This window comes from Aedes albopictus, chromosome 3 (genome assembly GCF_035046485.1).
Source record: "Aedes albopictus strain Foshan chromosome 3, AalbF5, whole genome shotgun sequence".
NCBI lineage: Eukaryota > Metazoa > Arthropoda > Insecta > Diptera > Culicidae > Aedes > Aedes albopictus.
Genome location: NC_085138.1, coordinates 131,937,892 through 132,009,980, shown reverse-complemented (window position 1 = coordinate 132,009,980; position 72,089 = coordinate 131,937,892). Strand labels below are relative to the sequence as shown.

Genomic DNA, 72,089 nt, shown 5'->3' with positions numbered 1-72,089 from the left:
TCCTAGCTCAACGGCGATCTGATATGCAGAGTAAGCTCGATGATCTTGCCAAACGCCCCTCGGCGGTAGGTCTTACCGTCAACGTCAACAAGACCAAATCATTAGACGTAAACACGGTCACCCTTCCAGCTTTACGGTAGCTGGGCAAGCAGTGGAGAATGTTGAAAGCTTCTAATACCTTGATAGCCGCTGGTGGCACCAAGATCGACATAGGTGCACGGATCAAGAAGGCGAGGCCTGCCTTTGCAAGTTCAAGAAATGTATGGAAAACAATCAGACTAGTTGACGCACACAAATCCTTATTTTTAACTCGAACGTGAAATCTGTGCTGCTATACGCCAGTGAAACCTGGTGTGTATCAGTGGAGAACACTCAAAGGCTACAGGTCTTCATCAACAGATGCCTGCGGTATATAATTCGTGCATGGTGGCCTCACAATTGGATCTCCAACGTGGAGCTCCATCGTCGATGTCTTCAAAAGCCGATAGCGACAGAAATTCGGAAGCGAAAGTGAAGGTGGGTCGGCCACACTCTTCGGGGCGGGAACGAAATCTGCTAATAAGCGTTAGATTGGAACCCAGCAGGACATTGCAGCAGAGGCAGACCCAGAGGCTGATGGCAGCGCAGCCTCAACAAGGAAATAAAGGAAGCTGACAGAAATTTCACCTGGCCACCGGTCAAGGCGATGGCTGGCAATCACTCAGGATGTGGAGATGTTTCAATTCGGTCCTCTATACAACCATGAGTGCTCAACTCTGAAAGTAAGTAACAATTGAAGCCTTTTTCAAATGAATCACCTTCCTCTACGTCTAATCAATATGCTGCGACCGTGTGAGCAACAACGCAGCGGGATCAGATAACGACAGATGTGCATGTCATATCGATTGGTTATTGATTTGCGTATGCCACATGCTGAGAGGCGAGACCCTTCACGCTAGGATAATACTGTATGAGCGGTGATGCATGAAAGGGTTCGAAAATTATTTAATTCTCTTCTTACGCAACATTCACCTATTACCGCACTGTACCATTTTTTTTTTTTTGAAGGAAAAAATGTTGAAACGGTAGCGGATGCATGCATAAATCGAATTATCCTAGGTGAGTGTTATTTTAAGGGAAAATATGCTAAAAATGAAAGGGGGTCTATACTGTTGGAAGCAAAATTCAGTGTTAATGTCCTCGATTTGTTAGGTACAGGATAGGGAGAAAGGATTAAAAATTGTTCGATTTGCCTAGCAGCTGACGCCCTTGCGCTGAATGCTCGTGAAGCTATAGCAGCTGTAGTGAAACTCGAAAGGAAAAAAGTCGTTACAAAATATCTCCATTCGGTTGGGACGTACCGAAAACGATCAGCAACGATTTGCAAATCGTTTCAGGGAATATATCTCAAGCATCGTCTAACGCAAACAATGAACACCAACCCTTTTCTTGCTGTCTATTCACTGATGCAGAACTTCACTTGCAGAGCCGTTTTCTCACATAATAAATGTCACCAATGTCCTGCTGGGAGACGTCACCTTCCCACACCCACCAAACGATCTCATCCCTTCACAAGAGCAAGAAGACATGTCTGAATGTGAATAATGTCCTACTTACTTACGAGAATGGCCTAAGAAAACACTTCCCCATGTCTGACCCTCGCACGATAAAAGACCGGCCCTAAATCAAAGCCAACTTCCCTGGTCATCACGTTTTCTTATAAATCATAGCCAACGAACAAGAGGGTCGTCGATTTGGCACATAAAGCCGAAGCACTCCGCAAGAATCGGGAGGAAGGGTGAAATAGTTTCCTCAATAGTTTGCTTTGTCCTCCCTATAGGAAGCCCCGTTCGATTCTATGCGACAAGGATGAAAGAGCTCGGTGAACCCTGTTAAAAGTTCCGGTCATTCCTGCGCACACCGTCTGATGGTCGTCGTGAACCACCAGAGGTATGCATATAAAGGCATTCATTTTTGAATACGAAATTGGGCTACTTACCCTGGGATGTTAGGGTTTGACAAGCAAGCCATCCCCGTCCACGTCCAAGACGAAAGTGAAAAGGATTTGCTGATCTTTCTCCGACCGGGTTGACACGGTCGAGAAATCAGAGCAATTAATATTCTTGATGCTTAAATCCTTTCGACCGACCGTGCGCCCTCCTCTTGATGGGAAACGCGTTGGTGATACGGTGAACAGGAGCGGGGAAGGGGCACATATTTAAGACTTCAAGTGATGCCTCTCGGAAAAAGGATTTGAAATCTGTCAACCCTGTGACAGCCATGGTCATAGATTTAAGATTTACCTACTTGGTGTGAATTTTGGTTTAGAGAGTCTTAGGGCAATGTTGGGTTCCATCGTTTGGTCTGGGTTTGAAATGCAAGAAATGAATTTTTGGATTTAATTAGGATATTTTGTTTAATTATAAACTAATAGCTGCCTCGACAAATATTGTATTGGCGTTTAAAGTCCCTGCAATAGCAAAATACATACTTATGCAGTAAGCTGCAAAACGATGAAGTTTACAATACGAGTCGTACTTTTGTATAAAAGCACAAATATAAAAAATGAATGAAAATTGAATATTTTCAGAAACACTATCAGAATTTGCAAATAAACAAATAGGGATGGACGCAATAATAAACTACAAAGGTTCCATGAACAAATCAAAATTCTGATCAATAAATTTGATCAATAAAAAATGTTAGACCTTCCACAAATAAGTGAACTATTGCAATAAAAAACTATATAGAGAGTCCTAGGGCCACATACGCTCCCCTTTCCTAGTGAACGCACTGGAGAATCTGCTAAAGGTTACGCCTGGACATCAGTGACGTAGCTAGGAATTTGGGGGCCCGGTGCGGAACCAAATTTGTAGGCCCCCATGAAAATTACAGATGTACATATTTTACAATGATAAGTCTATCCTTCTAACTCTCAAATGATCACGCCGTAATTTGTATTTTGTACAAAACGTTGAAAAAAATCTCGACTTTCGAACTCAGCATTCGCGTGATGCTGGAGGTGGTGGCCAACTGACTGACGGAAGGTTAAAAGTTATGTTCTATATTTTTTATGAATTTCTTCAGGGATTTTTGCAAGGATACATCCCGGAGTTCCATCAATAAGCGTAAGATTATTTTCTAAGAATAATGTGGAATTGATTAAGAAATTTCATCAAGTAATCCCTTAGGGAAGTCCTTCAAGGAAACGGTTGGTTTTATTAAAAAAAACTCTTGCGGAATAATAATTTGTCTTCAAGAATCTTTCAAGTGGTTAACGCAAATGTGTCATTTAGTATTTCGCTAAACACTTCACAGGTATTCTTGCAGTGTTGTCTCCAAGCATATTTTCAAAAGTACTTTAGAGTACTTTGAAAGATTCATGCAAAGGCTTTATCAAGTATTTCTCGAAACATTTGTTCAGGAAGTTCATTAGGAATTCAATAATATCTCTGAGGATTCATCTATAAGATCAAAGAATTCTTAAGAAATTCTTGAAAAACCACTACAAAAGTTTTCCAATGATTTTTTTTGGAATCAGACATTTTTCCAAGAAATTACATCGGAATTCCGTCAGAGGAAGAGAAGTCCTTCTAGAATTTCTTCAAACATTCCTCCATGGTTTCTTTCAGGAGATCCTCCAAATGTCCCTTAAATTATTATTCCACGGAAGTCAAGCATTTCTCCATAGATATATCCAAGAATTTTTCTTGGCATTTCCTCAAGCATTCCTTACTCATCTTGGCGTTCCTTTGAAGATTTCTTAAGAATTCTTCAAAGGATTCCTTTAGAAACTCCTCCAAGGATTCCTCCAATAATTACTGCAACGCTTTTTTTTTTCAAAAAAAAACTGCAAGGATTCTTCAAGGAGTTTTATTAAAAAATTCATCCCAGATATCCTCCACGAAATTTCCAAAAAATACATTGAATAATAATAAAAAAAAATCCTCCAAGGATCCCTACAGAAAAAAAATCTGAAAAAGTTCGCAAAGCCATTTCTGAAGCATTTCCGATAACTGATTAAAGAAATTTCAAAAAGAATTGCCTAACAATTTCTCAAAAGAATTGTAGGAATTTTCAATGAAACTTATAACCGAGTTCCTAAAAAAAATCTTGAATATTTTTACCAAAGGAATTGCAAACACAATAGCTGAGACATTTGTCAAATGAATTGCCAAAGAATTTATTTAAAAATAATGAAGAATGAATTCAGAAAAAAATTACTTGAGGAATTCCCAAATCAATTTCCGAAGGAATTTTTCAGAATAACTGCCGAAGGAATTTCCAAATAAATTTTCAAAGGTATTTCTTAATGAATTGCTGCACGGATTTCCAAAGGAATTACTGAAAAAGGTTCAAAAGAAATTTCCGAAGGAAAATTCTAATAAAAATTGTAAGAATTCTTTCAAGAATTCTCACACAAAATCCTCCAAGAAATTTATTGGAATTCTTTTTTAACAATTCCATCAAGCATTTGTTCCAAACGAGGAACTCCAATAGATATCTTTTACGATTCATCTAGAAATTACTTCAAAGACTTCTTAACAAATTCCTCCAAAATTTTATTTTAGAAATTCCTTCAAGATTTTTAGAAATTTCTGTAAGGCTTCTTTTTGCAATGCCTCAAGTGGTTTTCTTAAAGTCAAGTCCTTTCAAGTATTTCTTACGAAGCATTGTTCAAGAAATTCGAAGATTTCTTCAGAAATTTATCCAATAATTACTGTATGAAATCGTCCAAAGATTACGCAATTTTTTAAATTCATCTTTCACAATTCGTTCATGAGTCCTTTGAGAAAATCCAATAAACATTTAATCTTTTTTTCAAGCTTTGTTACAAAGATTTCTTCAGGAATTTCTCAAAGTTTCCCTTCAGATAATCCTACAAGGGTACATTCATCTCCAAAGGATTCCTGCACAAATTCCCTTAGGGGGTTTTAAAGAAATTACCCCAAGGCTTCCAGCAGATTTTTTTCCACTGAAATCTGTGGGAATTCTTTCGAACATTGTTTTTTGTTTTGCATCAACGAATTTGAGAGGAATTCTTTGGGATTCATGCCATTGATATCTTTGAAAAATAATCTAAGCATTTCATAATTGATGCTTCCAGAACTCCCTTCGCTTTCAAAAATTTCTTCAGGAACCCTTTACGCAATTCCTCATAAAACATCTAATACTTCTACTACTACTTCATAGTACTGTAGTAATCCGTCAAGAATGTTATCAAAGACATTTCCAAAATCAACCTAATGATTCTTTCCGAATACATCCTAGAACTCATCTAGAAGATTCTTCGAGGATTCCTTTAAAATCTCCTCCAAAATTTCCTGCAAGCATTTCTACAAGGATTCTTCCAGGAATTCCTCCGAAATTCCTTCAAAAATTGCACAAGGATCCATTGAAGAGCCAAACCTGATCAAGCATGATCTCAGAAATTCATCAAAGATATGCTCCATGAGGAACTCCTGCAACATTCTTTCTTTGAAAAGCCTTTAAAAAGATCCTTGGGGAAATTCCTTGACGTTCATCTGAAGGATTCGTTGAAGGACTTCATGACATAGTCCTTGAAGGACTTTATGAAGGGATCCGAAGAAGTATTCCTGAAGAAATGCTTGAAAGAATTTGTTAGGTAAAATCCTGAAGAAATTTTTGGTGGTGTTCCTGAAGGAATCAATTCAAGAATTCCAAAATCAAGGCTTAGAATAATTTCTAAAGCAATCCATGAACAAAGTTCTGAAGTAAATCTTAGAGGATTTTTTCATAAAAGTCTTTGAAGTGACTGCTAGATAAATCGTAATACATATTCCCGAAGGCAAGGTATGTAAGTTTATACCTTGCCCGAAGGAATTCTCGTAGAAACCCTTCAAGGAATACTTTGAAAGAAATACTTGATGAAACTGTTGGAATACGTTGATTGCACTTTTTCATACGAAGGCAAAAAAACGACAAAATACTGTTATTACGGTTTTGATTTGGCATGTGTTTAGATCATAATTTTCATAAATGCGGTCCCTGAATTTTAGCTGCTACCTTAAGCTGAGTCAACAACTATATTTGGTCCTGTTATCAGGATATCAGGGACGTTTTCACAATGCTCATAATTTTTACTTCCAAATCGGTAATTAATTTCGTAAAATTCAATTTTTATTTCTAACACATTTTTCTTGTAATTTTGGGGGCATCCATGTGCCCCATGATAACCATGAAGGGGCCCCACATACCTATCACTAGTTCTGCGAAGTGTTGAACTTATGGTTATAGGAAACTTTCGCTATTTAAGGGACTTAATTCAAACTACACTCTTAGAAAAAATCGTGTAAATTAAAGTTCTCTTGGATGCACATAAAAGGAGCGGCCCGTTTGACACAAATTTACGTCTTTTATCACAAATAAAGTCGAGCTAGCAATCGCTAAAACCGAATCGACAGATGAAACATATGAAAGTAAAATAATGAACTGGATTCGAACACTGGTCCGCTGATTGAAATGCACGTACTATACCTCCCCGCCATATCACCGCGTTGTAGGGCAAGCGATTAATGTAAAACTGTTTCTATCTACCTGTTCAGATCGGTTTGTTGACATCATGTGCTATCAACTCAAACTTACACGATAGATGTAAAATTCAGTCAAATTTGCCATTCAGTCATGAAATGTTTACGTACGTTGATGGTTTAAGTCACGTGTAAATTCCTATTTTTTTAAGAGTGTAGTGTTAGAAACCTTCCTTGAATTGGAGGCCCCCTGAATTCGGGGGCCCGGTGCGGACCGCACCCATCGCACCCCCCTTGCTACGCCACTGCTGGACATTTCTCCAGGAGTCTCTCATGTGGATTGATGCAGGTGTTCCTTTTGGGGATTTTTCCTGTACTTCCTCCTGGAGTTCCTTCTGGAGATTTCTCTAGGAGTTCCATCTGAGCATTCCTCCAAGAGTTTTCTCTGGGCATCCCTCAAGGTTTCTGTTTCGGAATACCCCCAAGAGCGCCTTCCTGGGATTTCCCAGGTGTAGGTTTTTATTGATGTCTCCTCTGGAAATTTCTCTAGGAAGTCCCTCTGGAGTGTTCTCTGGGAGTTCCTTCTGGTTCTCTCATGGTTGCTCTATGGGCATTCCTCCATGGGTTTCCTCTGGGAGCTCCTCCAGGAGTTCATTCTAGCGAGAGCTACCTGCAAAAGTTATTCTAAGAGCTCTTCCTGGAAATTTTTTCAGAAGTTCCTTCTGATTTCTCAAGAGTTAAATCAAGGAAATCTTCCAGAAGTTCTAAAGATTCCTCCAGAAGCACCTTACGAAGATTTTCCAGAATTTTCCTTCAGAAGTTCCCTCGGGTGGTTCATCCAGGAAGTTCATCTGAAGTTTCTCCAGGAGTTTCCAGGAAACTCCTTCAGGAGTATCTCTTGAGGATTCCTCCACCCAAGCTACACGTTTCTATCTACACTACCCGTCATAAGTACGGACTCACAAAAAGTATTGCAACAATATTGCATCTCCCTGACTCACCTCGATATCTCCAAAACCTGAGGACTTACAAAGATGCTGTCTTCAGAAAAAAATTTCAGAAGACCAAAAGCAACAACTTTTCTGAATGCGGCGTTTTTGTAGGTGTTCTGGTTTTAGAGATATCGAGGAGAGCCAGGGTGATTCAATATTGTTGCAATACTTTTTGTGAGTGTATATATGAATGCAGTGGCATACGTGGAACCACGCATAACTTGCGAACGGAGGGTCCTATTTAGGTCATCTTAGCTTTATTCTGTTAGTTCTCACCCAAGAAAAGTTTGTGAGGTAAAAAACATGAAAAATCGGTGAGTTTTTGAAAATTGACTTTTCGTACATTTTGAACGGAGACTTGTGCTTGGCTAGAAACTTGAAAAGTCAAAAACCCAGTAGGCAAGACAAAGTTTACCGGAGACAGCTAGTGTCATATAAAAGTTGAGGCAGCTCAAGTTTTAGTTATATAGAAGTTAATTTGACGTTGAACTTGCGCTGCTGTAACATGGCAGATTTTCTTTTTTTTTAGGAATTCGCCTTGGAGTTTCACTCCTGGGGTTCTTCGCGGCTTCCTTTTGGGAACTCCTTCAGGTGTTCCCTCGGAGTATTCAATCCCAAAAAGGAACTCCTGGAGCAGGAAATTCCTAGTGGAATCTCAAAGAAGAATTCTTGGTGGAATCTCCAGATAGAACTCTTGGCGCAATCCTCAGACGGAATTTCCGGCGGAATCCTCGGAGGGAATTCCTGGCGTAATCTTCAAAAGGAATTACCGGTAGAATCGCTAGAAAGGATTCCTCCGGAAATCTCCACAAGTAACTTCTGAAGTAATCCTCAGAGGGAACTGCTGCAGAAATCCCCAGAAGCAACTTCTGAAGGAATACCCAGAGGGAACAACTGGAGGGACTTCCATTCAAGTCCCAATAAGAACTCGTGGAGGAGGAGCCGACCTGGTGTGATGGTTAAAGCGCATGACTATCACGCCGAGGACCTGGGATCGAATCCCACTCCCGACAAACTCACTTAAATGTGAGTTCTTTCTTAGGAAGGGAAGTAAAGCGTGAATTCCGAGATGAACTAGCCCCGGGTTAGAAATCTCGTTAATACAAATAAAAAACCCTAATTAATCCACCTTGCGGTGATGGTGCCTTTCTCGTGCCTTCGAAAATACATTTCAACACAACTCAAGTGATATGTTGATGAAAATCGCACTTTCATAAGTTTAACAGAAATCCATTTCATGGCATCAGAGATCATATCTGGTCTGGTATCATTTACAGTAATGTTCCGATTTTATCACGTCCTCCGCATGTCAGTCCTTCATTTTTCATTAATTTACTGTAACATTTGAGAGCAAGTGCTTTCCCTCTTCTTTAAGATGAATGTTGAAGGCACGTTTTGCGACGTTAAAAATATTGAAAACGCGTATAGATTTTGTAGAATACTTAAAAGTAATTTTGAAAAGGGGCGTGATAAAATCGGAACAATACTGTATCTGGTTTTTGATTTTTGAGCCTTGAACTCTTAAAAAACCGCCGCAATCTTGAATTTTGAGCCGCCATTTAGGATTTATTTCCAGCAGCTTTGAAATTCTGGTCGCTATTTTTGGATTCCAGACTTCTTCCCCATATCAGATACACCCATATTGAATGGTTTTAGAGCCCAAAACTCCATTAAACAGCCACCATTTTGAATATTGAGGCGCCTTCTTGGATATTCTGGTAGCTATTTTTGAACTCCGGTAGTCTTCCTCATACCAAATATACCCATATTGACCGGTTTTAGAGCGTAAACCTCCATTAAACAGCTGCCATCTTGAACATATAGCCTTTCAGTACACTTCGGTGCACGAGAAAGGCAAAACAATATTTTCGAGCTTAAATGCTGAAGAAAACTAAGATATTTTACTAAACCAATAGATTGAAAGATCAGTTTTTGATACACACTTAAAAATTCTGAAATTTGCACGAGACATAAACATCAATGAGTTCGAATCCAGGCATATTAATACATATTATACTTTTATATGTTTCATTTATCAGATCGGTTCTAGCGATTGCTAGACGCTAAGAAAATATAAGTCCTAGGAGACGTAAATTTACATGTTTTGACCTCTAAATTTGTGTCTTTGAAGACGCTTGTATATGTCAGGTTCAGGACACCTGAAATTACATGATTTTTTCTAGGTTAGCATTAGCATTAAGCGAGTCGCACAAATTCGTAGGTGGTACAGTCCTAGACCGCTGTTATGAGGGTTGCCTCCTTCCCGTCCGAACCAAAGCACAAAGATTTGGGACTAATCTCTGACTCTTAGACAAGACTGACGCAATCCTCCAATGGCCGAGCACTGTCCTGGCCACGTCCTTGCGACTGCTGAGGAATGGGAAAGGATGGTTAGTTTTGGACACCTATGAAAAATGTAGACAACTCTACGATCTCTCAGGCCTAGGTGTGACGGGAATTAGGGTGTTGTTAGTGGAAGGGTAAACTCCAAAGGATACGCTTGGTTAACGTTCAGGCACACCATTGTTAGACTGCTTCGAATCAGTTGTATGCCCAATTCATCCTGGTTTTCTCGTCATATTGTTGGCATTTGGTTGAATTACTAGATTCTTCGGTTGATAATCTGAAATATAAAATAATATTAACATCGTACGTCAAATAAGCTACATATTAGTGATACGCTCGCCACAGCTACATATTTTTAAAATATTATTTATACCGTACGATACATTTACCTGAATCCTGCTGAAATAAAATGTTAATTAGCAGTACATTGAAACACAAATACTACAAAACACAAGGAAAAGAGCATCAAACTTTGATCTTGGAATATTTAAAAATACGGTAAATATCAAGATCAAAATTTGATTTGGTAGATCTTACACCGCAACGCACCATTCTACCCACGTTACGGGGTAATCACATGATTTTTTCTAGGTGTGTAGAAAATTCAATAAACTTTCGAATAAGGATTAGAAAGCTGCGATAAGTTTGACCATTTTCAAGTGATATGTAGCCAGTTTGAGGCAAGCAAAGTCAAAAACATGAAAAGTTCAATTACTATGTAACGGTTGAGATTTGACCATATTCGTACACATTTTTTTCACTATTGATGATCCTCCATCACTCCTTAAAAAGTTTGACCCATCGGGACCCCCCGGAACCGGTTTCGGAACACTACCGGTTCTGATATGGTCTGATACTATTTTCCTGCTTACCGTTCATCGGATTATCGAAAATGCCGTGGTTTGATGTGTCGCATGCATGGGTTTGGTTCTCTTTTATATTTGGCCACTTCCGGCGGGACATCTGGAACCGGTTCCGGAACACTACCGGTTCAGATATGGTCTGAGACTATTTTCCTGCTTACCGTTCATCGGATTATCGAAAATGCCGTGGTTTGATGTGTCGCATGCATGGGTTTGGTTCTCTTTTATATTTGGCCACTTCCGGCGGGACATCTGGAACCGGTTCCGGAACACTACCGGTTCAGATATGGTCTGAGACTATTTTTCTGCTTTCCATTTATCAGATGATCGAAAATGCCGTGGTTTGATATGTCGCATGCATGGGTGTGTTCCATTTTCATGTCTGGCCCCTCCCAGAGGTACCGATCCGGAACACCTAAATGACCATAACTCCGGAACGGCTGGACCGATCCGAACCATTTTCAATAGGAAACAATGGGACTGTATGCCGCGTCGACTGAACCATCGGTTATTAAAATCGGTTGAGGTTTACTGCGAAAAAGTGATGTGAGTTTTTTGTACACACACATACACACATACACACACACGCACACACATACACACACACACACACATACACACACACAGACATCACCTCAATTCGTCGAGCTGAGTTGATTGGTATATGTGACTCGACCCTCCGGGCCTTCTATCAAAAAGTCATTTTTGGAGTGAACATATAGCCTTTCCAGTACACTTAGTGTACGAGAAAGGCAAAAACTCGTGGAGGAATTCCCGAAGGAACTTCTGGAAGAATCTCAAGAGAGACCTCCTACATGGAACTCCAGGAGAAATCCTCAGAGGGAACTGCTGGAGGAATCCTCATAGGGAACTTCTAGAGTGAATTTTTGACAGGAAAATTCTGCAGGAATAATCAGAGGTAACTTTCATTGAATTTCTCAATAGAAATATGTGGAGGAATTCTCAGAAGAAACTACTGAAAAAAAATTCAAAGGATACTCTGGGAAAAATCACAGATGGAACGCTTTGAAGAATCATCAAAAGGTACTCCTGGAGGAATCCTCAGAGGAAACTCTTGAATGAATCTCTAGAAGGAATTCCTGCAGAAATTCGCAAAGGGAAATCCTAGTCAAATCTCTGGAGAGAATTCCTGGCGTGGGTATTCTGAAAGAATAATCAAAGGGAGCATCCACTGAATTTTCCAATCGAAATTCCCAGAAGGAACCACTGGACAAATCCTCAGAGGGAGCTGCTGGAGGAATCCTCCGAGTGAACTCGACAGAGTCCTCAGAAAAAAAAACTCCTACAAAAGAGTCTCCAAACAGAACTCCTGAGAACTATAAGGAATTTCAGGGTTTTTAGGTCATTTCAGGGAGTTTAAGAGGAATTTTAGCGAATTTCGAAGGCGTTACAGAAGCGTTTTCAAATGTTTCATAGGTTCTCATGTGCGTTATAGCAGGCAGGGAGCGTTCAGTTTCAGAAGACTTTCATCTGGTTAAAGAGATCTTTTAGGAGGCGGAGGTTCTCATGCAGGGATGGGAACACTCACTTGCAAAGAGTTATACTCACTTACTATTTTCTCAGCACAGAAGCGTGCAATCACTTTTGCCTTGTGGTTTTGTCTAAAAGTTTGCCGAATAGTGTTTGAGTCGCACATGCATACCACAGTCAATAAATGCACAGCCAATAAATGCAATGGATATTTTTTGGAATAATCCTTGGAGAAATTTGTAGAAGATTTTGTAGAGGAACTTTTATCTGATGATAGAAATTGCCTGAACAAATTTAACAAGAAATTACTGAGGCAATACATGCAGCAAGATGTTACTTAACCCGTGAGTGGTCACGTCGTGTACTGAGTACACGCACCATGAAAAATGCACGCCCTGTTCGATTGCATGCTACGGATGGCTGTTTCTATCTCCACTGATGGAGCTTCGGCGTTGACACGGGAAATGCGTTGAACCCTTGGCGGATCATGCTGAAGTGTTGATGGCGTGACCGAAACTTGAAAAAGGTTTTCAAAGTGCCCGAACCAGCGTTTCAACTGGTCAGCCGGGTCGGTCAGTAACTGTCCAGACGTGTCTTTCACAGGCATCTTTGCATTCATCTTAGTCCCACTAAGGCGACGTGAGACATCGTAGAGGAAACGGATGTCACCGGTGTTTGCGGCTTTCTCGCCTTCGTTGGCTAGAGAGTCCACCCACGCTTCTTTTGTCCCGTCTACATGAGCGTTTAACTTCCGTCTCGAGCGCCTGACGGGCTACGGCTATGGCTCCTCGTGTTTTCGCTCGCTCTATCGTGGCTTTGGCGTTCTTTCGCTCCTCTATCTTCCTCCAGGTATCATCTGTGATCCACTGCTTTCTCCGGGTGCGTAGCTCACCCAAATTATTCTCGCCGGTGGCGATGAAGGCGTTCTTGACGGCGCTCCATGCTGATCAGCGTATCTGAAGAGCTGATTATTTAGTAAGTAACTTAGAGTTATCTCGATGACACCACTAGCTGGTCAAATGCATTGCAAATGTTAATGAAAGATTCCTTTTTACGCAGCAATAATAAAAAAAGAATGGGAAAGAAGAGAATCTCTCAGTTTGAGATAGGTGATTTTGAAAAGTAAAATAGAAAATTTGAAACGGAACTGTCAATATTTCTGAATCTCTGAACCTAATTTGAATTGTTCAATTGATGTTTACGAATAAGTTTCTTAGAACATTTTTCCTTATATAATGTGTAATGTATTTCTGCCGCCACTTCCATTGGGTTTAATATATATTAATAAGCATTTCTCTTAATTTTCCTCACATTTTCACTAGGTCTTCTTTTTTTTAAATCTTCAAATACTGAACCGGAACTATGTTTGTATCTCCCACATCCAATCAGTGAAAGTCAAAAACTACTTCATTTCATCCCATGTACCTCTTAACCAATAATCCATCTGACATGCGTTGGTTAACCAATTTAATTTCATATTAAAATAAATTCAATTCCAGCTCCAAGTAGTGACCTCTCTCATCCGAAGACCGCATTGGGCATGTTCCTTCCGAACAACGTGAAAGAGGATTCTCCAAGACATTGTACCTTCTTCCTTCATCAGTGCTGGTAAACGTCTATCCTATCTATGCATCACCGACGACGACGACGGATCGGATCGTATATTGGAAAATTTTGCTCCTGTTCCCCGTGTCTAGTTCCTTAGAGCCTTGCTCTTGATTCGAAGTCCACGAACGAGTTCTTAGAAAGCTTCTTCTCATAGGGGAACGTGGTGCGAGATGTGCCAAAGTGGTTGGACGAAAAATCCATTGTGCACATTGCGCAAGTAACTTTCACGAAGCGATAGAAAATTATGTTGTCTTTTGATTCATTCTAAGATATCGAAAAGAACAACACTAAAAGTGTGTTGATCTTGTGGTTTAAAAATATAAATTAAAAATTGATTGCTGCGTGATAACTGTGCAATGTGTACCGTCAAGGCGCCATTCACCGTGTGCCTTCGAATATTTTTTCATTATTTCCATATTATGATTGAATGATATTACAATTTCCCTTCAATTTCACCAATACAACACTAATGTATTGTTACCATGTCAAAACGCTCATTAGAAACATGATACTTTTAATTTTGACACTAAAGTGTGTTTACATGAAGTGGGGTTCTGCTCGTTCACTGCATTCATAGTGAAAAAAACGAAAACTGCGCTAAGGTGATTTAAGCGATAAACTAAATGTAGTGACGTTTTTATTCCACCAAGAAGCAATCAAATTCACATATCAGGTATGTATTTTGCATTACCGATGTAAGTTTAACAAGAAAAGACGATTACACGTACTTTTTAATTGAAACAAAAAAACACGGTAAATGAGTACCCTAAAAATCAATGGTCTCCATTCACCGTGCCCCATATTGTCCCATACATATATCAAGAAAAAATTGAAAATTTGAACATTCGTTTTTCTAATAAAATCTTGCAAGTTATACTTGAAATTAATTTAAACGAAGAAAATTCCCTTGGCTGGGTTGTTTTGATCATTTTTAAACAAAATAGAATAAAATTTCTCACACACGGTGAATGGGTACCTACCACGGAATTAGGCGACCTTACTACCCTCTACTAATTGTACTATATCACCAAATTTTGTGAAAAATTTTCTACTTCTGTGGATATTGCTTTAATTTTAACCTATAATGAAGGCAATTAAAAGCGTCACAAACAATGTTTATAAGACTGGTGTCAAATGACAGCCCTTATTTGCCCCGAATCCTCTTAGATCCACGGTGAATGGTGCCTTAACGGTACATCAATTATAAGTGTATCAGTAGGTCGGCTCCAGAGGCACGTTTTCCCCCATTTTGGAAATTTGTGGCAATTATAAGTGTACCTATTTAATATTGATAGAAAAAATACTGCAGGTGTTATTCTGCACAAATTACCCCTACTCACATGGAAACGAGAGAAAGACTACACTGGCAGCAAGCATTGGCCAGATACCTAGGTAGGTTGGATACCCACCTCTAGAATTCGATCGGATAGTGGCCAGCGTTCAAAACGAGCGGAGCTTGCAGGCAGGTGGGTTGGCAGGGGCAAAGTTTTCGGCTTGTTGTTACCCCAAAGAAACAAGACGGGTTCATTTGTGTGTGGAGAATGGAATTTTATTATAACAAGTTTCTCGTCCTGTCCGAATGCCTGCGGAGAGATAGGGGGTGGTGTGGTCGTACTCTAACTGCGAGGATCCTCGAGGCTTGGAAGTTGGACCAATCTTGGTGGCTTTATGCATGTGTAGTGTATGGAATAAGTACGGCTAAAACCGAGGTTGACGAAGACGAGGATGGTGGCGATGGAAAGCAGGTTCGATGATTTCCGGCGGGGAAAAAAGAAGAATGGAAGCAAGCAGCAGGACATAGCCGGTTAGGTGGAACAAGGCTTTACTTTTGCTTCTTCTCGGGTAGACTTCGGCGAAAGGATTTATCTTTGGGAAAATTTCCGTATCATAATATGATGCATCGAGGCACAAGAGGATTACGTTTATGAATTGATTAAATCTGCTTACTTTCCTTGTGTGCCCTGGAAAAGCGGAACCGAGTTCACTGCTTCGTTGAATGAGTAGTAATTGAAGTACTTTCATTTCTGAATAGGCAAAGAGTATAACAAATATAACAATAATATCGAATGATGTGCTACTAGTTATACCCAAAGGCCCAAGATCAGAGTTCCAGAAAAAAATATCTCAAAATATAAACTATTTCAATAATTAAGGTTTTTATCCAGACTTTTCAAACCTTTTTTACCCGAGAACCATAGGAAATTTCGCCAAGTATTTCACCAAGAGAACCACTTCAATCTTATCATAGAATTTTAACAAATAACAAGCTTGGTTGTATGGCTAATTTATGTGATGTTTATTCATGGAATACATGTCAAATTTTCCAGACATGCTGGAACCAGTTCCGGTAGGAAAAAGAAGGACTTTGTAGAACCCGCGGTAGAACCATATGCTGCTATGCTATATGCTCTATGTATATAGAGTGCAGTTATGTGCTATTGCTACACGAATTTCACTAGTATTTCATGGACACCTTCAGAAATTCCTTTAGGCATTCAACAACTTCTCCAGGGATTGTTTCAGAAATTCCTCAAGGACTTCTCCAGAAATAGCTTTTCCGTGAATTCTTCCATGAATATCTTGCAGGGTTCCGATAATGATTGCTTTAGGGTTATTTCCAAGAAATGCTTCAAAAATGCCTCCCACGATTCCTTCAGAAATTTTTACAGATACTTCTGCAAGAATACATCGACGAATTCCTCCAGGATTTTTGCCTTTCTCGTACACTAAGTGTACTGGAAAGGCTATATGTTCACTCCAAAAATGACTGTGTGTGTGTGTGTGTGTGTGTGTGTGTGTGTGTGTGTGTGTGTGTGTGTGTGTGTGTGTGTGTGTGTGTGTGTGTGTGTGTGTGTGTGTGTGTGTGTGTGTGTGTGTGTGTGTGTGTGTGTGTGTGTGTGTGTGTGTGTGTGTGTGTGTGTGTGTGTGTGTGTGTGTGTGTTTCCTATTGAAAATGATTCGGATCGGTCCAGCCGTTCCGGAGTTATGGCCATTTAGGTGTTCTGGACCGGTACCCCTGGAAGGGGCCAGACATGAAAATGCAACAAACCTATGCATGCGACCCATCAAACCACGGCATTTTCGATTATCTGATGAATGATAAGCAAGAATATAGTTTCAGACCATATCTGAACCGGTAGTGCTCCGGAACCGGTTCCGGATGTCCCGCCGGAAGTGGCCAAATATAAAAGAGAACCAAACCCATACATGCGACACATCAAACAGCGCCAATTTCGATAACTTGTTGAACGGTTAGCCGGAAAACAGTATCAGACCATATCTGAACCGGTAGTGCTCCGGAACCGGTTCCGGGAGTGCCGATGGAAGTGGCCCAATAGAAAATTGAACATAACCCATCCATGCGACACATCAAACATCGGCATTTTCGGTAACCTGATGAACGGTTAGCAGGAAAACAGTATCAGACCATATCTGAACCGGTAGTATTCCGGAACCGGTTCCGGATGTCCCAAATATAAAAGAGAACCAAACCCATATGTGCGACTCATCAAACAGTGGCATTTTCGATAACCTGATGAACGGTTAGCTGGAAAACAGTATCAGACCATATCTGAACCGGTAGTGTTCCGGAACCGGTTTCGGGGGTCCCGATGAAAGTGGTCAAATACAAAATTGAACATAACCCATTCATGCGACACATCAAACAGCAGCATTTTTGGTAACCTGATGAACGGTTAGCAGGAAAAAAGTGTCAGACCATATCTGAACTGGTAGTATTTCAGAACCGGTTCTGGATGCCCCGCCGGAAATGGCCAAACTGGCTATAACTTGACAATGTTCATATTTATCGCAGCTTTTTAGCCCTTATTCGAAAGATTGTTAAATTATCTATCAAAATGGATCTTTCAATCTATTAGTTTGAATTTGAATTTTCTCTTAGGAAAATTTGTGGTCTCTGTTCCGTTCTGCAATTCGTTCTTTAACATCAAACGTCTATGAATTTGCAATGTAAAGGTAAGTACGTTTTTGCATGCTGTGCCGCTGGAGATAGCGCACGCTGGTATCTCGTTTTGCACCGCGCACACAGTCTTGAAATAAAAGGACAACGCCGCCGATGTGCGGTACAAGAAAATAAAAGTTTTGCAATCACGAACCTAACACCCTGTATTAGAGATTATCAGTAGTGTTCCGGAATCGGTTTCGGGTGCCCCGACGGAAGTGGCCATCTGAAAATGTACCAAATTCATGCATGCAACACCTCAAATCACGGCTTTTTAGATAACATGATGAACAGTTGACAAGAAAAAAGTCTCAGGCCATATCAGTGTACTACGGAACCGATTCCGTCTGTCCCGCCGGAAATATACATGTGACATGTCAAATGATTTATTCGGTAACCTGATGAATCGTTAGCAATAGAATAGTCTCAGACCAAAATTGGGACAATTGGTCCTGTCCGGGAACCGATTTTGGGTGTCTCGTCATAAGTGGTAAACATAGAAGAAGAAAAGGTAACGATTGCCCCGCCGAAATGGTAAAATATAGGAGTAAAAGGGGGAAGGGGGGTTACAGTGTGTAAAATTGCACCAAACCCATGCATGCGGCTTTTTTATAGCCTGGTATACGACGGGGAAGATTAAAAAGTGAAGAAATGGTCAAAGTCTTCATATACGCAAGAGAACAAAATCGTGATGAAACCAATCTCATCAAATCACACCATTTCAAATTCCTGTGGTGTTAATATAAAGTAGGATGGATCAACGTGTTATGGGAAAATTATAATTTGATCACATCAACAATGAATAAAGTTTTTTCCAATCTCCTTTTGCATCTGAAATTACTGTGCACAATTTGGGCTCATAAGGAGGTCAAATTTTACATGAATCGTATTAAGCGTATAAGTGTTCTCAGGATCGACTCATGTCGACGTAAAGATCATGAGTATTCGACGAGAATGGCACTATCACCACTAGGTGGGTTAATCTGGTTTTTTTATAGCTTTCTTCAGTGATACTATCATGGATTGCTCCAGAGAATTTTCTAAGAATTCCTCTATGGCAGTGGTGCTCAGCACTTTCCGCATTTTTGCAAAACATTTGGTTAGAAATCAATTAAAATACTGAAGAGATGTTTTACAAATTTATGCTTAGACCAAAGCTTGGTGTTGTAGCTAACTTTTTATGAAGGAAAAATTTTGTCATATTGGCAATCTTTCGAGATTTGCTCGAATGAGCAACAAACTAGGTGCGGCCCGCATGCCGCACTTATTTTTGTCGAAAATCGTCAAATTACGAAAATTTACGAAACTAACTTCAGTTTAGTTACTTTGTACTGGTAGCCTCGATACTAAGCATCAGTTTCAATAGAAATTTGCTTGTCATTTGAGTGGTTTTTGATTCTAAGTTCTAAGCAATTTTGTGGATAAAATGCGAAAAGTGGAGAGCACAACTGCTCTATGGGTTTCACCAGACATTCCTCCGGGAATTTCTGCTGGGATATCTTTAGAGGTTCATCCAGTGATTGTTCCTGTGCTTTTTTCGAGGATTCCTCCATGAATTTCTCCAGGGATTCCAAAGGAATGTCAACATATTTTTTATGTATTTCTGCAACTATCCTATCAGAGAATTCCACTAGAGATTGTTCAAATAATTCAATCTGGAAAAATTCGAAGTATTTCAGTTGCCATATCTTCCAGAAACCTTTACAGGAAGTTTTACCAGAGATAAGCTAAAAAATAATCCAGGAATTTCTTAAAACATTTTGTACATTGCTTTGGGAGTGCATCCAAAGATTATTGCATACCTAGATTCCTTCATATTTTTATTTCCTACAGAAATTCTTTCAGGAATTTATTAAGTAAGCTTTCTCGAGATTTCCTAAGGAATTCCTCAAGGGACTGCTTCCGGGATTCAGGAACTCCTACAGGGATTCCTTCAGGATCTGCTACAGGGAATTCTCGATGAGTTCCTCCGCGAACTCTTCTTAGAATTCTTAAAACAGGATTTCTCTAAGGATTCCATCTGCAATTTCTTCAGGAATTCTTTCTGGGATTCCTCTAGGAATTTCTCAAGGGATTCTTCCACGAATTTCTTCAGAGATTCCTTCAGGAATTATTTATCTGGGAATTGCTGCAGGGATTCCCCTAAAAATTCATCCAAGAATTCCTTCAGATATGCCTCTCCAGGATTTTTTCTAGACATTTTTCCAGCATTGTTTGTAGAGGCTCCTTCGTTAATCCCTTCAGGCATTTCTCTAGGATATCCTCCAGGGATTCCTCCAAGAATTTCTGAAGAGCTTAACTCAGGAATTGCTTCTGTGATTCTTTCTGGAACAACTTATTTTAAAAATTCCTCCGAAGATTTTCTCAGGAACTCTTCTTAAGATTCCTTCAGGAATTCCTCCTTGTACTCTTTAAGGATTTCCTCCAGGAATTGGTTCAGTACTTCCTCCAGGAACTGTTTAGGGATTCCCTTACTAATTCCTCTTGAAATTGCTTCCGGGGTTCCTTCTGGAGTTTCTTTATAAGCTCTTCTAAGGATTCCTCCAAAATTTCTCCAAAAATTCCATCTGCGAGTACTTCGGGAATTATTCCGGGTATTCTTCTACGAATTCCTTGAGAAATTTATCCACGATTTTTTTTAGGAATTTTTCCAGGTATTCCTCTGAGAATTCCTGCAGAGATTTTTTCAAAAATTCCTCCAGGAATTCATCTAGACATTCCCCCAGAAATTCCGCCGAAAAATTCCTCTAGAGATTACTCCAGGAGTTCTTCTGGAGACTCCTTCAGGAATTCCTATAGGCATTCCTCTAGTACATCATCCATGGATCCTTCAAGAATTCCTACATTTTTGTAAGCGATTCCTCCAAAAAATCCTTTGAGGTTTCCTTAAGGCGAAACTGGATTCATTTCCTCACTTTTAAGTTTTTGATTTTTAATAAAATAACGAAGCAATATTTTCAAAATCGGTTTTCGTACTCATGTAGAGTATGGGTCAAGGTATCTCCTGAATTTTTCCCTGGTGAAAAAAGTTTTTCGTTATTGCAGAAATCATTTTTAAACAAAATTGCACAAAAAAATGGTTTCTGCGAAAACGAAAAACTTTTTCCACCAGGGAAAAAATCAGGAGATACCTTGATCCATACTCTACACGTGTACGAAACCCGATTTTGAAAATATTGTTTCGTTATTTTATTAAAAATCAAAAACCAAAAAAAATAGGAAATGCTTCCAGTTTTGCCTTAATGCATTCCTTCATGAATTCCTCCAGAGATTCCTACAGAAATTTATCCATGATTTCTGCAAGGATTTTTTTGCCAGAGACTCGTTTAAGAATTCCTCTAAAGATTTCTCCAGTGATTACTTCAGAGAATCATCCAAGAATTCCATCAGGCTTCCTTCCGATAAATTTTCCAGGCATTCTTCCAGGGATTCCTCCTTGGATTCTTGCAGAGATTTCTCTAGGATTTTTTCAGTGATTCCTGCAGGAATTGCTTCAGGGACTCCTGGGATTGCTTCTGGAATTCTTTTTTGGATTCCTCCAGAAATTCATGCAGGCATTCCTGCAGGAATTATTCAAGAAATTCCCTAATAAATTATGTCAGCAGTTCATCCAGGAATTTCTCCAGAAATCTTTCGGGGATTTCATCAGAAATTCTTCCAGGATTTTCTCACCTTTTGGAAATTTTCCAGGAATTCCTCCAATAATTCTTCCACATCTTCCTCCAGGAATTTCTGCAAGGATTCCTTCAGCAGTTCCGCTGAAAATTCCTCCAGGAACTTCCTTAGGGATTTTTCTAGGGATTTCTCCACGAATTTCTCCAATGATTCCCCAGGGATTCCTTCAGAAATTTATTCAGTAATTGTTGTAAGAATTCCTCCAAGAAATCCTTCAAGGATTTCTCCAGCAATTGCTCCTGACATTGTTTAGAAAATATGAGAGCAACCCCAGGGTTCTCTTCAGAAAATTTTCTTGGGATTTTTTTTCAGAAATTCTTTCAAGAAATTCTCCAAGAATATCGTCAGGAATTTTTCAAGAATTCCTCCTGGCATTTCTCCAGGAATTTCTCCTGAGATTCATCCATAAATTCCTCCAGGAAATCCTCTAAAATATTTCAGGAAACTCTCCAGGAATACATTAAGGAATTTTTTAGAGATCTAGAGATTACACCAGGAATTACCTCATGGATTCCTCCAACAATTCCCACAGGAATTCCCCCAAAATTTTATCAAGGAACTTCTTCAGAAACTCCTCCAGGAATTACCCCAGGATTTTTTTCAGTAATTCCTTCAGATATTTCCCCAGGAACTGTTCCTGGACATCCTTCAGAAAATAGTTCAGCAATTTCTTTAGGGATTCCTCCAGGTATTTCTTGAGGAATTTCTCCAGAGATTCCATCAAGAATAGCTTCAGGGATGCCTCCAGAAATTTCCTCAGGGATTTTTCCAAGGATTCCTCTAGGAAAATATTTGAAGATTCCTCCAGGAAATCCCCCAGAAGTTCTTCCAAGGATTCTGCCAGGAAATTCCTAGGAATTCCTTCAGAAATTCTTCCAGGGAATTCTCCAGGAATACCTTCAAGATTTTTTTCTGGGATTTCTTCGGGGATTTCTAAAGGGATTTTTTTTTTCAGAAATATAAATATAATAGAAAAGCAATCTCCCAGAATTCCTCTGGAGATTTCGTCGAAAATCCATCCAGTAATTCTTTCAAGATTTTCTCTAGAGATTCCTCAAGCAATTCCCACAGGAATTCCCACCAAGACTGCTATGCCATCTCCCAAAGTTCTATATCATAACAGTCGAAATCAAATAAGCACTGGAATATTTCTAAGAATTCCTCCAGACATTCCTCCAGGATTTTATCCAGGAATTTCTCCACGAACTTCTCCAGGAATTCCTCCTGGAAATACCCCAGGATTTTTTCCAGGATTTCCTCCATGAATTGCTTCTGGACTTCCTTCAGAAGTTATATCAGCAATTCCTTCAGGAATTTCTCCAGGGGATTCAGAGATTCTTCCAGGGAATTCTCCAGGAATACTTTCAGGATTTTTCCAGGGATTCCTCCAGACATTCCTCCAGGGTTTTCTTCAGAGATTCCCCCCGTATATCACCAGGGATATTCCCAGAGATTCCTGCAGGGATTCCTCCAAGGGTTCTTCCAGGAAATCCTCCTGAATTTCTCAAGGATTTTTTTCAGAAATTTCTCCAGCAATTCCTTCCAGATTTCTTCAAGAAATCTCTGGAGATTTCTTCAGGAATTCATCCAGGTATTGCTCCAAAAGTTCATCCAAGAAATTTTTCATGAGATCTCTTCAGAAATTTCTCTAGGTATTCCTCCCATAATTTATACAGGAATTTCTCCAGGCATACTTTCAAAAAAAAAAACCAGGTCTTCCTCCGGCAATATCGCTGAGAATTCCTCCAGGGATTCTACAGGGCTTCCTCCAGGCATTCCTGTAGAAATTGCAACACGGATTCATCCAGGTTTTTCTTCAGGGATTTCTCCAGGAACTCCTCAAGATTTCTTCAAAAATTCATCTCAGATACTGTTCAAAAATTCATTCGAGAGTTCCTTCAAAAATTTCAGAAATCCTTCAAACTTCTTTTCAGGGATGTACCCAAGAACTGTTTCAGGATTACGTGATGTTTTTTTTTTAAATTATTTCAAGAATTTGTGGCGAATAATAGTGGAAGATAATTTAAAAGGGATACATACTGGAACCAGGAAATTCTAGGTAAGTCTTCAAAAAAGTTTGTAATTTTCAAAAGATTTCATCTATAATTTCTTATGAATATCATGTAGGCTTTAACAATATAAAAATCAGAGCGAAATAATGCACGAGTGAATAAAAATCCTAAATTTTCTAGAAATTGGTCACCGCTACCAGCATCACGTTCATTTGTGTAGATCCGGCGAGCTTTTTTAACGTATTCAACAAAATACAACAGCGTGAGAGCTGAAGGATTAAATAATGATTTAAGAATATATTGTTAATACACTCAATTTCATCGTGCTGCGTTTAGTTGTATGTAAAAGCTGTTAGGTACAAATTTGCCCCCTTCCTGACCGAAAAGCTGGCTACGCCCTTGGCGCGGCCATGAGCCTCTGGGTCTGCCTCAGCTACGATATCTTGCTGAGTACCAATCTAACGACTGCCTATAGCGAGAAAAATTGTGAAGTCATAAAAGGAGTGAGATTGAAACGTAAAATTTTGCGTAATTATTCAATTTCCAATGCTATAGAGGCTGTTTTTTGACAGTCCACATATGTTTGCTTCCATCTAATGAGTGACTGACAAATGTAAGTTGGATTATCTTTAATTATTGGCTGTTTTTCATCTGATATGACGGGAATTAGCGCTTATGACGAAGTACCGAAACGCTGCAATTCTTATTAAACTACATCGCAAAAAATTGCTATCGGATCTATTGTCCAACCGATCGATATTATTCAGTTCCTACCAAGCTCCAATCGGAAAACTGGACTTCCACCACTACTGGTAAATACAGCTTTCGAATCGAACGTCGACGGAGACAACGGAAACGGTGAGCCAGTAGCAGACATCTTTTTGTGTCCATGTTTGCTTTCCGGATCGTTGTGTTTGGGTTTACTTTCCCATTCTTATTTCGACCACTACCGTTTTGTATCGGATAGAGCAGGAGTTCTCCATTTTCTTCTTGTGTCGTTTCGGCAATGGGTACCTACTATTGGAACATATTTACAGAATGTTTTCCTAATCGATTTTTCACTATTTGAGAAGTGTCGGTATTAAAATGGTGTCATGAGTTCATTTTTATTAATTTTATAGTATTTTAACATTTCAAGGAAAAAAAGTTGTAAACCTCTTAACAAAGCATCTTCTACTTCGGTCAGATGGTTTTATCCCATTCTTATAAACCGAGTCGTTTAATGCTGCTTTTGTTGCTGGAAGACAGCAACTCGGCATGTTTCTTTCGGCATTGGCCATTTTCCAACCCCTTCCTCCCCAAGGGGGACTTCCCTCTGTGCCCCCTCTGATACATTGACTGCAGGAGGAAAACCATCGAGATGCGGAGTGGAAGCTGTGGCGAATCAACACAGGCAGGCCAGGCAGGGAACCCACAAAGGAAAGTCTATTTTCTTCGGGAGTTTTTGGTTTTGGGTTGTTTATTTTCTGTCTAAATGAAAATGAAATGTTCTTCCGTCCTTTCAGGTTCGGCATCTGCTAGCTGGGTGTCCACATCTCCGGTCCGGTCGTCCGGTGGCGGTGTGGTTGCCCCTTTGTTGTGTGTGTCTGGTTGAAAGGAAGCACTGGCTGGCGACCGCATCCAGAAGCGAGTTTGCAAACCGTAGAACATTTCTGGGATAGGTAGACTCGGGCAGTACAGTTGTTTTGTGTGTATTTATGTTTTCAATTTGCTGCACAAGATTCGAGCTCCTGAGGAGCAAGACTGTGAATAATTGAGAAAACAACTGCTTGTATGTTTATTTGCAGATCCGAACTTATGTATTGGAATTGAATGCTTCTATTGTTGTATCAGAGGGAATCATCAAGCTTTGGAATCATTCTATACAGTACCTTGGGGCTGTCCATAAACCACGTGGTCGTTAGGGGGGGGGGGGGTGTTCGGCCAATGACCATTTTGTATGGACAAATAAAATTTTTTGTATGGACTAATGACCACCGGGGGGGGGGGGGGTGTTGAAAAGTCCCAAAAAATGACCACGTGGTTTATGGACAGCCCCCTTGAGGCTGAATTAATCGAAATTATCGTCGTTTTAGGTAAACTGGACTTCATTATAGCTTTCCATAATCTGGGCGAGCAGTTAAGTAGAGCATATTATGTTCACTCCATAAGATCTAGCTAATATCTTTTATTAACGCTTGGAGAGGGCACAATTTATTTGATGGCTTTTCAACATATTCGGTGAAGGATAATAGTGAATCATGTGCTGCAAGGAACATACACTTACTGAAGACGCATTGCACAGTTTCTTTCTAAATTACAGTAAATCAATAATTTTAAATGATTTCATGATATTGTTTAGATAAAAATAAGAACAAATTTAATGATTCTGTCTGCATGCAACTTCGAAGTCAGTGCACAGTGGTCCAGGACCCAGATTTACGTAGAGAGATGCATTCAGCGCTTTCAAATGATTTTTAGACAATATGGTTCTCTACAAAGTTTTTCCTAATAATAAGGCCCGCTTTTCAATGCGAATGAAAATAAGAGTGGTCCACATTTTCAAAGAAATTGGAAACCAAACTTTTTTGTTTGCCAGAATTTCTATATCCATTCTTCGGCAAACTTGTAGACTTATCAATTTTGAGCAAGTTTGCTGAAGACAGTTTTTATGTAGCTTCAAAATTGACCGATCTAGAGATATTTTTCTGAGTTAGCCTCGGGTGGTTCAAGAAAACCCGGTTTTCCGGATGTAACTTTTTCAGTTTCAGTTTTCCATCAAAGTCGCCCTAGAATCATTTATGGAGCATTTGAAAACGCGTCGTTTCGTACATGGAGACGATTGTTATCTCTATTGGTTTAATAATTATGAGTTTTTTAAAGAAATTTTGAAAAATTTCAGAAAAAAAATCCTAGTCGAATTCCCGAAAGAATCCTTTGATGAATTTCTGAAGGCATCTTCGTAAAAGCTCTGGAATTATCGAGGAAACCCTGGAAGTGATCCTTGGATGCTTTCGTGAAGATAGTCCCTGGAGAAATTCTTGGAGAATTTCCTGGAGCCAATACTGAAGAACTTTCAATTCCTTCAGTAAAGTAATCCTTGGAAAAATCCTTGAATTTATTTGAAAGAATTCCTGTAAGAGGCCTCGGCAAATTTACATTGGGAGTTTCCGGAAAAATTCCTGAATGATTTGAAAAGGAATTTCTAGAGGACTTTCTGATGCAAGCCCTAGTGAAATTCCTGAAGAAATCCCTGGAAGTAATCCAAAAGAATCTTCCTTAAGATCTTCCTTCCTAAAGGATTCCCAGGAGAAATGTCCAAAAGAATCTCTGGAAAACTTGTTGTGATAATCCTTACAGAATCCTTGTGTATATTCCTGAAAAACTGAATCATTGGGTAAATTCCTGAAGACATCGCATACGAAAGGAATCCCTGCGAGAATTCCGGAAGGAATCTTTTAAGAAATTACGTGTAGCGAATGGCCAATCAAACATCCATAAAATATTTGAATCCACAGGTACCGTCAAGGCACCATTCACCGTGGATCTAAGAGGATTCGGGGTAAATAAGGGCTGTCATTTGACACCAGTCTTATAAAAATTGTTGGTGCCGCTTTTAATTGCCTTCATTATAGGTTAAAATTGAAGCAATATCCACAGAAGAAAAAAAATTTTCACAAAATTTGGTGATATAGAGCAATTAGTAAAGGGTAGTAGGGTCGCCTAATTCCGTGGTAGGTCACCATTCACCGTGGTAGTAGGGACCCATTCACCGTGTATGAGAAATTTTATTCTACTTTGTTTAAAAGTGATCAAAACAACCCAGCCAAGAGAATTTTCTTCGTTTAAATTCATTTCAAGTAATAACTTGCAAGATTTTATTAGAAAAACGAATGTTCAAATTTTCGATTTTTTCTAGATATATGGGACAATATGGGGCACGGTGAATGGAGACCATTGATTTTTAGGGTACCCATTTACCGTGCCTTTTTGTTTCAATTAAAAAGTACGAGTAATCGTACTTTCTTGTTAAACTTACTTCGGTAATGCAAAATACATACCTGATATGTGAATTTAATTGCTTCTTGGTGAAATAAAAACGTTACAACATATAGTTTATCGCTTAAATCACCTTAGCGCAGTTTTCGTTTTTTCACTATGAATGCAGTGAACGAGCAGAAACCCGCTTCATGTAAACACACTTTAGTGTCAAAATGATACTTTTAAATGTTTCTAATGAGCGTTTTGACCTGGTAACAAAACATTAGTGTTGTATTGGTGAAATTGAAGGGAAATTGTCATATCATTCAATCATAATATGGAAATAATGAAAAAATATTCGAAGGCACACGGTGAATGGAGCCCCCACGGTGAATGGCGCCTTGACGGTAAAAAGGTAGTCAATGGAAAGCAAGCGCTTAGAAAATTAACATTTATAACGCTAGTGCTTCCTGGTCGACGAATTTTAACTAAAGCCTTATGGTCAGCTTTCAGAAGGCCGCTTTCAGACATTTGTGCAAGATGTTATCGTCCTACCTGCAGATCAATTTTATTTAAAGATAATATTTTTCTGGTCATTCAGGAACAATATGGGCACAGACAAACAGACGTATCAGTTGGAACCAAATGCGATAAAAATCATCGTCACGCAAATATAATCGCCCAATACTAATTATGCTGTGGTACGGAAACCCACTGAGAAGATGGCGGTAGTGAGCAAACGTCAAACAGGAGCAAAAGCAATGCGAGCGCCATGAGCGAACGATTTGCGAACTACGGAATATTTGAATAATCCGATAAAGATAAAAATAGAATTAAGAACTAGATAAAATACACAAAAATAAAAAAAATCCGTTAAAAAGAGAAACGATGGGAAGTAAGTAGAGTGAGACGTCTGTTTGTCAGATAAAGACTTTTTTCACTAGGCGCCATATAGTGAACGAATTTAGATTCAAGGTCTCTACTACCCGAGCAGAAGAGAAAAGCTACTGAATAACATATCAAGGTATCAATGTTAAATACTATCATACCTTGATATGCCCTTCATTAGGTGGACATAAGGGGCAAAATAACAAAAACGAATACCATAATTTTGTATGAATAACACCTAGAAAATAACAAGTGTTATTTTTTCAATAATGAATGCATACCTAAAATTTTGAGTGCTGTATTTGTTATCCAAAAGGTATTGAATAACAAAAGTAATAACATTTTTTGTTATTAAGTTGGCCATTCGTTCGATAGCTCTATGATGTAATAACAAAACACATTCTTCAGTTATTTCACTGCTAAACCAGCAAATACCACATCAATACCAAAATCTGCTCAAATACCTCCAATTGTTATTGTGATGTTCTCATAACATTTTGAAGAATAATATAATAATAACGACTATAGGTATTAGAGCACAAGCTGTTCTTTGCATGGTATTTGTGAGGTATTTCCTTCTGTTCGGGTATTAGCTAGTTTTGAATATGTTACATGAGTTTGTCGACCACAGTATAATTCTAGTTATTTTGGATTTGACCTTCCTAATGCATAACGTTGAGAACAGTTGACTTAGAGTGCGGTTTAATGACCCAAATGCACAAGGAGGGATAACTAGATACAAACGCCACAAAGAGATCGAACATCGATTTAAAAGCATATTACAAGTTTTATTTTTGTGTTAAATGTACTATATTAACTTGTAAGCATTTTCCTAAGTTGAACGCACATTTATAGTGCTCTGAAGTTAATGAGCACCATGAGATCTCAGCTACCTCATTTTTGATGCCCAACCTTCAGGTCATTTCAGGCAATAATCACTTACCAGATAAGTAAATCGTTCCCTATCAGGGACATCAAAATGTAAACGTGTCGTATAAAAACCTGAAAAAGTGCCCCCTTAGGATTAAAAATTCTTCGACAAAACTCAAGCTATGAAAGCAACTAATGCTGCGAACAAAAGGGAACCTGCCATAGAAATTATAGGATTGACTGATGGACCACCAACATTTATGAAACCTCGTCATCCTGTCATCGGAAATTGTTATCCACTAGGCTAACAGGACAAAATATATGTTTTGTGTTGTGTTTGTTCATATGTGATGTCCTATTTTTTATGCATTTGTAGTGTTTCATTACAAGATGTTATATTTTAATATGTATTTGTAGTGCTTCATATTTTTTGCAATAATGGCGCTGGGCGCCCAACGTGGGGCACGGGTATTGGTGGGGTCCATTTATTTTCGTAATAAGCACCACGGTGAGATAGCTTTTAATCTACTGATCAAGTTTGCTGAAGATTATATTCTTTTTTTCGCATTTATTTGACATTTGGTGCCATCTAGTGAAGTTTCCACCGTTAGTTAGTTCTATGTTGAACAAGTTTCTCGAGGATGGCATCCTTTTGTATTTAAAGATACAAGAGTTTAAACTTGTTTCACATTAGACCGAAAACAATATAAAATGTCGGGTCTAATTTTACCAAATGTTGGACTTCTGTTAGACCCACATCAGATAACTGTTGAATTTAGTTAGGTTTAGTGTTCAAAATAATATGATAGACTTATATCGGTGTCAACTGAGACGTAGAACGGAGTCGATGAAACGAATGGCTCGACGAGGAATGCAGAGCGGTTTTGGAGGAGAAGGACGCAGCGCGGACGGTAATGCTGAGGCATGGAACCCGACAGAATGTGGAGCGATACACACAGAAGCGAAAGCAGCAGACCTGCCTCTTCCAGGAGAAAAAGTGCCGCCTGTAAGAAGGGGAGTGCGAGGTACTGGAACTGCTGTGCCGTTCCCAAGAAACACGAAAGTTCTACAAGAAGCTCAGCGCATCCCGCAAAATCTGCAGGGATGAAGACGGGAGCCTCCTGATGGACGGACGTGAGGTGATCGAAAGGTGGAAGCAGCACTTTAACGAGCACGTGAATGGCGAAGCGAATGTTGGAACGGGGGATCAAGACAGCGGAGGAAATGACTATGTTGGTGCAGCAGAGAATGGAAACGAACCAACTCTCACGCTGATGTCAGTTAATAATGCCATTCATCAGCTCAAAAACAACAAAGCGGCTAGCAAGGACGGTGTCGCAGGAGATCTCATCAAGATGGTTCCGGAAAAGTTGACCGCCTGTCTGCACCGGTTAGTAGTCAAGATTTGGGAAACCGAAAAGCTACCAGAGGAGTGAAAGGAAGGGATAATCTGTCCCATCCACAAGAAAGGCGAAAAGTTAATGTGTGAGAACTATCGAGCGATTACCATTTTGAATGCCGCCTACAAAGAATCCCAGATCATCCGTCGGCTATTCGCCTATAGTTAAATGAGTTCGTGGGAAGTTACCAGGCCGGTTTAATCGACGGCCGGTCGACAACGGACCAGGTCTTCACCGTACGGCAAAACCTCCAGAAATGTCGTGAATACCAGGTCCCAACTCACGCTTTGTCACATTTTACTGTCACTTCTGTTTATGCAGCATTTGCTACCATTTTTGTATGTATATGTTTTATATAGCTTTGTATTTGTAGAAGGATATTGATCACATTTAATTTGATGCAGTGCATCTTCCTCGTATGCCGGGTTCCTCAACCACTGCGAAATGTATAAATAAGTTTATTGATACTTAAGCTTCGTTTAAGTTTGTATTGATTATTTTCTATGTTAAATAATATGTTATACTAGTAGTTTATCCAATCAACGAAGCCAATACTTTTGGGTCAATATGTTGTGGACCTTCTGGAAACAGGGGTTCATCACCAACTGAAAATAAAGTGGACAAATAATACAAAACAAATCACATTCCCAATGGCAAAGAAACATACCGATCACAGTTGGATGATATCCGTCTTCGTCCGAATAATAGGACACAGTGTACTTGACTCCGTTGGGCGCCACAAAGCTGTACAACCCGTTTATTACTAGAACCTCTCGACCGTCAGGCAAGGTCTTCTTATAAGCGTTCGACCGCACTTCCCGCCCGTCACTCAGTTGGTAGCTGAAAGTTTAAAAATCGCCAATATTCACTTTTCTTTTTCACTAGAATAAATAAAAATCGAAACAAAACCTCCAATTAAATTCATCGGTTGCATGATTGTTGGATTCGGTGACAACTTTCAGCTGAGAATCGGCTTCATTGCCCGCCAAAGCAGCAGCTTGGATCAAAGATACAACAAACAAGGTCACGATCACGACCATCAAGAACGGGTGAACCATCTTCACGCACAGCCTTAAGGCGCCACTTCTGTTCGCGAGATGCGGTGGCTGACGACTGAACTTAAAACCGATACTAATTTACGTTAATGCATGTGGAGACACCATTCTGGTGATAATAACGGAAAAGAAGAATCAACTGAGCAAAACTTGTTCGCTTGCAGTTCTGTTTATGGGGAAGGGAGGCGGACGCGAATCTGACGAAGAATATCGAATTATTTAGCAACAGGTTTTGGACTTTTGAGCTTTAAATCATTCGATGACGTACTGCTTTGTTACTGTGTTTTGCTAGTGAAGAAAAAAAGTGTGTTTATATGAATTCTTCTGCATTGATACATTAGAATAATTAAATTAAAGTGGAATACAAACTACACAAATCAAGTCAAACTAATGCCACAAAAATACTCAACTGTCTTTAATAAATGGTAAAAATAATAATAATGAATGCATTATCCAGTTATGAAAGTGCTGGTCTGCAAATAAAATATAATTGAATGTGACTGAGAGCAATTTAACAAAAATTACAACATTGAAAACGGCCTCAGGGGTTTGGACGATTCCGACATCCATGTGTTAAACGTTATATTTTCAGAGATTTTTGAAGGAAATAAATCAGTCAACGTTTATTATACGTTTATTATACCATTATTGTTTAATTAGCATTTTAGTATAGGCCCGCCTATATTATCCAAAAAATATATGCGGAGAGTTTATCGATTGGAAGTAGGTGTCCGATGTCTGATTTTTCTCGCATGTTTTGTGGGTCATGCTGAAGTTATGTTATGGTTCTCGAACTACTTTTAGTTTCTCTCATCAAATTGATACAGTTGCAGTGTATTGCGAATGTGTTTATTCTTGTTCGTTATTGCTAGCTATAGCTTATTGTTAGAAAATGTTCGTAATCTTTCAATTGTTCGTAAAAAAGTCTTTCTATCCATGTTATCCAATTAGTGAGGCTAACACTTTTGGATCGATTCCCAGGGCAGGCAATTCAGGAACCAGCTGATTGTTTCCAACTGTAGAGCAATCAAAAGTAAAAAAAATCAAAAAAAATCAAAATTTCAAAAAAAAAGTACAACTATTGAACTTTACACAATACGTACCGGTGATAGTTGGATGATACCCATTTTCATCTGCGTAATAAGAAACTGTATACTTGATTCCATCGGGTGCCACGAAGCTATATTGTCCATTAATCACCAAAATCTCTCGACCGTCCGCAAGAAGCTTTTTATATGCGTTTGAACGAACTTCCCGACCATCACTTAGTTGGTAACTGAAAGTTGAGAAATCAACAATTATAAAACTATTGTGGCACATGCACCAGTTGAAAAGTAAATAAATACTAAACCTCCAATCAAACTCATCAACCGCATGATTGTTAGTTTCGCTGACTATCTTCAGCTGAGAATCCGCTTTTTCACCCGCCGGCGCAGCATGGGCCGACAGCACAACCAAGGTCAGTATCACTACGACCGAAAACGCTTGGGCCATCTTCATAGCACCGCTCATGCTACCTACTAATTGCGGTAACACTTCTTTTCACGAGATGCGCTGGACGCTGACTGATTTTGTGGCTGAGCCTAATTCACGCCTATGCGATTGAAGACAAAAAAGAATCAACCGAACAAAACTAGTAAACACGTGACTAGATTGTGGAAGGGACGTGTTTGAAGAGGAGTGGTATTCAATTATCATTTTCGCTCCCGCGAATTTATTCGCGTAATCTTATTGCACCGTTTGCATTCCCTTCTGCCATTTATGATCAAGGAGGTTACATCGTGGAATGAACCAAACATTCTATGAAAACTTCATGAAAATCGTATATTACATATACACATACAGGGTGTTAGGTTCCTGAGTGCAAACTTTTTAAAGGGTGATAGAATACCATCAAAGGTGAAAAAAATGTTCAACGCATATGGTCAAACCTCAACCGTTACGTAGTTATTGAACTTCCGATGTTTTTGACTCTTATTGCCTTAACTGGCCATAACTTGAAAATAGTCAAACTTATCGCAGTTTGTTTGCCCTTATTCGAAAGATTATTGAATTTTCTATCAAATGGCATCTTTGAATCGATTGGTTTAGTTAAATAACTAAGTTTTCTAGAACAAATAGCTGAAAAGTAGTGTGTTTTAATTTATTTTTGTCAATGATCTTTGAAACATGCGTAATAAATTAATATTCTTTCTTTGGCAAAGGTGTGGCCCCTGTTCCACTCTACAATTCGTTCTTTGCCACCAAACTTCTAGCTCTTATCGTTTTCCTGCAATTTCGATTTGAATGTGCGGCACAGTGCGCAAAAAAGTGCTTGCCTTGACAGTTGCAAATTTATGATCTGAAATGCGATGTTTAACTACACAAAACGCTACAACGGACCAGATGTTCGCCATCCGCCAGGTGTTGCAGAAATGCCGCGAATACAACGTGCCCACAAATCACTTGTTCATCGATTTCAAATCGGCGTATGATACAATCGATCGAGAACAGAATGGCAAATTATGCACGAGTACGGATTCCCGGATAAACTGACACGGTTGATCAAGGCGACGATGGATCAAGTGATGTGCGTAGTTCGAGTATCAGGGACACTCTCGAGTCCCTTCGAATCTCGTAGAGTGTTACGGCAAGGTGATGGTCTTTCGTGCTTGCTGTTCAACATTGCTTTAGAGGGTGTAATTAGGAGAGCGGGGATAAACACGAGTGGAACGATTTTCACGAAGTCCGTTCAGCTGCTTGGTTTCGCTGATGATATTGATATTATAGCTCGCAAATTTGAGACGATGGCGGAAACGTGCATCCGACTAAAGAGTAAAGCCAGGCGAATCGGATTAGTCATTAATGTGTCGAAGACAAAGTACATGATGGCAAAGGGCTCCAGGGAGGAATCACCGCGCCCGCCACCCCGAATTCATATCGACGGTGATGAAATCGAGGCGGTTGAAGAATTCGTGTACTTGGGCTCACTGGTGACCGCCGACAACGACACCAGCAGGGAAATTCAGAGGTGCATTAGACCGGTCGTCTAAGAGGACCAACGCACCCTTGGAGTTTCCGAACGGAAGGTGTTGCGTACCATCTACGGCGGAGTGCAGATGGAAGACGGGACTTGGAGAAGGCGAATGAACCACGAGCTGCATCAGCTGCTGAGAGAACCAACCATCGTTCATACCGCGAAAATCGGGAGGCTACGGTGGGCGGGTCACGTCATCAGGATGTCAGATAGAAACCCGACTAAAATGGTTCTCGAGAGTCAAGACGTGGAGCGCAGCGAGCTAGGTGGGTCGACCAAGTAGAGGACGATCTGCGGACCCTACGCAGAGTGCGGAACTGGAGAAAAACAGCCATGGACCGAGTGGAATGCAGCCGGCTACTATGTACAGCAGAGGCCATCCCGGCCTTGGCCTGATCGGTAAGTATGGTAACCAATTGACACTTACAGCTGAAAATATTCTATCAAGACCATTGACCGGAGCAAAAATCTACATTTCTTCAAAATGATCCATAATAGCGTCAAACGATCAGTTTCAGAGTCACATTATGGATCACTGTTGAAAGTCACATTAGTTTAGTATTTGAATCCCAGAGTCAAGCAATACTTCGATAAATAGATACATAGGGGCCGTTCATAAACCACGTAGACTTTTTGGGGGGAGGGGGGTCTGGCCAAAGTCTACGTTCCACACAAATTTCAAAACTTTTGTATGGACAAGAGTCTACGAGGAGGTGTTCCGAGATGACCAAATTTTCTTCTACGTAGTTTATGAATAGTCCCATACATATCTTATCCAAGGTGAATGGGCGATTTTTATAACAAATTCGACAGATTTCGACACTTTTAGGGCTTACACCTGCAGAAGTAGCTTCTTATGGAATTCGGCTATTTTCTGGCAGTTGTGAGAAGACAACTCTGTCGTTGCATTATAATATACATTTGATTTTCACATTTAGCTCTTGCAAATCACATTTTACCTCAGAAAATAAATAGCACCATGCTATAAAAATGAATATCGTGCCAATAACATATATTTTGAGCCAGATAGGGATGTGGAACCATCTCGGCAGGGCTCCTATTTTGGGCACATTTCTCCAATAACTCAGTCAATTTGGAATCAATCAACACAATTTTTGGAAAACGATGAGATACGTATCTTATTTATCTATCCGTGTACAAAATTTCAAGTAAATAGGTTTGGAATTGATTAAGTTAAAGCGGAAAGTGCCCAAAATACCACGCCTAGCGAGCGAGACTCTTAGGGTCGGCACGTTTTGCTGGTCAACAACCCAAGTAAAACACTATTTTGCTTTTTCACTTTCTATTATTTTTTCTGAACTTACTGTGTGTGTGGAGTGTCGGTGTGTGGTGTGGAACGTTGCGGCCGGCCGGAAGTGGAGCACTTGAGGGGGTTTCCTGCGGGTGTCCTGGGCGTTTAGAGGACCGACGGGCTTGAACGGGATGACTAGGTACGCGGCACAACCTTCGTGCTTGATATTGCCACTTGGGGTGGTATGTTGGACGTTAACCAACGGGCTCAGCGGGGAATGCCGAGGGCTGTGGGTGATCACGGATTGTTCTGAGCGTTGGAGGGTCCTCAATGCCGGACGGGACTTCTGGCTGTCCAGGCAGGCCACTAGCCGAACGGAAAACGTTGTTCGGGCCTCCTAGGCGGCGGACGGGATGCCTTACAGGTGTTCACGGGCCACGGGTGGCCACTACCAGGCTGAATAGGCCTATGATAACGGGTCCTATGGAAAGTAGGGTTATCGGCGAGGTTTTACCAGGACTACTGGGCGTATCGTTAACGGAATCACCAAATTATTCTTTATTGGTTCATACCTGATTCAATATTCACTTGGATCGAATGTTATATAACTTTCCGATCAACTAGCTAACTTGGATACTTCCAACGGTTATTTCAACTGTAATTGACTTTTGGCTCTAAAGCGAACTATTTACCTCAAGAGGTCAGAACGGAAAGACTTTGCTCTTCGCTTCGTTCGACCCAGTAGCCTGTCTCTCTCTTGCCTTTTCCCCATTCCCCTTTGAATTTCCCTTTTTGACGTGGATATGTCATGGCAGCTCTTCCCCTTTTTGGCTCATTTTGTGTATGTGTTGTGTTAGGTCTGTTCAGTGTAGGGGGATCGTGTTTTAACAAATTTTGTTCTGATTTTATTAATTATCCTTTTATAACATTTACCAACATACAATATACTTAATTTACTAACAAAATACAAATAACAGAATGTCAATTTACTAACAATTTACTATAACTATATCAACAAATACTAACAAATTTATTCTTAAGAACTAATAAACAAAGTTAGCGTTTCTCAACGGTAACACCAATATGGTTATAATCATGCCAGCCGTTGAATTCAAGGACTATAACATTATACAAGCTTGCTTCTATGTTTATCGAACTGTTTTTGATTGATAGATCTTAAAAATAAAATAAAAAAAAAGTTTGGCTCGATTATCCGGAAATTCGATTATCCGGGGTGGATTTTTTTCGGAGTCATCCGGATAATCGAGTTCGACCTGTATATTTTATCGCCTTCATAGGATTTGATTAGCTTACGTTCTGGTAGCACATGATCATGCAAATTTGAAAGTTTTTTTTTTTCAATTTACAGAAACTGTTTCATTTTTTGATCAAAATAAGGTTGCGGTGCCTAAGTGATCGATTTTAGTTAACTCTTTGTCGTTTAGAGATGCTTTCAAGTTCCTTATTCAATTTAAATCAGTCTGGCTTCATGTCAGAGAGTAAAAAATTCGAAGATTAAAAGTGAAGATTGACATTCTCATTTTTTCATTCGTGTTTGGTCACATTCATTGTCAGCTGAATACCTCTCTTTTTCATTCAATTCTCTGTCACGAATATTTTTTCGCACATCGGAAAATGTACAATTTCTGTTAACAGGCGCATAATCCGACTTTATGGACAAATAGAGCAGATAATTAGTATTCTAATTAACTCCTATACACAAGTTTTGAGGTGATTGGAAGTATAATCGGGAGTTACGGTTTAGTTATATTCCTCAGTGAAAATTGTCAGTGACAGAAAAATGAATGAATAAGTGAGAAAATTCATTCACCAAAATGAATTTTATTTTGATCCCTCAGTTGAGAATTTTCAAAATTCACGTTGAATTTCACTCATTAAAAATGAAAATTTTAAACTCTGTCATGTAACACTTTAAAACACCACACATTTAAGGTATTCTACCACACATTTTAGAAATAAAGAGAACGAAGAATTTATACAAAGTCTTTGAAATAAATAGTTTTAATTTTATGCTTCTGCAGAACCTTTCAAACAGATTGAGTTGACAATGTTGTTCTACGGCGAAAGGAGTTTTCAAAATTATTATACTGCCGCATGGCCAGATGAGTCAGATGAGGTCTTGAAATTTCTAAAAGATCACCCGAGCAGAGGAGAATAGCAAATTGATAACAGAATCACATAGCCTGTTTTTATATCATAATTTGTTATTGTTAACTTATAAAAATATATCTTTTTAATGACGTGTTTTGTTAGGTAATCTAATTTTGTTATGTTTAAGTTATTGGGATATATCCACAAGATAACATTTTAATAATATATTTGTTGTAAAACAAGTTTAGATATTATTCTACTTTAAAGAATGTACTAATATGTATGACGGGCTTGGTGGTCTAGTGGCTACCGCTTCTGATTCGTATGCAGAAGGTCATGGGTTCAATCCCTGGCCCGTCCCTTTTCATCCTACTTTGTATCTTTCTATCCACTTCCTCTATCTCTCTCTTCTCTACATATGCAACTCATGTATATTCATATGTTCATAGCCATCGCTAGAACCAGAAACGAATTGGAAAAAAGTCGTTTCCCTCCCTTCTAATTTCCGCAGAAATTAGTTTCAATATTGAATATTCTCCAGTTAGTCTGTTAGTTTGTAACATTATAAATCTTGAGATAAATTAATTAAGGAAAATTCTGATTTCTAGAAATAACTCAGTCCTTTCACCAAGAGAGTATTTGTAATTTAAAAAAATGGCTCTAATTAAGACATTTATTACAATATCGGCCAAGCATTCGCGACCCACCAAAAATTAGCCCACGAGTGGGTCGCGACCCATAGTTTGAGAAACGCTGCTATAAGATGCTGCTACCCACGTTACGCCCACCGCGTTTTCCAGTCTGTCCTCTAACCAATTTAGCTCATTTTTTTGTGTAGGATGAGTATAAAGTAAGCACTAACTGCACTTAAAAAATCAGCTGGATTGGATGTCAGACAGCTAAGAATATGCGGTGGAAGTAAAGTAGGTGGCAGCGTTTTATAAAAGACTCGACTGTGCAAGGGTTGCAGATGAAATCCAAATATGCCCCGAAAATTGATCTTCGTGAATTGGGTAATTGAGTAATAGCGTAACAATGAAGAACTAATGTATCACATTGAACCCAGCCTTCCGAAAATGCCAATCACATAGCGGGTTCCCGATTGGATAAACCTTATTCAAATTGCGATCTACTCACCTTTTGCTTTTTTCAGGGAAAACCCCGCCGTAACGAAGATTATTCAGCAAAATCTAGTGCCAATTAGTTCATGTTCTGGTGAACTTGATTAGCGAGCCAATAAATCATCATAGGAACGCTATAAATCTCGACTCATCAAGTGCTCAACAATGGAAGCGTGAAATAAGAGCTCAATGAAAAAAAAAACGCTGCTCAAAATCTGCAATCCACACATGTGGAGAGCGCACTGTTTTACCTCAAGGCTCGAGACAAGAACGCATATGAAGGCAAGTACAGAGGGCTCGTCCGTGAACAACGTATGATTGTTGGAGCATGATGCAAGCTTACGATCCCAAAAAACTAGAATTATTGTATGGGAGTGGGAGAATGAGGGAAGGCGTCTCAGTGTTCATTGCTTTGTGAATGTAGTTTATGGACAGCCCATAACGTGATGGCAACCATCGGAATCGGGAACCAGGAGAAACCAGTTCTCTCAAAGATGTTCACCGAGCATCTGCCGGAGACCAAATGAGAATGTTTCGCATTTATCATTACGTAGGATATTTGCATTTTCAATTCTCCCAAAAAACATGAATGAAAACAAGATGCAAAGCGTTGATGTAAGTCTATCCGCAATCGAAATCCTCCTACATAGTTCTCTGCTGTTTTGCCAGTCATTAGAATACGCGCACAAAAATTGTTTCGATTTGCTTCCACCTCACTGGTCGATCCCTGTTTCATTTGGAGCAGCAACAGAATGCGTCAATAATGATACAAATAAGTTGAGTTACAATGCACGAAAAATACAATTATTCATTCACTTTATAAAGGGATGGTCACGATGGTCACGAGTTTGGTCCCAGTTCCGATATTTGCAATTTTCGATCAGTTTTTTTTTTCTCTGAAAGCGGCAGACGCTGATCTTCTTCTGAGCCCATGGCTCTAATGGACCCAAATACTTGGATATCGGTCAATGGGAACTCGCAATGGACCCACAATCTGACCGGCAAAGGAATAACAGCCTCGTGCTCATCATTCTACTATGAGTAGAGTTAACAAGTAAGGTCAAAGTACAAAGTGTAAGTGCAGCTGTCAATTAGTTAAAGCAATTAAGAGCAACACAAAAACCTCCATGATTTATCCTAAAGTGGATGAAAATTTAAATTTTATACCACCGCAATCTGTAAGTTCGGAATTCACCCACTTTGGTGTACAACCGAGACGAAGCGCACGCAAGCGTCCACGGCTTCCCTGGGCCGGCTCCCCGGTAGTATCGATCGGGCGTGTTGTGGAAACGGGTGTAAACAACGGTTTGTGCTGCTCTTCGGTGTAGATAAGTGAGGACTCCAACACCTGGGAAGTGTTGTGCAGAGTGCACCGAAGAATTTATCCGAAATTATGAAAGTGGTGGCACTTTGTCTTTACATTTTGGTGATTGCGTGGGTGAAAGTAAGCTCTCGACCGACGACGAACGAAGAATATCAGAAGATTGAAATCGATTCGATCCTGAACGCAAAAGAAGGCAATGGAACGATCTATTTGTAAGTATGCTGCGTGTGGTTGATGTATCACAGCTTCAAGTTATGGCGTTTCGTCGGAGATTAATTGGGGTCTCGTAAAAGCTACCCGAAGAAGATGATGAATTGTGCGTCAAATACAAAACCAATCAATCGAATACCCTTCGTAGTCTCCACAGGGTTCCAATTAACATGATTTATTGGTAGCAACGATGATGAAACCATATCTTTATTAAATATTTGTTTAACAATCAACTCCAACATGAAACTAGACAAACAAACGCCGTAATGGCCACAAAATCGATAATTGATCATAAAGTTTGAGTTTTTTTATTGTGTTGAGAAATCGTGAGTGCAAACATCTTCAGTTGCATTATATGGTTAACAAATCTAAATATAAAATAACAGACATCTAGCACTACAAGTACTCTTCGATATAACGTACAAAACAGTTTTCTCTTGTGTACGTTATATGTACGTTATATCGAAGCAGAGAATTTAATATGTTTTATGCTAGTATTGATGTATTCGACGTGAAATTAATCCCAAATAATGATTTCGGTGAAATTCACAAAACCAATAATGAAAAACTTTTGTTTTGACGAAAATTAATTTCGTTTTTTTGTGCTTCGATATAACGTACATTTTGCTTCGATATAACGTCACTACATTTTTCCCCAAATTGCGCTTGTTCTGGGTAACAAGGCTAATGCTGCAACAAAACATTGATTTGAGTGATTTCATAGTTTATCTAAGGGTTATTCGTGGGAAAAATAAAAATTTTCAATGTTGTACGTTATATCGAAGCGAAATGTACGTTATATCGAATTCGCTATATCGAGGGTACGTTATATCGAAGAATACCTGTACTAACTTTCCAGTACATACTCCACATTTTATCAGTGAGTTATAATATCTTAGGTAATCATACGACCATCGCATCCAACCCACGATCGCATATGCTGTTGAATAGAATGCTGAAGTGAAGACAACACATGCGATTAAATGGAAGCAATTACGCATATGATCTCCACCTCAGCATTATATTCTACACTCTTAGAAAAAATCGTGTAAATTAAAGTTCTCTTGGATGCACATAAAAGGAGCGGCCCGTTTGACACAAATTTACGTCTTTTATCACAAATAAAGTCGAGCTAGCAATCGCTAAAACCGAATCGACAGATGAAACATATGAAAGTAAAATAATGAACTGGATTCGAACACTGGTCCGCTGATTGAAATGCACGTACTATACCTCCCCGCCATATCACCGCGTTGTAGGGCAAGCGATTAATGTAAAACTGTTTCTATCTACCTGTTCAGATCGGTTTGTTGACATCATGTGCTATCAACTCAAACTTACACGATAGATGTAAAATTCAGTCAAATTTGCCATTCAGTCATGAAATGTTTACGTACGTTGATGGTTTAAGTCACGTGTAAATTCCTATTTTTTTAAGAGTGTACATCTTATGCGACACCGTGTTGATTGGGACCCCCGCCGTTATGAGGTGACCCAGAAAGTATGGACGTTCAGTTAACAAATGTCTGGACCTGTTTGATAATTCTTCTTTCAGTTTTTGTTTTGACTAGGGTGCCTGTACCAGTTATCACACTATCTAAGAACAACTATTTCTACAAAAAATAAAAATAATATCGTCGAATGTCATTGATATGTCAAATGATTGATTAGTTTTCATACTTTACAGGAAAAATAAACACAGATAAAAATAATGAGATGTACATGTAAACTTAGTGCTATGGTGGTTTACATGATGTATCATGTAAATTTGCGTTATATGTCATGTAAACACACAGAGTCATGCTGAATTACATGACATATAATGTAAGTTTACATGATATTTTATTAATTTTACATGATATGTCATGTAAACTTCTGTGATATCCCACGCTCCAAATATGTGCATCATATGTCACAGAGTTTTACACTCCTTTTTCGATCTGTGTAGAAACTGGTCCAAAACTACTTTTAGTATTTATTACGGCGTGTGCCAATGATAGGAACCCTGTACCAGTTATGGACACATTTGTTCATTTGGGTTCCACTTCGCACTATTTACATACATGCATACCTTATGGGATTAGCCATAACTGGTACACTATGGCGAAATAGGGTGCAAGGAAGCCGAAAAATTAAGGAAAATGATTTATTTCTATCGTAATTTGAGCAAATTGTGAAATTTGAATGATTGCAATAATCTTTTGTGCACGTGATCTGTTGTTCACAAAATTTATCTTGTTGATTTGTATCATTAAAGGTTAAAAGTCGACTATGGCGAATTCGAGGTACTATAGCCATAACTGTTACACTGAGCCTATTTTTGCTTCGATTAGGTTCGAAAAATCAAACGTTCTTCGGTGCCGTAAGCGGGGGTCAAATTGATCATTCCCGGACTAAATTGTAAATCAGTGTTAGCAACTTCTACATACACGCCGTTATGATCATAAAGAGATTAGTGTGAACTTTTTAGTTTTTAAAAAAAAGTTAGTCTACACACTTAGAAATAATCCTGTAAAACTTCGTCACTTAGACACATATGCAAGCACACACTCTTAGAAAAAATCATGTAAATTTAAGTTCACTTGAATGCACATAAAAGGAGCGGCCCGTTTGACACAAATCTACGTCTTCTATCACAAATAAAGTCGAGCTAGCAATCGCTAGAGCCGAAGCGAGAGATAAAACATATGTAAGTAAAATAATGAACTGGATTCAAACTCTGGTCTGCTGATTGAGAGGCACGTACTATACCTCTCGACTGAATCACCGAGTTTTGAGACGAACGATAAATGTAAAACTGTTTCTACCTATCTGGTCAGATAGGTTTATTGATATCTTGTGCAACCAACGCGAACTTACATGATGGATGTAAAACTGAGTCAAATTTGCCCTTTCAGTCGTGAAATGTTTACGTACGTTGATGGTTTACGACACGTGTAAATTCCTATTTTTTTAGGAGTGCACAGAAAGAAATCATGAAAATTAAACAGCTCGTAATCGAAGGATCGACTGAAAATTAAAGCAGAAACTTGAAAATTACAGCCATTTGCTGTGCGATAATGCAGTTCGCTCAGTAATCAGCCAATCATGCGTATTGTTTACAGATTTTGAGACATTTTCGCTTGAAATTTACATGCAGTAACGTAAACGACCACGCTCAGTCGTCAACCAATCGGAATGTTTTTTTCGTCTGCCTCGCTGCGGGGACGGACGGCTCTCTCTCTCTGAGGCCAAAGCGGTACAACAGTTTGTTCGTATTTGGTGGAAGATGTTTGTCTTCGATTTGCCTTCACTTCAGCTTGGTGAGACAGCCTAGAGGGGTTAGGCGTGGACTCTCACTCAAAAGGTCTGAGATCGATTCTTGTGTTGAGATTTTTTAAAGATTCTTTGAGAAGTCGGTGCTATAATTTGAACTTTTCTCACCTTACAGCAGTGTGTGTAATTTTAAGATCACACTTAAATTTCTGCCGAACACGATGGAGGTCAATTTGTTACATTCAGTTCGTCAAAAATATACAGTTTTTGTTCGTACTGTGCAGCACATATGACGTAAATTTAAACGCCTTAGTGACGTAATTTTCTGTTACATTGAATTGAATATTTAGTCATATGGAACGTAAAAATGAACAATTCACAAATTGTTCACGTTGAACTCAATTTTACAAGAATGGCGTATAAATTTACATCCTATAAATTACATCATTAAATTGTTTACGTTCTGTGCAATAAATTTACGTCACGAGTAATTTTGATTTTTTCGTAGTGTGTAGCATTGCTTTTTAAGGGGTTTTTTATGTGTCTCTTACATAATCGAAAACGTTAATGCTAAACAAACGATTGCAACTAGGAGTACCTGTAAACAACCTTGGTTGATGTGATGTAAACTTACTGTTATGATGGTTTACATGATATATCATGTAAATTTCCATTATATGTCATGTAAACACTCAGAGTCATGCTGAATTACATGACATATAATGTAAGGTTACATGATATTTTATGTCATTTACATGATATGTCATGTAAACTTCTGTGATATACCACGCTCCAATCATGTGCATCATATGTCACACAATTTTACATTCTTTTTTCGATCTGTGAATGTAACAAATTGACCTCCATAAATTTCTGCCGAACTTTAAGTGTGATCTTAAAATTACACTGCTGTAAGGTGAGAAAAGTTCTTATTATAGCACCGACTTTTCAACGAATCTTTAAAAAATCTCAACACAAGAATCGAACTCAGATCTTTTGAGTGAGAGTCCACGCCTAAACCCTCTAGGCTGTCTCACCAAGCTGAAGTGAAGGCAAATCGAAGACAAACATCTTCCACCAAATACGAACAAACTGTTGTACCGCTTTGGCCTCAGAGAGAGAGCCGTCCCCGCAGCGAGGCAGACGAAAAAACATTCCGATTGGCTGACGACTGAGCACACTCTTAGAAAAAAAAACAATGTAAATTTAAAATCACTTGGATGCATATAAAAGGAGCGGCACGTTTGACACAAATTTACGTCTTCTATCACAACAAATAAAGTCGAGCTAGCAATCGCGAAGCGAGAGATAAAACATACGTAAGTAAAATAATGAACTGGATTCAAACTCTGATCCACTGATTCAGAGGCACGTACTATACCCCTTGGCTATATCACCGAGTTGTGAGACAAACGATAAATGTAAAACTGTTTCTACCTATCTGGTCAGATAAGTTTGTTGACATCTTGTGCAAGCAACTCGAACTTACAAATTTGCCATTCAGTCATGAAATGTTTACGTACATTGATGGTTTACGTCGCGTGTAAATTCCTATTTTTTAAGAGTGCATGGTTGTCCTCGTTTACGTTACTGCATTTAAATTTCAAGCGAAAATGTCTCAAAATCTGTAAACAATACGCATGATTGGTTGTGCAGACGATATCACGATAGTGGTAAGTGAGAAGCATGATGAAATACTATCAAACAGAATGTAACCAGCATCAAACTACACTATTGTCTTGTGCAAACGTCAGGGACTAAACGTCAATCCTAGGCCTGACAGTGAGTCACTGTTTAGTGACTTGTTCACTATTTTTGAGACAGTCACTATAACGTCCCTATTTTCAAGGCGTTTGAACTAACTTTTAATTATTTTCAACTATATTTATTGTTTTTGTCAATTATTATTTGGTCAGCAAGTAAAATCAACTGATTTAGAAAATTACTAGCATATGTATTTGCAGCATTCTTGAAGAAACTATTGGCGGCATATACTTTTTATGCTATTATGCTCAAGTTATTTGAGTTCTTCAATAACCCCCTTGATAATTCTACCCCGATTTCGCCGCTGTGTCTGTTGATGTTTCGCTCAAGTTAAACGTTATTTTATTGCTCCGATCACGAACTTATTACTACGTGAAATCCGCTTAAGTAATTAAATATTTGAGTTCCTAGTGCTTGATGCTCCTGTGCCCGACCCGTGTGTTGACAAATTGGGTGTCTGAACTGTTAAGGAGATCGGAATTATTGGAAAATTCAAAGTGATTTCGTTGAAGCCATTTGAGAGTAACAGTCAAGCGTAATGGATCATCAATGCAAGAAATGCGCCGCAGACATTGACACTTTTCATTGTCTGTACACTGTGTGCGAGGGGAAATAGCATAGCATATCATAGTATGAATACTTGCACACATCTTGGATGGATTGCTGATGTCGCTACTGTCTACAATGTCATAGACTCACTCAGTTCCACACACCTGGCCAAGTCCTTGCAAGCATTTATAAATCCTTTCATCAACTTAAAAAGAGCCCAGTACTGAAGCAGCTGGATGAAGGGATGTCGAAAATAGCGAATTTTCAACTTATCTTATATGTAGTTATATATAGACTGTTTCAGAAATTATAAATACACTAACGATTAACTGCCATTTCAATTTGAGCATAATATCCAAAAAAGTTTCTTCTAGATCTTATAGAAAACATGCTAACGAAGCAAATAATACCAATTTTGTTGATGTTTCTGGTAAAAGTTAAAAAATTGGGCTCCTTAAACTAGATGATTAAAATTTGAAGTTGCACAAAGTGGTCAAAAAATATAGCATAGTAGAAAAGAAAAAAAATCTCACAGATAAAATATTTAATTTTCAAACACAATAAAAATGACTGTATCGATAATAAAAGATATTCCTCCATTGGTAAGAGTAATTTTTACTGGAATATTTGATCAAGAACCGCCATTACGGGCCTTCTCAATACAAAATGTTTTGTTTCAAATTTCTCAACAACACCAGTAGCAACAAACGTTAAGGCTTTTACGGCATCATCAGCATCGGCAGCCATGTTGGATATGTGGCTCGAAATTTCAAATTGATAATTCTCTGCCACCAAAGCGAATATTCGTTTGAAAACGTACCATCCTATATGCTCACTTGCAGTGATTGCGATGATACTTTTTTAGCTGCGTTGCTGCAGAATTACCCGTTTTTTATCACTTCAAAAACGCGAGGCAAACAATCATTGAAAAGCAAAAAGCCAATGATTCGTTCTAAGACTCAGTGATGCATCATGACACATTAAGCAAACGAATGTCTTAATTACTGCTTACTGCATTCGTTTTTATGGTATGGCAAGCTTTGCCATCTGAAGGATCGAATGAGCTGAATAAGTTTGTTTAGATTAAATGCATTCAGGAAAGCTAAGAAACTGTGTGGTAGTTCTTATGTTCCGAAGAAAACCTTAAAAAATGAGAAACTTTATCTCCGAAAAAATGTTGTGGGAATGCCTTTATCGGTTTTTCCCAAATTTTGATCAAGGCATTACTTAGACAACTTGTTGAGAAAGCGAATGTGATGAAAATTTAGATAATTTTTGGTATTTAGTGATAAATTATGTTGAAATCATGAGAAAACACCTTTGTGCAAATGCAAATTTGAAAAATTAAGTTATTTGTTAGAGAACTCGACTGTTCTTTAAAATATCAAGACAATTGAAAGGAAATATAAAAATATGGAGTACAATATGCTATACTCTGAAACAAGTTGGTAAAAATCATTAGAACAGTTCATTTAATTGAATAAACAAAGTGTATTTATAATTTCTGAAACAGTCTATAACAATGTAGAGTACATAGAGTGTAATCAGAAAGACCTCACCTAGTTCCGCGTAATTCACTGGCTATGAGCGTTGCACCTGTATTGATCTGCTTGAAATCGTTCTAAATTATTTCTCCCGGATCCATCTCCGAAATCGAGAATGCAATCGATATGGAAACTGGATCGCCACATGACCCAGGTATACAACCCAGCGCTTCATTTTTTTCTATCTAGCAGACAACAGCACACAACACTCCATTACTACAGAAGCAAACGGGAATTGACGAAAGTTGTTCAGTTTCACGATGTACAATGCATTTTTTTAAATTTTCACAACCTTATAAAATGTCACGTTTTTTTACCGCAACGCGCTCACCACGGTCACACTTGATTCACTCCTACTGGGGCCCGATTCGGCGTCATACTGACGATACTTTCTGCAATAATTCTCAGTCGAATGATTTTTCACGGACACGAAAACTAGTAAAATTTACCGTTCAAACACATCAGTGATCCAACGTCTGTGAAAAAAGTTATATCCTAGGTAAAGTGAGGATAAACTTTTTTGTTGTTTTTCCAATACATGTAGGGGGGAGACTGAGGAGACTTGATCCCTGGGGAGACTTGTTCCCCCCATATTTGCTCGGAATCAAAAACATTTTTCTTCTAGCATATTTTTTCAAAACTACTCCTGGACAAACGACTGTGTTTTGGCTACAAGTGATTTCGATTGTACATTGCATTATTTTTTAACGGCTGATGGTTTGTTTTCAGTCCTTCAGAAATCTTTTAGACGATTCCGAAAAATCTCAATAACTTTTTGAAAATTGAACCAAATCGTGTCAAAATTTCACAGCACATAGTTAAAATAAAATACTTTCAAACTTATTTATCCAAATAAGGCTGTTGTTAACATTTTTAATTAATTCAGCTTAGTATACACAACAGTGACATGGAGAGACTTGATCCCTCGAGGGTTACACACACATTATACATGTGAAAAATAAAATTCTATTCGGAAGCCTCTATTTACTTGGAATTCTAGTCTATTCAACGATAAAATGTGTCAGACAATTATAACTTACAACCAATACACACCAATAAAAGGGGGATCAAGTCTCCCCATTTTGAAAATACGGCATATCCTTAAAAATTTAAGGAAATCTTACAATTTCAAACACTCCATATTCATCGAAAATACAAGAAAACTCGAAAAGAAAATGAATAGGAAGACTCTGGAATTATTTTCCCTTTAAATAAATCATGTGCTCAAAGGGGGATCAAGTGTCACCCATTTTTGAAAAATACATTAAAAATACATTATAAGACATGCCTCCATAAAAACACAGTTTTGAAAACCTAAACAATAATTTTAAGGCCTTATGTTGTGTATTAACTTGCAATAGATGTTTACCTGCCATTTTGTACGGAAATTGGTTCTAGTTTTGTGTTTTATCTTAAAGTTTCAGGTATATTAAGAAAAAGGGATCAAGTCTCACCAGTCTCCCCTAAAGAAATAATATCAATAATAAAATCTCAATGAACACCCTCACTTTGTCTCGGGTATAACTTTTTTCACAGCCGTCGGATCACTTCACGGTCTTCGACAAAGTTGTTTGGCATATAGTCACCTACAATAATACAAAATATTTTATTCATTGAACGCTTCCAGCGCCACCTAGCGGCAAAATTCGAAAACTTATATTTTCTGCATACATTTGGCCAAGTTTTCCCATACAAACTTCAAACGTTTTGAACGCCCTCTTAGGCTCAACCGATTTTGCTCAAATTTTGAACGTAGCTTCTGGGAGTCCAAAACAGTTGATTTAGGAGGTAAGACTTGGCATTTTTCGAAATTTTTGTTTTTCATATAAGTGTGAGCCACCCTAATGTACGTTAACCGGGAACTGCTCATTTCGACATTTTCTATAGAAGCTCAAGAAGATTCAATCAGAAGAATGTCAGTTTCGTGGGTTCACTACTGAAACTGTTTTGTGTTCTTTTTATACACTTAAACCTTGTTTTGCAGATTATTTTTATGCACCTTTTTTATGCGCTGCATAATAAGAGGGAGAACTGTTCAGAACCAATATTGTGATTTAGAAAATGTAATAAGGGGGTGGGAGGTGGAGAAAAGTAAGATTGCAGGTGCCTTTCAGGGAGGTACCAGGGATCTTTGAAGGGGCTCCCAGAAGGTTTCAAAAAAGTAAGTTTATAAAATGCAGTGAAATACCTCAGATATACTTTGAAACGACCCCATAATAGGTTCTTCTTAAAACCTCGATGAAACTCCGCTGAAAACCATTAAAAGCGCCCCTACCAAATGCACCTGAAATATCTTTGAACGCTTTCGAAACTTCCTTCAAATACCCGTAATCTCATTGAAACGCCAACGAAACCTGTCGGGCTTTAACGCTCTCGACGCATACTAAATAGACACCGGCAACGCATACGGTTCGGTGCCTAGGTATGCGGAGTATGAGAGTAAGTCTCGGTACTATAAAAACAATTCACTCTCGCTTGTATAATTAAAAGGCACAAACGCGAGCGTGTTGAGACGTTGGCATCTAAGCCGAAAGAGAAATGGAATTCTTTATTACACCAACGAACCTAACCTCAAAATGACTGATAACTCTCAGATCATTTTGACAGATGTAAAATGAGCAGGAAAAGGACGGCAACAAGATCGATAAAGTAGAATATATGATTCGTCTTTTTCGTGCATGTGCGTGGTCTGTCAAAATGACCTGAGAAGTGTCAAACATTTTCACGGCTAGCTTTGTTGATGTAATGAAGAATTGTTAAAATAGGAGTGTTCATGATGTGGGCTCGGAACTAGGCTCGGAATGAGTTTGGCTTTCTATTCCGAAAATCGTTACATGTTCTTTGGCTTAGTTGGTTATTACGCCGGCCTAGCGAAAACGAAATCGTGGATTCAAATCCCTCCAGAACTCGATTTTTTCACAATTTCATCACTCAATTTGATAGTTAATCAACATTCTGTGTCGTCTAAATTTAAAGTTTTGGTACGTTTCCACGAACCAGCAAATTGGTACCGGAGTCTTCCGGGATTACACCAGGTTTCTAGAAAGATGTGGCCTCTCAAACGAATCGTCGTGGGGGACACTTGGGGTCTGTCTCAATTAAAATTAATTTTCACATAAACTTGACAATTCGATAATTATTTCCTTAGTTGAACTGTCAAGTTAAGGTGTCCAACTGTCAAATTTAAGTTAAAGAGTATTGTGTTGTTTCGTGATGTGCATGCATCGCTCCTGATGGGGTGAGTAAATATTGCACCAAATCGATCGCGTTTGCCATTGTCTCGCGCGGAAATGAAAACAATAGATGCGCGGGCACGTGCGCGGGTGCTTGGTTTTGTGTTGTTTCTTGTTGTGAATGCATATGGTTTGGATCATTGATTTGTCCTTTGTCGCGTGCAGCTCATTCTTGTTTTTATTAATAGGGTGGAGTGGTGACCCGCGACAAAATTTCTTTTATTAGACATGTTTTCATAATATTATAGAAAAGTGGTCGATTGTGCGCGAAAGTTAGTGTTTATTGATCTATTGTCAGTTCACAGCACCAACCATAGGTGACTCCTAGACCTGACAATGTACCCTACCCTACTAACAACAACTCCTTCCCAAGACATTCGTGGATTCCGTTTCCTCATTGTTTTTTTGTTTCTCTTTTTGAATTGGCTTACATATGGCAACTCTTTTATCTTCTTTTTTTGAACCATCCGACTGTTAGGTTTGTTCAAGGTGGTTTCGTGTAATAACAATATGTACGACGACGTACCGTACTGTGAAGTTAGTTGAATTCAATGAACTTTCTACTTTAAGTTGCGCTACAGTCAAGCTACTTGTCCTAGTGACGATTCCCTTCAACATGCATTTCCTGAGAGAGGAAGATAACAGTGTGGTCAGCTTCCCAGGAAAGCCTTTCTAGCCCATGATTGTCTATAGCTTTATGAAAACCACGTATCACCGGTTCATCGATTGTAAGGCGGTATAAAACAGTATCGGCCTAACGACCGTACGAGCTATGAACAAACAAAACCTTCAAACTAACACCCTTGTTACGGAAAAGTCACAGGGGCGCAGGTTTTTGTTACGCAGAAGACACTGTGACTTACTTCTAACAAACAAATATTAACTTACTGAGAGTAAGTCACACTGACTTCTGTGCAACAAAAACCTACGCTGCCATGACTCTTTCGTGACATAACACACTTGGGCCCTTACTTTTTTACGAATTAGCATACCAACTGAGATATGATCCCAAAAAAAGCATATAATTTGACATTGTTCAGATTTTTTTGTGAAACTCAAGGACAAATGTAAAGGCTGGTGAATGGTGATGAATAGATAACCAATGTTTGATATTTCTATAATTAACTATTTATTTACATAACTGCTATCCAACTAATGATGCTAAAGTTTTTGGATCTATCCTGTTGCCAAGCGTTCCGACATCTTCGATATCTTCATCTTCATTCAATTTATGTTGTCTGAAAGCATACCAAACCAATCACATTTTTAACATTTTTTTCTTTCAATTTGTTCACCTAGATGTACCTGTAACCATTTTCATCAGCAATATATTTAAAGCTGATCAGCTTTCCATCTCGTAACTTGTACCCGAATTTTCCTGTAACAAACCACACTGGCACTTTGCTTTCATCCAGGAAAGTCTTAAAACGTCCTCGCTCGTATCGAAACTGGCCATCGCTCAATGAATATCTAAAACAAACAAAAACAACTTCAGCTCCGATCACTATCATTTACATTTGCATCAACACTCACGAAAACAAATAATGATCTCCATTATGCCTGTTGACAAACTTCTCAATGGATACTTCTTCGCCCGTTTTAACTTCATCGGCTGCTATCACACCAACGAACTCCGCGATAACCGGTACGATACAAACAATTGCGATTGGATTGAGCCACATGATCGTCCACCTTCAACAAGGAATCCTGCCAGAATGATTGTTTCGATTCACGTCAGACCAGTTTCAACTCTTGAGATTGCTGCATGATTGTGACAAAATACTTTAAAAAGCGGGTGGTAACTAACCTTATCGAAGTTCAAGAACAGTTCCATCGGGTAAATCTTCCATCTAAACCGAGAAGTCCCATATTAATATTAATCCACCAGTCATGGTTGCTCTTCGACTGCTAGAACCGGTTTACATATACGGAGACGCGAGACACGTGCGAATGGACGGGCCTCCAAGATTGGACTGATGCATGCTGTAGTGACGTCGAGAGACCATTCGGCAGCGGTGTGATCACGCGGATAAAAAATTAGTGTATCACATCGTTAAGATTTTAATGGACATAGTAAATTAGTGATGCCTGGAAAGAGAAGGTATGGGGGCTCTGTCAACCTCCACCCAAACATAAATCAACGCCACCCGATTTTTTTATGTTTGTGCTCCACAGTTGGACATATTTAGACATCATCGCAACATAAATCTAAGTTAATCTAATAAGGTTTATGAGGGTATTACCTAATATAGTTGATTTAGTTCATTTAGCTTTATACCATATATCGACAAAACTGTGTGAATACTCGCTAAATTAATTTTAAATATTTAAATGGCAATATCTAATTACTATTATGAAAGCTAAAGAAACATCATTTACGATCCCGAATATTTTCCTGATCAAAAGAAAATATACTCTCAAGTGAGAACAGTATTGAAATGTTATCAAATAACACAACTGTCGAACGGAGTGGATTCCAGTCGATTTCAATAATTCCGCAACTTTGATCCGTAATATTGACCCACCCACCAATTCTTCTCCGATTCCATCGTTCCATTCTGCTGGTAGATTTATGTGCCACTGCCAGTATTCGTTGTCGATAAAAAGGATTATTATCTGTAGGCGATCGATGAAGTTGCCAAAATTTGCATTCGTACGAAGGGGCTATCCAGTTGGGTATTTCCAAAAACCCAAAAGAAATTTTGAAATTTGAAATAAGCGAGATAAAGTCGGAAATAACCGGGTATTTCCACGCAAGGGGAATAATCCTGATCATTGGCACTTCATGGAAGATTAGTTATACATTTATTTATTTATTTATTTATTTCGTCAACCGTTTGTAGACTACATACATACATAATTTGTTCTATATTCTATTGTATCGTACAGAGATGAAATATTGTTTTAACTTTACGCGAGACATGGTCAAGTCGATAGATTCGTAATGCTTATTGTAAATTAACATCATTCTATTGATTGGGCTGAATTTCGCATAATTTGTACGATGATGACTGATCGCAAATATGTTTCGATTTCTTAATTGTCGAGTCGGAGTATAAAAATTTAAACAGAATAGCAGATTGCTGCAATCTACACGTTGCGAAACAATGTCATTTACAAATGTTATCATAGCATATTCACGACGTTCCTTTATAGTTTGTATGTTTATTAGCATACAACGTGATTCATAAGAAGGAAGTGGAAAAGTTGTCCATCTCAGTTTACGTAGAGCAAATAGCAAAAATTTCTTCTGCACCGATTCTATGCGTTCTTCATGAGTTTTCATAAATGGGGACCAAACAATACTACAATATTCAAGAATCGATCTCACATAAGAAATGTACAATGTTTTGATAGTGTATGGATCGTTAAAGTTGATACTAAATCGCTTTATGAACCCCAGCATGCTGGTAGCTTTATGAATTATTGTATTGTAATGATCGATAAAACTCATTTTAGTATCTAAGATCACACCTAAGTCTCTAACTCTTTCACATCGTTCAACGATTAGGGGATCCCCTAAGGTCACACTAGTTATATGCTGGTTCCTTTTTCTACTGAAGGTGATAGAATTACATTTTTTAACGTTTAACTGAAGCAAACTTTTATTACACCATATGTAGAACAAACGTATTTCGTTTAGATATATACTAGTGTCTTCTTCACTTTTGATTTCCATGAAAATCTTCATATCATCTGCATAAATTAATATCTTTGAATGCTTGAATATATAATATGCGTCGTTGACATATAAAATGAAAAGAAGAGGACCTAAATGTGAACCCTGGGGGACACCAGACGTTACATTAACGGGTTGAGATTTGCTACCTTCGAAACGTACTGTTTGTTGTCTATTTGTTAAATATGATTGAGACGACACACGAGTGGTACAATGCTTTACGTGACATGATATTGTGCATAATCCGCCGTATCATGATCATGCTGCGAGTGAACAACAGTATTTCACACTTATAACAATATTTTACTCCAAAAATAATGAATTTATGAAATGAGGATACAGTGTTGATTCTGAGAATTGTATCGAAATCCACATCAGCGTTAATGTCGTTTTGGTGGTCACCAGGGAACCCAAGTACACGAATTCTTCATTCAGTTCCATCACCGTCGATACAGATTCGGGTCGATGGGCAGGTTAAATCTTTCATAGAGCCCTTTGCTATCGTGTGCTTTGTCTTCGACACATTACTGACTAATCCGATTCGGTTGACATCATTCTTTAGTCGGATGCACGTTTGTTCCACCGTCTTTAATTTGCAAGCTATAATAACAATATCATCGGCAAACCAATCAGCATCAGAACGAACTTCGTAAAAATCGTATCACTCGTCGTTTATCCTCGCTCTCCTTATCACAGGGCAATGTTAATCAGGAAGCACGAAAGACCACCATCTTGCCGTAATCCTCTACGAGATTCGAAGGGACTCGAGAGTGTCGCTGATACTCGAACTACGCACATCACGCGATCCATCGTCGCCTCGATCAATCGTGTCAGCTCATCCGGGAATCCGTATTCCTGGATAATCTGCCATATCTGATCTAGATCGACTGTGTCATATTCCGATTTAAGATCGATGAACAAATTATGCGTGGGACCATTTTATTCGCAGCATTTCTGCAACATCTGGTGAATGGTGAACCTCTTATCCGTTGTAGCGTGTTCACCCATGAATCCAGCCTTTTTTTCCTTCTAAACCATAGGGGGATAATCTGCTCAACAGACACCCTAACAGAAGGTTAGGGTAGTGTAGGTCTGAGGCCGTCTTCTACAACAAAAGTAAAAGCCAGGACTACTCTCTCCTCGTAAACCATTCCTATGGTCGCCAAACCCTACGTCTCTCCGGAACCACCAAGAAGGTATTGCTTCAGAAAGGGGCTAGTGCACATCGCACCCTCAAGGTTAGCTGCGTAGCCTAGCAGCAACGAACATCGATGACTCGCTCTGGAGAGTCCATCACGGTAACATGCTGGCGCTTAGCCAGTTTCCCGAGTGGTCCTCATCACTCCCTTTGTCCTCGGAAGGCGGGCAGGGTCAACCCCGCCCGCGGCCAACTGCTTGGCAGACATCAAAAACTGATGCCCCCGTGCAACCCGATCTGAGGGGTCCCCACCTGCCCCGACCCTTGCCGGGGACCCCTTTCCAACCGCGGGCTCGGATCCAACCCAATAGACCGACGCCACGACAGCACCGCTACCGGGACTTCCTCTCCGCAGCCACTTAATCGCTGTAAGGGTCGATCTCGACCGCAGGGCACCGGTATGACCTACGAAGCCGACTCCGAACCCCTGGATCACCTCTTGTACTGCATCTGGACTAGCCACTCTCCGAGTCCACGCACCACTTCCTCTGTAGCTCCCAGACGATATGGGTGATAGCCGTTGAAATGGCGTTCCAGCCAAACTCATCCCTACACATCCTCTGGACCAAGTTGTCCGGGTTTGTGTCCTTCACGCATGTGGCAAGCATGCGGTCACGCATTGTGCGACAACGCGGGCACACGAACAAAACGTGTTTCGCCGTTTCCTCTAAGCCATTGCACACTGGGCATTCGGGAGAATCCGCATGCCCGAAACGATGTAGATACTGTCGGAAGCAACCATGATCTGTAAGGATCTGTGTCAGGTGGAATGTAACTTCCCCATGGCGCCTATTAACGCAACTATCTACCCTCGGTATCAACCTATGGGTCCACCTTCCTTTGGTGGAACTGTCCCACGCGCGCTGCCATTTGACCATAGAGGCCGTCCTGGCAGTCCTGCGTATGCCTCTTGTGCCGCGCATTTCGAAGCCCTCCATGTCCTCACTGATAAGAATGCTGATAGGCACTATACCAGTAATGACGCAGAGAGCGTCGTGTGGCACGGTACGGTACGCGCTCGCAATCCTCAGGCACATAAGCTGTAAGTACTTTCCAGCTACCATCGGTAGCATTCAGTACTTAGCGCGGTGACCCACGCCTGCCGGGCCGCAATACCTAAGTATGGACGTAGCAACGCTAGCCAGAAGCTTGCGCTTACTGGCGTACATTGCAGAGCTATTGGACATCATCCGGGACAGTGCCGCAATAGCTGTGGTGGCTCTTTTACAGGCTTAATCGACGTGGCTACCGAAGGTAAGCTTATCGTCGATCATCACGGCCCAGGCATTAAAGTCACCCGCTATTACCACCTGCCTTCGCCCTGTTAGCACGGTCGTTATGCGGTCCAGCATATGCGTGAACTGCTCGATCGGCCACCGAGGAGGCGCATAACAGCTACAGAAGAAGTCCCCGTTACTTTGGCGAACACGAAGCCCTCATAGGTAGTAGACACCAACTCCTGGGCGGGGTATTTACCCATCGTGCATATCGCCGCCATTTTTCTGGACCCATCGGCGACCCAGTTGCCGTTTCCGGCGGGTACTCGGTATGGGTCCGATATGATGGCGATATCCGTCTCCCACTCAGAAACCGCCTGAAAAAGCAGTTGCTGAGCCGCATCACAGTGGTTCAGGTTCGGCTGCGTTACCTGCACTGTGATTTGTTGTTCACTGCGGCTTTCTTGAAGGCCGGGCACCTTGGACCACCCATCGGATGTCTGTTGTTCGTGGATTTTCCGGTACAGATCATGCAGATGGGTGGATTCGTGCAGCTTTGGGCCTTATGACCTTCAGCGCCGCATCGCCTGCACAGTTTGCGCCTGTCGGGGCCTTTACAGTCCCACGACTTGTGTCCTGGTTCCAGACACCTGAAGCAAACCTCTGGTGGCTCGTGGAATGTCAGGTGACATACACACCAACCCACCTTTATGCTCCCTACTTTAACGGACTTTTTGACGTCCGCCACAGGTAGCTGAACCAAAGCTATCTGTGTCCCTGCTGGCCTTTTCCGTAGCTTAACGGCTGCGGCGGCCACCTGCACATCGCACTGTTGCCGCAGTGCCGTGACGAGCTCTTCCACTTCGGTGATCTCATCAATGTCCTTGACCTTCAGAGTCGCCTCATGTATCAGAGCCCTCACCTGCACACCCTCACCAAGGACCTCTTCTGTCAGCCTCTTATAGGCGGCGCCCTTGTGCTCCTTCTGGCGCTTCAGCTCCAGGATCATCTCGCCCGTACGAGTACGTCTAATACTGCGTACGTCGGCTCCAAGACCCTCAAGCTTGGCGTCGCTTCGCATCATCTTCAAGACGTTCGAGTACTTGGACTGTTCCGTCTTGATGACGATCGCGTCGCCATTCTCGCGCTTGGCATCTGCCCTCCTACGCCTTGGCTAAGCGTCCTGCGCTACTACCTGCGGATTCGCATTCTTCTTCCTCTACCGCTCTACCTTCGTCCAAGGGGGGTCCTCCCCTTGGATCGCTCTACTCTGTGGCTGTTGAGGGCCTACCAGCGGTCGCAACCCCTTGTTCCCATCGTTCCGGGACAGGCCAGCCTTTTCAGGCCCACCCTTCCCAGCTTTCCAGGAACCCTGGCTGGGGCCCGACCTTCCGGCATTATTACCGACTTTCGGAGTAATGATTCACCTGGCCTTGCGGGCACCGCCAGACAGCTCCTCGCCTGACGGTTGCCTCGCCCGCTTCTGCGATTGCTTGCCCCGTTTGTCGCGAGCAGTCGCTTCCGCCTTATTCGGACTTCCTGCGAAGGAGAAGGCCTCCGTTTGGGTAAACTTCAGCACTTTCTCATTTGCAGGCTCCGCTGCTGCAGCAGTCAGCAACGCGAATACCGCGTGCTCCTGCTTGGCATCGTCGATCGACGCCCTAAGTCGAAGCAAGGCCGTTTTCAGGTCCTTGCTTATGTTCGACTTAGTGATGATGATGATGATGATGATGAAAGTGTACCCACCATCAGCGCAAGGATTACCTATGGCTGCAGAATCATTCCCGAAGGGCATGATCTACCTGATGGTTTGTTGTAGCAGGGTGAGTTAAAATCCCTGAATTCCTTCGGTAGTCAACATTAAGTTGCTAGCTCATGACAAAAGACTGGCTACTCCACGAACTTAAGTCCGGGCATCAGTTCATTTAACTCCCTTAGGCTACCCAACCCCCAACGCCACCCCCCCCCCTTTGGGTGTGTGAACCCCGCAATATAAAAATCAAAATTATATAATATAATACATAATAAATAATACATAATCAATGGATGGTAAAGTAGGATAGATCGTGGCGAGCCCATAAGTACAGTAATTCACGCAAAACCTGTGGAATTAAGAGTATCTTTTTCTAGTGGTATGGTCCAACTGGGCTTACAATAAAATTTGAAGCACTCTTTGTCTCTCGTCTGGTTTGTAAGAGTAGAAGTGCGTCAAATACATTACAACTGTTGGCGTTGAAAAATCCATCTACTAGTACGTTATGATGTCCTCTCTCCCAACTCTGGCGGAAAATCCACTCCATTATCCACTCCATCATCTGGTGCGCAATACTGACTGCATGTAGTTACATAAAGTTACATATATTGTTAATATCGTAATTAATTATGATGAAAAATGATATCGAAGTATGCTATAACCAAAGTAAAGTAAAAATGAAAGTAAAAATAAAATATCATATAACAAAACATTATGTAACGACATGAAATAAGGCAGCAGTTTATCTGAATGACTATTATTTGCTGAGACATATCATGACGTAGTTATGTCCATTATCGGTCTGCCATACAACTTCTTCAAACTGTAATGAAATTTATAGTTAGGTGATATGTATACCAAATTACAACAATATTTGGTTGTTCAATAATGACTTCTGGTATACAGCAACAAAGATACCCGTTCACAACAGTAGAATTTATTATTATTAACCCGGGAGCGGTCGCGTCGTGTACTGAGTACTCGCACCATGAAAAAAGCTCGCTTGTGGTACATACCCAAGTAACACACTTGTCACCGAAGAGTCACGGCGGCGCAGGATTTTGTTGCGCAGAAGTCACTGTGACTTACTTCTAGCAAGTAACTATTTATTTGTTAGAAGTAAGTCACGGTGACTTCTGCGCAACAAAAACCTGCGCCGCCGTGACTCTTCGGTGACAAGTGTGTTACTTGGGTAGCGTGTGTGCGGTGTTGATGAGGGTAACCGAAGACGCGACTGCTCGAGGGTTAAATATAATACTTAGAAAAAAAATGGTATGATCAATAAATAATAATATTTTTGAAATATGTGTATTGTAATGAAGTAAAATATTTGCCACTCCGTCGTACAGTTACAACTTCAATGATCCCTTGATACATCCTCCCAACCCCATATAGTTATATAGTCAATAGTATAAATTATTATGATGAAATTCTATGTGGATATATGGTATTATCAATGTAATGGAATTATGAAATATAATGCAATGAACTTTAATGTAGCGATCTGAAATAAGGCATCAATTTGTAGGTAATTTGAATAAGTATTATTTGATGATAAGTAGGGTAAAGAATTGTTATAGTAATAAAATGTCAACGCGAAAGCTGAAATATAATCAACTAGCTGTCCCGGCAAACTCTGTCTTGCCAATCTTGTGGTGGTTTGACAGCTTTTGAGCTAATTTAAGCACCGCACTCTAGATTGGTTTCAATTCGATCGTGCTGATTTCCTTCCCAAATCATAAAAAATCCGCATTTTGTCTATTTTCTTACATTTTTGGTTCATTTTCCTAACTTTTTTTTACATATATAAACACAGCCACCACGAATACGAACCGAACCGTGCGAGAGTCATGCTGATCGGTTCATCCGTTCTTGAGTTTTGTTGCCTCAAAGGAACTTCAAACTCATTTTTATATATATAGATAATGCAACATACTTTAAATGAATATATGTAGTATCAGGGAAGAAAAGGTAATAACATAAACATAACGCAGCATAATGGTCCAAAAAGGGGTGTGGCTGCTCCTTAAATATACCTGTGGGATTAGGAGAATCTTCTTCCAGATGTATTTTTTTTATCTGTATTAACGAGATTTTTAGCCCTAGGCTAGTTCATCTCGGGACCCACTTCCCTTCCGAAGGAAGAACTCACTTTTAGCAAGTTTGTCGGGAGTGGGATTTGATCCCAGGTCCTCGACGTGATAGTCTAGAACTCTAACCATCACACCAGGTCCGCTCCTTCCAGATGTATAATTCAACAGGGCGAATAATAATATCTGCAGCACTGGGTATAATTTATACGGGATGGTTTGTAAGAGTTAGTAAGAGTTTGGGAATCCATCTACAAGTATGAAAAGAAAAGTCTCTGGAAGGCAGTTCGTTTCATCCTCCGGATGTTAGTCCAATAATGCAATTGTCCTATGTGCCTGTCTTGGGTCATATAGATCCCAACATCTTACTAGCGTTAATTATGATGGAATATATTATTAAAATATGTTATAAACAAATTAATATGCTATACATAAATATGGAAAATCATTGATCAAACAAAGCTGAATAGAGAACTTAAATGTAAAGAAAAGCGTCCACAGTAAATCAAGCCTTACAATGATCAACAAGAATTCATAAATCAAAACACATAAATTTGAACCTTGAACAGTTGTTAGGGGAAAAAATTTAAGAATACTTGATAAAGCTGCACAGTAGGTTGATTTTTTTCTTAACTTGTCCTAACATGAATTCTCAGTTGTTTAAGAGAGATTCTTAAGTGTGAACTTGAAAGCCTTACTAGAAAAACGTACTTCCTGAACTGTTAAATCGAAACGCCACGTATACCATACGCAGTATACTCCGTTCGCAACAGTTTCGTGGTCGTAGCATAGCTCGGTTGTAACAGTATTATATAGGCGTAAATTATCTTCTAAAACTAAACTAAACTAAACATAGAATGCAATCTGCATACAGGAAGAGACCAACAAGGAATAGATTCACCGGATAATCATGTTCAGTTAGTTCTCCAAAGCGCCACTCAAGCTATTACTAAATGTTCACTCGTTCACATCACTCGCTCGGTCTCTTACACACACTGATGCACGTTGGGCAGTCGCATTCGCTAACTCCAGAAAAGAAAACTCGTTCGACTACGGTACCCGGGACGAAAGGCTATTACACACCAGGAATCATTCATTTTTCATAAGACCGGTCATAAAAGGATCTTCATCCAACCACCAATAACGACGCTCGAACCGGCGAACCAAATTCACCCGGCCCAAGGAACCCAACATCCGAGCCCACCTCCAAGGGGCTGTCCATTAATTACGTAATGGTTTATGGGGGGAGGGGGGGTTTGGAAAATCTTAGGCGCCTTACAAAAATATTTAGAGTTTCATACAAAAAATCTTACAAGAGGGGGTGGGGGTGTCGAAAAATCGGAAAAATTGCCTTACGTAATAAATGGACAGCCCCCAATAAGAAAGTTCAAGATTCTGTTTGGAGATAGTCCCACTCCAAAGGTAAAGCTCCCGAGCCGAAAGAAGCAGTCCCGCAGAGGGTCAGTCCAAAATCCAATTATACGACATCCACCCCCAACAAATCTTGCGCACTTCACCTTGAAAGCACAATACACTTGCAGTCTATTCCCAAAAGTCCTGCAGACGGAGTAGCTGTCGCCTCCCTCACCACACGATAACAGAGTTCACTCCCTCCCATGTACGAACAAAACAGCCCTCCTCCCCCCCTATCAGTATCCAGAATACAGTTTCTTACCGATTTTGGCAACACGAGATGAATTTTATGTTGCCAAATTGGGGTGTTGCCAAAATCGGTAAAAAAAAAATGTGGATTATTTTCAACTTTTATGCGTCAATTTGGCTTATATTATAAATATGGACTATTCACAAGCTATAAAACGATCCCTGTAGGCGACGTTCAAAAATTACGTCATGATTTGTAAAATTGTCGATTTTGTAAAATTTAATGAATTTTGATTTTTTGAAGAAAAGTAAGGCTAAAATAACACTACATTTACAAATACAAACGATTTTTCGATAAAACTTTTTGGTCAAAATTTTTTGTTGCCAAAATCGGTAAAAAAATGTTGCCAAAATCGGGTGTTGCCAAAATCGGTAAGAAATTGTTAATGATTTTTAATGAAACTCAACGTACATATGTACAGATGGAAATATTATTAGTAAAATTGCGAAAAAATCCACAGCTCAGGTGAGATTTGAACTCACGACCCTTATACGCTAGACAAGTGCTTTTCCAACTAAGCTACCGAGCCAATTAATGACACGGCATTTTGGTTGGTACAAGGTAATTCCAATCTCATCGATCATGCTTCATCTTTCCCTTAAATTTCACCGCAAATATATCCATCTCTTATGTCTTGCCAAAAACGGGTGTTGCCAAAATCGGGAGTATACAAAAACGGGTGTTGCCAAAATCGGTAAGAAACTGTACAAATTCAAAAAGAAAGCAAATAATGATGCGAAGATGTAACGTTACCAAAAATATGACTAATAAATATACAAAAAAATTAACACTTAGCTGTTACGCTCCAAACAACGTAGACTTCACGGTTGAAATCTTGCACAATGCAACCCAATCACCAACACTTGAAATCCACCAACAACACTTCATCCAACTTCAAGACGATTTCTCCAAATTAGAACTCCAGAATCTTCCAACCAAACAAAACGGCAACTGAACCAGAGCAACCTAATGCAAACTTATACTCGTCCACGAAAATCAGTCGAATCGAAATCCTCGGAAAGAAATGTTTCTGAAAAAGAAGAAAATTTTTGACAAGCGCAAGAAAAACCGTTCAACTTGGTCAAGGCCTACTCCAAAACTGCTTATGTTCGACTTAGTGGACGCAAAGTCGATGATTTTGCCAAGCTGCTGCTCAGCCACCTCTATTGCGGACCGTCCTTTGGATTCTCGGTTCACGGCCCTCAACAACCACGCTTCGTCCATAACCTCCGGCGGCTGGCTTGCCGGGAAGTGGACTGGAGCTAGGATAGGATACGACAACTAGTCAGCCCTAGCCCTAGGACTGGAGCACCCACGCTTGAGCTGCATACGCAACTCGCAGCGCCTATCTCCTCACTTCTCCTTGTCGAAGATCTCATCAACCCGCTTCTTGCGAAGGGGTTGATCGCATGACTACTTCCACCTAAATTTTGATTTCTTGAATTTTTGCTCATTTTTTCATCCCGTGAGTCGCACGGGAAAGAATGTCCACCACGCCAGAGCCCCTTAACGCGGTAAGGGACAGCTTACTGTGGGGGATGCCCAGGTACCCCACAGGCTCCGTTAAAGATCGAGCATCTTTTTCACCCCCTCGATCACTCATTCCTCAGCACGGGTCGCTTGACACCTTGAATTGGGGTTAGTAGTCCTATTCTTAGCCGGCGACTACGCGGCTGACTCGCTAGTGGAGGGGGGGGGGGGGTTCATAAGGCCCCAGGACCATAGTCCTTGCTGCCCCAGGGGGTGTGTGGGGATGTTTCTTTGTACGTCAGTCAGTCAGAAAGCGTAGACGATAAAAAGTCAAAGAAAATCGTAGACGATCGAAGTCGATAAAGCTGTCAAGAAAGCTCCACTGAAAATACAGTGAGGTACAAACGAATCGACACAAGAGCACCATAGCGAACGCCATTACACTATGACTCCGAATATTAAACGTTTCCAGAAATCTAACAAGAAAACGTGCATCTAATCTTTGAGCAAGTTTAAATAAATAATCGAAACCGTCGGGTTCAAATACAATAACCGTTTTTGCAAAAGTTTAAAGGCTGCTAAGGCCGAAAACAGCCCCTCTGTCGGTTTAAGAAATGTATGGAAAAACAATCAGATTAGTCGACGCACCAAAATCCGAATTGCCAACACGAACGTGAAATCTGTGCTGCTCTATGCCAGTGAAACTTGGTGTGTATCAGCGGAGAAAACTCAACGGCTGCAGGTCTTCATCAATAGATGCCTGCGGTATATAATTCGTACATGGTGGCCTCACAATTGGGTCTCCAACGTGTAGCTCATCATCGATATCATTGAAAGCCGATAGCGACATAAATTCGAAGGCAAAAGCGTTAGATTGGAACCCAGCAGTACATCGCAACAGAGGCAGACCCAGAGGCTCAGGGTGGTGTAGCCTCAACAACGAAGTCAAGCAAGTCGATAGAAATTTTACCTGGCCACAGATCAAGGCAGATAGTTAGCAATCACCCAGAATCTTTCAATTCAACCCTCTGCACCACCATGGCTGCACAGGACTGATATAAGTAAATAAGAAACGCTCATTGAACACTAAGTTGGAGAGAGGCAGGCCAAGTGAAAAAGTAGAAGAAGAAGAAGAAGAAGAAGTAGAATAGAAGAAGAAGAAGGAGAATGGTGTGTGGATGAATCACGAGTTCTTTGCACTCTTCGGTGATCACAGGCAGTATCAAAGCGAGTATGTTAGCGTAATGTTGTTGGCGATGCTTTATCATAAATTAAAAAAATGGCAAATGGATGTACGTATGTATGTATGTAAGTTCGTAATATATATGTTTGATCCATACAGAAAAGCCGCTGTGGATATCAAACCCAATTGAAGGGCCAACTTTACTGATTAAAGTCATTGTACAATTAAAGTCATATTAGCGACACTAGACTTCGATTGACTACGGCTAGAACCACATTTTCCTGTTTACCTACAACTCTTCAAAGCGTGTTTCTTTATACACTTACAGTGGAACCGGTAAATAGTATCATTCCCGCATTTTTTTTCTGTAAAACAAACAAACAAGGCCTTTCCTTTCACGAATAAACGGGATTTTTTTCAACCAGTTATTCATGCTAATTCGAACCCTTCCTGTGCCGAGACATGTCACTCATTGACCATGAACTGCCCGAAAGCTACAAATTCAATCCACTTTCAAGAGCGCATGATATTTTTACGTCGCTGACCACCACAACACCACTTTACCACTGACTTGGACTGGCAGCAGCATCCATGGCAATTTTATGTGCTTCTTTTTGGCGACAACGTGCTAATAAACTTGTAAAGCAAATTAACCATGCCCCGCATACATTCCTTAGCTGCTAATTGGGGGCACGTACTTAAACTTCTACAGGCATCTTTTGGAAGGTTGGGACTGGTCAGTTTACTGGTTTGGTTTCAGTTTCGACCGAGTCAGCAGATATGTGCCATTCGGTCAAGGTAATTAGGGGTGAATGAACTTACTGCGAAACTCCAAGGTGATTTAATGGCTAGACTGAAATATACCTACTACTAATGACAGAAAATATAAATATTCTGAATACATTTATTAGTGGTATTTACTTAAAGAATACGCAAAAATAACAGTATAACAGAAGTATTCAACAATACATATTTTGCCATTTTACAGACATGTGCTCTCCGATGGGACGATGCTTCTGCGGAAGACCTATAGCAAAGTGGTGAATGGCTATGAAGTCAGGGTTGAAGAAGGGTCATACTCATTCATCGGTCCAGACAAGCTTCTCTACAAGACCACCTACATTGCAGACGAACGAGGCTATCGGGCAAAAACTTCATGTAAGTCATTAAAATGAAAATGAAATGACCACGAGCTGTGTACTAATTTCATCATTTTAACAGTTTCCAATGCAACCGCAACCTTTGTGGAAGATTCGATAGACCCCAAAGTACTCATTTCTCTTCTCGGTTAATAATGCATGCACCAATGAGACTGCAAAGACCTAAATTAAAATAAACCCTCAATTTCAAATAAATACAACAAAAAGAAATCCCTTTCACCTTTGATCCGATCACTCAACATCAACATCCGAAAAGCAGCGAACCCCTTCTAAATCAAAGATGAAAACATCCAACCGTAAGAACGAAACTGGACCAACCACATCAAGCTCAATTGACCCTATCTCTCCCGTCAGATACTACAAGAGATCAAGCTCGTTAGCCTGATCTCTTGACCAGCATCTACCCTCCATGAGAGGATAAGACATTGTACCTTTACAGAGCACATCCCAACAACAATTCATACGTGTTGAAAGGTTAATTGACTTTGCACTTCCAAAAGTACTCTGATGACCATGGATGCTGTCCCTACCAGAATTTCATCTCGTTTGTCACCTGGAAAAAAACAGTATCAAAATCATACAAGATCAAAACTGTAACACACGAAAAGTGACAGCAAAGAGGCATAATTTGAATCCTCAGCATGGACAGATACGGCCACTAAGAGGGTCCGAAATAACCAGGCACATGGACAACCGGTCAGCTGGTGTTCTCCCCTGGCAAGAGGATGAGGGAAACCCCTTGATTAGCTATTTTTGTTGTAAGCACATCGCCTGCAGGTAAGTTAGTTTGAGCAGGGAAATACCAGTTTTTCGCACAAAAAAAGCGCTCGCCCAGTACAATACACCGAGGGGAGGCAAATTTAGTTCAATAGGTAAAACCACGAGTGAACGTATTCCCTCGTTTTAGCTTTTTGCTGAATAAATTGCAACCAGTGGCCATGACTCATGATTTTTTTTTATCGTATGAATGTTAACTGTAATTATCGTTTAATATTTTCGCGATAGGTGTATATGAAAGTTCACCACAAGGCTGATTAGTAGTATTCTTTTAGGGCATGTTCCAATGGCGAATTAAAATTAATTTTCACTTAAATTTGACAGTTCGACACTTAAACTTGACAGTTCTCCTAAGGAAATAATTATCGAACTGTCAAGTTAAAGTGAAGTTGGGGCCCGTGGCGTAGTTGGTCACACGTTCGCTTCATATGCGGATGGTCATGGGTTTGATTCCCAGCCCCGGCACTTGCAATTTTTCGTCAGTTGCTCTTCCCCCGAGAGCGGCTGACACTGACCCTCTTCTGAGCCCCGTGGCTCAAACGGAACCGGAAACCTGGACATCGGCGAACCGCTACTCATAATGGACCCCCAATCGGACTGGAAAGGAACAACGGCCATCCATCATCCTTGTGCTCATCCTTCTACCATGTATAGAGTAGAAAAGTGAAAGCAGCAGAAAGGCAACCAATTCGATAAAGTAGAATAAAATATACATCTAGGCGCTGTACAAAAAATGTAAGTGCAGCTGTCAATTTAATTCGCTCACGTAGTGCCCTAGTGGACAATAGAGCTGTAATTAGGTTAAGCGATTAAGAATAAAAATAAAAAAAAGTTAAAGCGAAAATTAATTTTAATTCTCTAATTGGAACAGACACTTAGTAATCATGACTGACCTATACATAATAAATAGATTTGTAGAGAATCATCGCCTAATAAGTTATTGAATATAGAATAGAACTTGAAGTACAGCTGCAGCATGGAACAGTGTTCTCACTTTTTTTAGGAAACGCTACCAACGCACATTGGTCGGGCTCCATACAGTGGGGCGGCCAAAACTCTCAAAAAACGAAATTGATATTTTTAAACTTTTTTTCACCTTATAACAAAGTTAATGTATTGTACTTTTATGATTCTTAATTAAAAGCATACCAGCTTTTGTATTTCAATGAAATTTTCACTGCCAAAGTGGCCTAAGTCATAAAATTGAAAAATGAATTATTCGAAAAAAGTAAAATAATAATATTTTGAGAATGGAATATATGTTTTAAGTTATCCAGCATATGAAAGCTTGTTATTGGACTGTTTGAATGCACGTATGGTGCAAAATTAATATGTCACAAAACTTTTCAAATTTTCATATATTGTACCTTAGAAATTTTGGTAATTTTTAAGTTAAAAAACGGTTCGTGTCGTCACGTGTCGCCGCAATTTCGAATAGTACATCTTAAACATCATGCTTAGAGCTGCCTAAAAACGTTTAAATATTTTGCAGAAATTTGCTGTTTTTCAAATTAGAGCTATTTAAAAAATACATGTTTTTTCATATATTTGACGTTATTTTTCCATTTTTTACTGATATAAAATTTATCTTTCCACATTTTTCACACGTTTTGAACAAACTTGATTGGATTTGATCGAAAGATGATCATTTATTTAAATTCGAATTGATTTTTTTACAAAAAACTCAAAAAATATGGGGTTTACTGATTTTCACCGTTTTTGAAATTATTGAAATTACGTAATTTTTGAATACCCCTTTTTAAACACTAAAAATACTATATAACATATCTAGACAACCTATAACTTCGATTAAACACATAAAAAGAGTTTTGGCCGAACTTTATCTTTTTCCGACCATTGTGCAACGCTAAGGCGATGTTCCGGTAGCCGTAACCGAAATGTGCATGGATAAGGATGAATGCCTCTTGATCGGTAGACGTGGCATGAATGAAGCAATTCGACCAACACACGAGTGGTGTAGAGAACGGATAAAATATCAGTACAGTACATTTTCTCAATTTTTTTTTTCATTATGTCACATTTTTTTTTTTGTTTTTCATTATTTTTTTTTGTGAAGTATGATAAACTAATTCAGAAAACCTTTGAATTTTGCTTTAGAGATTTGTATAAAAATTTGCATTTGTCAAATCAATTATGTTCCTCAGTGTATTCAAAGATGTCTCGTAACTTCAGTCATTCCAAGTCATATCGAGGCCATCGTCATTATCGTACATTTTTAATCTGAACATTCAAATCTCCAACTGTGATCTTGACGTCGTGACTTGAGCATACTTGCTCTCGAGTATTGCCTTTTCGATACCTATTTAATTTTATTAGGTATATGAGGTAACAATGTAACAGCATTTACCAACAGCCATACCAAGGAAAAAATTAGAATAATTAGTCGAAACTTAGAAGTCTTCAAAATTATCAAGTCATGGTTAGTTTTGACGCAATTCCTTGAAGAGAAGTTCGATAGTTTTCCTCAGGATGTATGCCAATTATGCAGGCATTTTTGTGGAAATCCTTGAAAGAGGCAAAACTCTAACAGATACCTTAAGAACTGATTCTAGAACTTTCGATACATTTCCTATCCAATCACATTTAAGTTCTTTAATACACATTTTGCTGAGATGTCTTAAGGACAATGTATTTGGAGTACATTGCTCAAAATTTCTAGAGCACCGTTTTTTAGAACCGTTGAACGGATTTTGATTAAAATGCATCACGCTGTTGACAACCACTGAACAATTAGCGTGATGCATTTTCTTCCAAATCCGTTCAACGGTTCTAAAAAACGGTGCTCTAGAAATTTTGAGCTATGTACTCCAAATACCTTGTCCTTAAAGCATTCGGTAACAACTTTCTTAAAAAATAAAATAAAAATGATGTAAAGGAAAAATTATTTAGAGATAACTTAATCATTGTATGGCTTTATCGGTCTTTTTCTACTCAGAGTATAAGGGAGTAAAGATCAAAGTGGATAATGAAATGATAGATATGATAGTATTCGCTAGATTGCGAACAAAAGTTAAACTTCTGCCGTACGACATGTGCTTTTAAACAGATCGGCTTGGTTGGTAGTTCATATCACCTGGCAAAAGTTTCAAGCACCCGACTACCTATGTATTGTTCTGTTTTCATCGCACGATCTATCGATCGGTAGCTTTGGCGGAATCCACACTTCCGTTCATAGGGGTATGCCTATATCGCGACGTATTCTTCCAATTAGCTTTATTCGATCTTACCGAAGCACAGGTCGTACGGCAGAAGTTTCACGTATTCGGAATCGAATTCCACTTCCGACAAACTCACAACATGTGGGTTCTTCCTTCGGAAGGTAAGTATACCCGTGGGTCCCGAGATGAACCAGCCTAGCATGCAAAATCTCGATAATAAAAACAAATAGTCAAGGAGATTTTTTTAAATACTTCGAAAAAGAAAAAAAAAACTAATTACTTAGACTACAGTATTTCCTAATCTCTTTGCACAGTAGATTCTTGAGCAATTTGAGGGAATGCACCTGATACTTAAGGGGGTTTATTTATCGTACAAATTGGGCCGAAGGGTCTCAGATTTTCATGAAACTTTTTCCACAGGCAGGGCTCATGGATATATGAACAAAAAAAAATGAAAAAAACTCAGGGTCACCAATTTTCCCGGAAAACTCAGATTTTTTTTTGTTTTCGCCTGACACTACTTACTTTGAAAAATCGTAACTCACGAATGAAGCATCATAGAAACAAAGTTTTTTTTTTAGAAAACGAAAGTTTTCTCAGAAATTAAAAAAAATATGAACTGGAAAAAGTTTTCCACAGTTGAGAAAATTTGTAAAGAAAAGCCGGAAAAACAATGCATTGTCCGAACTCGCGGAAAATTTTTAGAAACATATTTTTGAGAAGGTTAGTTTATAAGCTTTAATCGCGGAAATTTTTGGAATGCACTTTTTTTGTTTTTGAGTTATGGCCAATTTTGTTGAAAAATGTCCAAATGTGCAATAAAAGCCTTTTATTTGAAAAATCATAACTCAAGAACGAAGCATCGTAAAAACAAAGTTTTATAGTGAAAATGAAAGCAATTTTCTCAGGAATCCAAAAAAATATGAAATGCAAAAAGTTTTCCACAAAATTTTCCCCGCTGAGAAAAATCATAAAGAAAAGCCGGAAAAGCTTTGTCCGAACTCGTGGAAAATTTTCAAAAAAATATTTTTTAGAATGTAATTTTATAAGCTTTGATCGCTGAAATTTTGAAATGTACTTTTTCCTTGTTACTGAGTTATGGTCAATTATGTGAAAATGACCATGTTAGCCTATATTATATGGTCATTTTTCACAAATTTTGCCATAACTCAGGAACGAAAATTAGGTGCATTCCAAAAATTTCAGCGATCAAAGCTTATGAAATTACCTTCTCAAATTTTTTTTTAATTTTCCACGAGTTTGGACATAGTTTTTCCGGCTTTTCTTTATGAATTTTCTCAACGGTGAAAAATTTTGTGGAAATTTTTGGTTTCCTGAGAAAATTTGCTTTCATTTTCATTATAAAACTTTGTTTCTACGATGCTTCGTTCTTGAGCTATGATTTTTCAAAGAAAAGGCTTTTATGGTACATTTGGACATTTTTCAACAAAATTGGCCTTAATTCAAAAACGAAAAAAAGTGCATTTCAAAAATTTCAGCGAATAAAGCTTAAAAAATAACCTTTTCAAAAATATTTTTTCGAAAATTTTCCACGAGTTCGGGCATAGTTTTTCCGGCTTTTCTTTACGAATTTTCTCAACTGTGGAAAATTTTGTGGGACACTTTTTCCAGTTCATATTTTTTTCTTTGATTTCTGAGAAAATTTGCTTTCATTTTCTAAAAAAACTTTGTTTCTACGATGCTTCGTTCTTGAGGTATGAATTTTCAAAGTAAGTAGTGTCAGGGGAA

The 72,089-nt window shown here is 39.4% G+C and overlaps 4 protein-coding genes across 5 annotated transcripts; 1 reads left to right on the top strand and 3 right to left on the bottom strand.

Moving 5' to 3' along the window:
* Positions 1-30,940: 30,940 nt before the first annotated feature.
* Positions 30,941-31,824, bottom strand: LOC109406687 (larval cuticle protein 9). The gene is made up of 3 exons (XM_019679739.4): positions 31,446-31,824; positions 31,204-31,376; positions 30,941-31,141 (listed from the first exon to the last, which is right to left on the bottom strand). The coding sequence occupies exons 1-3, from the start codon at positions 31,592-31,594 to the stop codon at positions 31,068-31,070; spliced, it is 396 nt and encodes a 131-aa protein (XP_019535284.2). The 5' UTR covers positions 31,595-31,824; the 3' UTR covers positions 30,941-31,067.
* A 600-nt stretch (positions 31,825-32,424) lies between these two features.
* Positions 32,425-33,453, bottom strand: LOC109622387 (flexible cuticle protein 12). Its single transcript, XM_029858976.2, has 3 exons — positions 32,943-33,453; positions 32,695-32,867; positions 32,425-32,607 (listed from the first exon to the last, which is right to left on the bottom strand). Exons 1-3 carry the CDS (start codon positions 33,101-33,103, stop codon positions 32,531-32,533), a joined length of 411 nt encoding a protein of 136 aa, XP_029714836.1. The 5' UTR covers positions 33,104-33,453; the 3' UTR covers positions 32,425-32,530.
* Positions 33,454-40,339: 6,886 nt separating this feature from the next.
* LOC109406685 (uncharacterized) lies at positions 40,340-66,594 on the top strand. Its single transcript, XM_029858925.2, has 3 exons — positions 40,340-40,628; positions 66,213-66,382; positions 66,446-66,594. Exons 1-3 carry the CDS (start codon positions 40,486-40,488, stop codon positions 66,514-66,516), a joined length of 384 nt encoding a protein of 127 aa, XP_029714785.1. The 5' UTR covers positions 40,340-40,485; the 3' UTR covers positions 66,517-66,594.
* LOC109622389 (endocuticle structural glycoprotein SgAbd-2) lies at positions 51,873-53,259 on the bottom strand. Of its 2 annotated transcripts, XR_009999494.1 has the most exons (4): positions 52,779-53,259; positions 52,505-52,678; positions 52,277-52,441; positions 51,879-52,209 (listed from the first exon to the last, which is right to left on the bottom strand). XR_009999494.1 is itself a non-coding variant. In XM_029858857.2 (3 exons), the coding sequence occupies exons 1-3, from the start codon at positions 52,651-52,653 to the stop codon at positions 52,116-52,118; spliced, it is 408 nt and encodes a 135-aa protein (XP_029714717.1). In that variant the 5' UTR covers positions 52,654-52,768; the 3' UTR covers positions 51,873-52,115. The 2 variants fall into 2 exon arrangements, 1 of the variants encoding a protein (XP_029714717.1); XM_029858857.2 differs by lacking the exon at positions 52,779-53,259 and having other exon boundaries at positions 51,873-52,209; positions 52,505-52,768.
* Positions 66,595-72,089: the final 5,495 nt, after the last annotated feature.

Coding starts and splice junctions, on each gene's coding strand:
- LOC109622387 (XM_029858976.2), bottom strand. CDS start 33,103: ATGAGCGGTGCTATGAAGATGGCCCAAGCGTTTTCGGTCGTAGTGATA. Junction 32,868..32,942: donor GTTGATGAGTTTGATTGGAG/GTTTAGTATTTA, acceptor CTCAACTTTCAG/TTACCAACTAAGTGATGGTC. Junction 32,608..32,694: donor GTATCATCCAACTATCACCG/GTACGTATTGTG, acceptor ATTGCTCTACAG/TTGGAAACAATCAGCTGGTT.
- LOC109406687 (XM_019679739.4), bottom strand. CDS start 31,594: ATGGTTCACCCGTTCTTGATGGTCGTGATCGTGACCTTGTTTGTTGTA. Junction 31,377..31,445: donor ACCGATGAATTTAATTGGAG/GTTTTGTTTCGA, acceptor TTAAACTTTCAG/CTACCAACTGAGTGACGGGC. Junction 31,142..31,203: donor ATATCATCCAACTGTGATCG/GTATGTTTCTTT, acceptor CTTTATTTTCAG/TTGGTGATGAACCCCTGTTT.
- LOC109406685 (XM_029858925.2), top strand. CDS start 40,486: ATGAAAGTGGTGGCACTTTGTCTTTACATTTTGGTGATTGCGTGGGTG. Junction 40,629..66,212: donor GGCAATGGAACGATCTATTT/GTAAGTATGCTG, acceptor GCCATTTTACAG/ACATGTGCTCTCCGATGGGA. Junction 66,383..66,445: donor CTATCGGGCAAAAACTTCAT/GTAAGTCATTAA, acceptor TCATTTTAACAG/TTTCCAATGCAACCGCAACC.
- LOC109622389 (XM_029858857.2), bottom strand. CDS start 52,653: ATGTGGCTCAATCCAATCGCAATTGTTTGTATCGTACCGGTTATCGCG. Junction 52,442..52,504: donor GGAGATCATTATTTGTTTTC/GTGAGTGTTGAT, acceptor TGTTTGTTTTAG/ATATTCATTGAGCGATGGCC. Junction 52,210..52,276: donor GCTGATGAAAATGGTTACAG/GTACATCTAGGT, acceptor GTATGCTTTCAG/ACAACATAAATTGAATGAAG.